We start from the raw sequence: 71,575 nt of genomic DNA, 5'->3' as shown, positions 1-71,575 counted from the left end.
GCCCTGACTTCAGAGCCCTCGAGCCAGACAGACCTGGGTTTGAATCCTAATACCGCCACTTACTTGCTCTGTAATGTTGGACAAGGACCTTAACCTCTTTGGGCTACAATTTAGTGACCAAAACGCACAAATCACTGGGAGTAAAACCTACTCTCGTTTTTATCCTGGGGATAACTGGTGGAACGTTACTCTCCTTGATCACAAGAGGCTCACACCACAGGCATCATCCCAGGAAGTCCAGTGACATGGCATGGCCAGGCCCTCCAAGACCTTTCCAAATCCTCCAAGTTACTGACACAAGGGCCATCCCGTCTTGGACGGAATGGGGATTCTAGGAACACCGTCAAGGGCACAGACGTCTAAGAAGGGTCATATTCAACCCTTTGGGAAAGCCTCTCCTGCCTTTCTGGCTTTTATGTTTTCTCTGCACTTCAGGAGAAAATCATGCTTCTGCTGACATCAGTGGGTCACAACTACAGATGGGGTTCCCCAGCTACTTTGGGTCCACCAGACCACCCCTCTGCCCCTGTCTCACTTGGCCCCCATCATCAACCAACAGACTGAGTATTGTTAATTCCATTTTATAGACAAGAAAACTGAAATCCAGAGTTGGAGTCAAGTGCCCAAGTCAGTAAGTGAGAAGACCATAATTCAACCACAATCTGTCTAATCCCACAGTTTATGTCCTCGTCCCCCAGGGGAGGTCCTAGATGCTCCTAGAGCAGAATTCTTCTGAGTGGGGAGTTCGCACTGCTGACCCTGTTTCAGGTGTCCAAGGCGATGATCTCCATCCATGTTTAGCATTGTCCATCAGCAGAATGAGGACATCTTTGATTCTGGCAACAAAATGCTGAATTGGAAACATGCAGAACGGAAGAGCAACCGAGGCTTTGGTCAGATTACCGGGGCCTCTACGGGGAAACGCTCCAGTATAGCTCCGTTTCACATGATTCCTTGGCGCTGTTATTTTAAATGTCCTAAAATGCAATCAGAAGGCCCCTTTAGGAAGCATTCTTGAGAAGAGCCTGGAGTCACTCTTCCACATTCCAAAGACATTAATTGTGCAGCTACTGTGTGTAAAATGCTGCCCCAGGCTCTCTGCAGGAGGAAAGGCCATGAAGACACCGTCCCTGTCAACAAAACCTCCCAATGCTGTGTGAAATTCTCCTCCAGAAAATAAGCTAGAAGAGACGCAATCATGGAAGTGCCAAACAAAAACATAATAGACATACGAGTGCCGCGGACTGGCAGAGAAGCATTTAGTGACAACCAGCCCTCTTCGTTCTTCCCCACAGTGAGTGCACGCAGGTGGCTAAATGCATTTGTTGAGCTCTGGATTTTCAAGGACCTCTTCCAGGGAAGTGACTCGGGAAAGGCTAAGACTGAAAACAGGGGAAGCTCAGTGGGCGAGATACTTGAAATGTGCCCGGGGATTTGGTTTTAGCTCAATTTACTATTTGAAGGAGGCGTAGAAGACAGGACCAGCCATCCAGGGCGGCCACAAGCGACCATCAGCTGTGGAAGGTGCCCCAGCAGCAGCGTGAGCCACAGCCAAGGAGAGCAGCTTGGAAGGTGGAGGGAGGACAGCGGGGTCCCTGCCTTGATCTCTGCGGCACAGGCACAGGCCACAAAGGACACGGCCTCACTGAGAACGAGGCTGACACCTGCCTCTAGAAAGTCCCTGCATGTGCCCGGTGGGGTGCAAGTTCAGACATGGTCCCTAGCCTCGCGGAGCCCACACTTTTGTCAAGGAGGCAAGGTGTCAGGGGTAGAGACCAAAATCAATGCCTAGAAAGGGGGAGAGCTGGGGACAGAGAAGCTAGAAAAAAGGAAATAGAGGAGGCAGAGGAAGTTGAAGGAAGGAAGGGAGAGAGAAAGAGAAAGCGGATGAGGGAAGGGAGGGAAAGAAGAAAAAGGGTACCGAGTCTATTCCGAGAACGGGTCCCGAATACAGACTGAACAGAAAGGACGGACGTGGGGACCCTGGAGCGTCCACTGGTGGGTGCACCCTGACGCCTCCAGGGACAGGAACCCCCTCCCACCGCATGAGAAAGGAGGGGGGGCCATGCAGTAGCCCCCTCCTCTGCAGGGGACCTTGACACCGCAGGGGGGGGGACCCAGGCGCACTCAGAGGGACTTGACGTTTTGACAGCTTGTGCTGGGCAGGGCAGACCGGGTTCCCTGTCCCTTTCTTTTTCTCTCTGCTTAAATTTTAATGAACATATGAATCACCTGAGGGGGGATCTTGTTAAAAATGATTGTTCATTAAACAGGTTTGGGGTAGGGACTGAGCCGCTGCATTTCTGTTTTTCTTGAGGTGTAATTGACATATAACATACCCATTTCAGGCGTCCAAGGCGATGATTCAGTATTTGTATATGTTGCAAAACAATCACCATGATAAGTCTAGTTAATATCCATACCAAAAAAAAATTTTTCTTGGGTGAGAATTGTTAAGATCTACTCTCTTAGCAAATTTCAAATACGCGCGGGAGTATCGTTAACCAGAGTCACCATGCCAGGCTCTGCGTCCCCAGGACTTACTTCTCCTGTAACCGGAAGTTCGTACCTTCTGATGGGCTACCTTTCCTTAAAGGAAGGCTTTGAGAAATTCTTTCTGTCTTCTATTCCTTCTACTTCCGCCTGTGAAGGTCAGGGGGATGACACCCCCGTCAGGGCTGGAGGGTTGGAACGAAGAGCCAGCCAGCTCCCGAGCCCCAGCTGGATGCCTCCGAGAGGGCCAATCCCACCACCGTGTTTCCAGCCCTGGACCTGGTTCGTGTGACCGTCCCCTGCCTCATCCTCTCCCCGACCTCCTCTCACAGAGGGGTGCAGGGCTTTCCATGCCTCTCCGTGCTGGCCGCTGGGCAAGGAAGAGTAAGCCGAGGTCTCAGACCTCCACGAGGCCTGACTGCAGGAATCAATCCTGGTCCCATGCGGTCCTCTAGGAGGCCCTTGCTCTCTGGCAGACCTCACCACAATCAGCTTCCAAGTGCTTGTGCGGACAAGTGCAAGGCCAACGGGAGGAAACAGTGCTAAGTTTGGTTTTTAGAAGCCACAGTTTCTCCAGACACACTGACTTTTTTCTCCATTTGCTGGAGAAAAATACAATTCTTTTTTTTTTTTTTTTTAAAGAAATTTATTTATTTGACAGAGAGTGAGAGAAGGAGAGAGAGCACAAGTGGGGGGAGCAGCAGAGGGAGGGGGGAAGCAGGCTCCCTGCTCAGCAGGGAGCCTGATGCAGGACTCGAGCCCAGGACCCTGGGATCATGACCTGAGCCGAAGGCAGAGACTTAACCCACTGAGCCACCCAGGTGCCCCGAAAAATACAATTCTTGTTCAATCCACTAGACCACCAAGTGGAAGGGGTCAGTCTGCTTTCTGAAACTCAGAGGAGAACCACGAGTGAACCAGAACTAGCCCCCGTCTCCCACCCAACCCTGCGTTGTGTGCACCTGACTAGGGCTTTGGAGCGGCAGGCTGGCCAGCCAGGGGTTTGGGAATAAAGTTGATTTCAGGCTGAACTGATCAAAATCAAACCCCCAGGCCAGTGAAGACTGTTTTTTAGAGACTCTCCCTAAAGCCAGACCCACCCTGCCAAAAAATGTCTCCATAAAAACACCACGTAGTCCCTTGAGAGGTTTTTTTTTTTGGCAATAACTGTCCAGAGAAGTTTTACAACCCTCTGAAATCGTCAAGGTACCCTCTCTGCTCCCTGACAGGAGACCAGTGGTGCCTCATATAATTAGTCAACTTCTCATAAAACGTCAGACTTTTGGCCTGAGATTGTTCTCAGAGATACACTATGCAAATATCCAGCTGGTAACACCTGAGAACAGGAATTTAGTTTGGAAAAACACAGTGATTAGGAAGCCCAAGGATGGGCTCAGGGTCTCCACTGGCCCAGAACATCTTTGTGAGGGTCCTAGGGGTCCTGGCTGAGGTTTGCAACACAGGAGGCTCGATCCCAATGTGACACTTCCTTCTCACTCTGGGTTTCTTGGAAGTGATCTTGGGCAAGTGCCCTAAGCGGACTGAGCTCGTTTGCTCGCCGGGATAATAATGCTAATGACGTCAACCTAACCGGGCTCCTACAGATGCCAAGGGGAAAGGAGGGGTCAAGGGACGCAGGCCTCCTAGCGTGAGCAGGGCTCAAAGAGTGGGGAGGGGCACCGGGTGGCTCAGTGGGTTAAGCCTCTGCCTCTGGCTCAGGTCATGATCTCAGGGTCCTGGGATCGAGCCCCACATCCAATTCTCTGCTCGCTGGAGAGCCTGCTTCCTCCTCTCTCTCTGCCTGCCTCTCTGCCTGCTTGTGATCTCTCTCTGTCAAGTGGATAAATAAAATCTTAAAAAAAAAAAAAAAAATGGGGAAGGAACCTGCCCAAGATCCCACAGTGGTGAGCTGCAGTTAAACTCAGGGGGGCCGCACACGCCGAGTTCTCTCCACTAAGCCCTGGATACGATGGGCAAGAGTCACCTGCCGGCATCTTCACTTGATGGTTGCTACGGTTCCCAGATGGGTCGTATGTGTGAGCTAAACCCCTCCTCGAGCCCCATGTCAGCCCAGCGGTGACCTCTCAGGGGTGAAGCTGCGTCACAGTCACACGGCCTGTCCGAGCAATTCGGTAAAGCACAGAATTTCCACCTGTTCAAACTCGGCACAGAGTGCTTTGGGCAGCTGCGGACCTGGAGTTGGGGGTCCTCCAAGCGTGAACAAGGCAGATAGCATCAAGCCTCCCAGCACACTCTCGTACTCATCTCTGCATCCTCCTCTCTGAGCACTGTTTGAGAGCTCGGAACTCTCACTATTCCAGACGCAGCTGAAACCATTGAAAATGGTGATTATTAATTTTACAGAGCATGTGGCAACTAGGTCAGGCTCTAGAATATTTGATACTCAAAATGAAACTAAAGGTAAATAACTTTTATCCATCCCATTCTATGGTAAGGAACAGGAGGCCTCGAGAGTCGAGGTGACCTGCCCAAGGACATACAACGGGGGAAGATGGGCAGGATTCAAATCCAGGTCCTCTTACGGAAGAACCAGGTTTGTCCCAGGAGGCCCGAAGCCCGGTCGATGCTACAGAGCAAGCAGCCGCTGAGGCATCGCCCTGAACACGCCCGCCGCCCCTGCAACCAGGCCAAATTCTCAAAAATGCAAACTCGAAGGATGGGCAGGATGCAAATGTGTACACAGCTCCAAGTGGATCAGCCCTGACCGAGACACCCCAGGTGGCCACTTGGCCGTGGAATGTGCCCAGCCTGATAAGAAGGCAAATGCCCGGCACCTTGTGCGCCCAGAGCACAAGTCAGGTTTCGCCACTGGGCTGTGGCAAGGCAAAAGTCACCCGTGGTCTCCACCTGCCCGGACTGGTTGGCACTGATGCCCACAGCCTGTCAGGCATGACAAGCCCAGTGGTGGGTCCAGAGGGGGCCTCCTCGAGCCCTAGGCAGCATTCCCAAAGGCTTCCTAGTGAGGAACACTTCCAACACTTCCAAACCAAGCCTCCGCCTCTCTGAACCCCACCCCTCCTTCGAGGTCAGCTCAAGCCTGCCCTCCATGGTACAGACTCCAGTGCCAACCAGCCACTTCTGGCCGTGTGCCCTCAGGTCATTCCATGCCTCTGAGCCCCGGTGCCCTTTTATGAATAAAGCAGGAGTGAACATGTTCACCTCCCAGGGCTCTGATAGGGACAGAGCAGTCCAGCCCTATGGAGCCTGGCGCATAGTAAGTGCACAGTAAATGAGAAGTGTTTCCTCCCTCCTCCTGGGGACACTCCTTCCCTGCATTTCCATTCCTCTCACCACCTTACTGTTATGTCACACACTGGCTGGCATCTGTCATCTTTCTCCAGTCCGAGGTAAGTCTTGTCTCTCCCAGATTGCCTTAGAGCCAAAAACAAAACAAAACAAAACAAAAACCACACACACACAAAACTAAAAGAAGCAATCAAAACCAATCTTTCTCTCATGTCTGCGCCCACAGTACAACCCACCAGTTTGCAGGTGGGTTGGGGCTGCTATTGGTCAGTAACACATCCGACAAAGGATTAAGCACTCCGTGAAAGTCTGTAAGTACGGTGTACTGTACTGTGTTGTGGGAATCTCATCCTGGCAAAGTGAAACAGACGCTCTTCTATTCCGTCTTACAGGTAACCGAGTTATCTGTAGGTTAGGGACGGTTAAATGAATCGCCCAGAGTCACAAGGACAGAAAGAGAGGAAAATCAGGATGTGAATCCAGAGCACATGCTCTTAACCTTTATCTTAATTAAAATTATGTACAGTCTATTCTGTTGGACCAGAGTGTCCCACAAAGAAACCTACAGGAATTGAAGGAAAAATAGACCAAAGGAAGAACCAAAATGAGTTCTAGGGGAGCCCCAGTGTTGCCTGGCATCTTCCTCTCTGATCCAAGATGGACCCAACTATCAACCAAGCAGCAGCCCCCAACCCACTCGTGCTAAATCCACACACAGAAAACAAAGTGTCATATCCAAAAGCAGTGGGGAAAAATCCTCTTACTTAGAATTTTCTCTTTGTTTTCTTCCTTAACCCCTAAAAGGACCTAACTGCCTAAAGGGACCACAGGATGGAGGAGACTCAAATGATTTCTACAGGGAAAAAATAATCTTGGTTTTTAGTGATCAGCTTTATGGCAGGAACTGCCAAGGAAGTGCTGGCTCTGGAGTGTTAATTCCACCTGTCTGTTATACCTCAAATTAACACCATTTGCATATTGGCTAGAGGGCTTTGGAATTCAGAAATTCGTGTGCTGTGACTTGAAAGCCAAAATAAATCAATCAAAGCCAGCCAGGACATGTTCCCAGGAGATAGAACTGAAATGCACAAGAATCCATCCACCCCAGTGGGTTTGGGGTGATTTCCCTGCACACGGACTGTCACCGCTGGCTGGGTCTCACCACCAAGTCTGGCCTCCCCTCTCCAGAGTGCTGGACGGGGACCATGGCCTGGCTTTGTCAGTCACTCTATGCCCAAGCTCTAAGCATGGGGCCAGTTGAAGGGGCTTTGGGCCCTCGTCGATGCTTGTAGGCTCAGGGACAACGGCAGATTGTCAGAGAAGGTAGCCGCAGGACCAACGTCTTCCTCAGACAAGGAGTGATTCCAAGGTGAGACAAGAGGAATGCACTCTTGTTCTAGACCACGACCTCTGACATATGGGACCACCTTTAACTGAACCAGCCAGCAGCTCCAAGATCTGTAATATTATCCCTGTTTTATAGATGAAGGAACTGAGTCTTAGAGAAGTAAAGCGATTTGACCAGCATCACGAAGTTAGTAAACGGAGTCAGGATTTGCACTCAGGGCTGCCGGCCCCAGGGCTCACTTCCTTGCACTGGGTCATTTGCCCCGCAGGGGCCAGCGTGAGCAGCCTGCAGACATGAGTGGGGGTTCTTATCTGCACATACCACAGCCCGGCAGCTCGGGTGCCCCCTCCTGGGTGGAAAGTCAGATGGGATGATAACTGGGGCTGAAGGTCAAGTGAGATGGCCCCAGGGATCACTGTCTGACCGGTTCCGCATCTTCACGAGGGTGCTTGGCGCCTGGCAGCAGAGACAGGGGCTGGGTGCAGGTCAAGGCCACAGTCTGGGACAAAGGACAGGCTCCTAAAGGCCCCCGGAGCCCCCCAGCCCCTACCTGCCCGCTGGCTGCAGGGCCCTGGGCTTTACAGATCTGCCCCAAGCCCTGTTCTCTCTCTCTCCAGGCTTCTGGCCTGTCCAGGACTCGGCCCCAGTCTGGCTTGGCGACACACAGAGGCCTGCAGGAGCATCCCCTATGGCCACCAGCCCCCCGCCATCCCCCACCCCCAACTTCACAAACACACATACAGTACGTGCTCCTCTGGCTCAAAATCCATTCCTGGGTACAGAGGGATCGGATTCAAAGGGTGAGAGCTGCGGCCACGTGCCTCATTTTTAATAACAGAAGACAGCAAAGAGAACAGAATCATCAGCTACAGAGCATCTCCTCTCTGCCAGCCACCGTGCACATAAATGCCTTTTTTGAACTTCTTGAAAATTCAAAAGGGGAACAAATACAGTAACAGCCTCCCCGTACCCAAGGCCACAGACAATAGCAGTTAGGGGCATAGGCTCTGAAGAAGAGTTTGCTTGGGTCCAAGTTTTGGCTCCACTGACGTTTGCCCTTAGGCCAGTTACTGCACCCCTGTGTGCCTCAGTTTCCACTCTCATCCGTCCTTCCCTGGTCTCCAGCCTGCTGGCCCACGCTGTGGATTTTGGATCTGCCAGCTCCCTTCATCACGTGAGCCAATTCCTTACAATAAATCCTGCCCCTACCCCACCTACTTCTGGAAAGCATAAGCCCTTCTGCTTCCTCTCGAGCTGGGGACAGCCAACACAGGTACCATTGACCCAGCCCAGAGTTCACTCCTCAGGAGAGCTGGCCCAGCCCTGGCACTTGGGGTCAAGCATTGCTCTCATGGTTGTATTTACCTTGGTTGTCACAAAGGTCTTTATCTCCCCGACTTCCAGCCCAACAACAAGGGTGGTACCTGGTAGGGGCATCATGGTTGGGGGGCTTGCTCTCACACCGAGATCCCGTGGGCTGTTTCTGAAGTCTTGTATATCAGTCCATTATCCTCTACAAAATTTCCTGAGTCACCGAGACACTCGATCACTTTCCCAAGGCTCCACGGCCAGTAGATTTCAACCCAGATTTGCCTCCAGGGACCACCTCCTACTTCTACTTATTGTGAGCATTAAATTAGGTAATAAACCAATAACACACATAAAGGGATTAATAAGCACTACGTCTGGCACATTTTAACTGTTCCTAAGCACTGGCTTCTCTCATGGGCATTTTTGTCACCCAACTTTTACAAAGGATGGAGACTTAAAGCGTTCCATGGTTTTCTCAACGTTACTCATAGCAAGTGAAGGTCAGAGCCAAGACTGTGCCATGCTGATAGGAAAGTGAAACCCACCAAATGAAAGCATGACCACTTTACTGGCAGTCCCTCAATGGCCTCGAAGCCTGCGCATTTGCCACACAAAATGTGAAGGAAGTGAGGGTTAAAACGCTATTTCAAAGTATTTCAAAGGCAAAAAGAACAAAAAAGTATTTCAAAGGCAAAAGGTGACAACTCAAAAGCACAAGAGCATTTCTTGTAAATGTCTAGTTGGCATGAAAAGATGATGAATGTCCACGCTTATATGGCCTTCCCCCTCTCCGAGGCTGGCCTGTCAAGGTTGAGGTCATGGCTTGCGACTTCTAGCTCTGCTCTGAAATTGGCTGGTCATTCATAGCCCGTCATCCAGTCTTCTGCCTCCAGGAGATGGCGCCTGGGTCCAGTCCAGGTGTGAGCTCGCTGTACTTAAGGATTTTCCAGGAAAGACAGCTTTGAGTGCCCCCGGTCATCATTTCTTTCCCATGTAGCTTATGATCATTGTCATCGATTCTTCATAGGTACATGGCCACACGCTATGAGCTTTTCATATATCATCTCAATTAATCCTCACAACAGCCCTCTGAACTAGTGAGATTGTTGGCTCCACTTTGCAGATGTGAACACTGAGACTCAGAGTGGCTGTCATCTCCCCAGCTTTGAGGCCGTGAAGCCACAGCGCGTATCACTTACGGCCTGCTGCCTCTTTGTGCTGTTTCCACTAAAGCCCATTTTCTCTTGCACTGTCCTCCTGGAGAGATGGTACTTTTCCCCAACATGGGTGTAACCATTTTAAAAAACAATTTATTGGTGCAACCACTTTGGAGAATCATTTGTCAGTATCAACTAAAGTTTTAAATTTGCATACTTTAGCACACAGCAGTTCTCCTTCGTCTGCCATAGAAAAATGCTCAACAAAGCACACCAGGAGCCACGTCCACGGATTTGGGATAAAACATCACGATGATGGAAATTCGGCAACAACATAAATGTTCACCAACTGTGGAATGACAAACAACACAGGAACCAGACAACAAAGGCATGTACCCGTAATAGGAAATTCTAGGCAGTGGCAGACAGCAGTGAACGAATCCGCCGTGCTTACCTGGAAAGAGCATCAAGACATGAAGTGAAGGAGGGTCCAAAATGCTGGTTATGAGCACAGCTCTGTGTAACGACAAGTACCGAGCAATGCTGATGGTTTCTATGCATGTACTCACGTGACTGTGAGGTAGGAAGCCCTGATATTACATGAGCCACGCTGAGAATAATGACCCCTTGAGGAGGGGAAAGTGACAAAATCTAGGGGATGTTGAGCGAATGGGATTCCTGCCTTATCTGAGCAGTTTTAACTTGTTCACAAGAATTCCGTATTCCTGAGCTACTTGTGCAATTATAGTCAATTGCAAATAAAGTTGCTTTAAATATTCACATTAAAGGAACAGTAGCATATGGTGTTAAAGGCTGCAGTGTAGACTTAGACAGACCCTAGCTTCCAGGAGGACTTGACCACTCAGTAGCTGTGTGGCCTTCAGTAAGTTTACTGAACCTCTCTCTCTGTCTCATTAGCCTCATCTATAAGATGAAACTGGTAATAGCCCGTCGCTCAGAAGCTGTAGTGAGGAAATCAATGAGGTAAAGGAGAAGGCACTTTGCGCCCAGAGCCTACAAGCTCAGTCATTATTGGCAGCTGGTGTTAATCCTGAAGACCTGTGTGACTTGTGCCACGGAGCTGCAGGGGTCTCCTGGGGAGCAGTAGATGCCCCAACACCACTGCAGGATTTCTACCAGGGAGCTCTGGACAGCTCATGCTGCAACCCCCTCCCCAACACACACACACACACACACACACACGCACACACACACACACGGAGTGAAGACACAGAAGGGCAAGTGATAGCCGACAGGGGAGCTGGGTGGAGAATGGGAGTGACAGCTCTTGTCCGTTGAGATTAGAGGATGTTCATGGAAGCAGGTCCTAGGACTTGGGACTCATCAACCATCCTATCCCTGGCATGGCTGAGCCCCTCAGCTCTTAGGGCAGGAGATTCCCCCAGGGGAGACCAAATCCCTAGTATAAGTCATTTGGAAATAGAAAGGAGGAGAAATGCTTCCTGTAAGTCCACCACTCAGCTGACCCTGCAGAGAGCTGGCTGAGCAGGGAAGCCAGACAGGGCAGACCCAGATAATAATGGGGGCCTGCGGGGAGGTCCAGTGAAGAGGATGGGAGGGACCTTTCCCAGAAAGGAAGGGCTAGAGCCCCAGGCTCTGTCCGGCCCAGCCCAGCCCAGCCCAGCCCAGCTCAGGCCAGACGCAAACTGGTTCTGGGAAAGAGGCTGCTTCATCTCCATCCAAATCCCAATGACTGCCTTTGGGGAAAACAGCTCGGTCATCTTGCCCTTAAAGCGAGGGGACTCTCCTTGGCACTTAGCCAGGGTTCACAAACACAGGTCCTTGGCATTGCTTTACAGAGCCAGTCCTGTGTGCCCTGATTAAATACTGGTGATAGTGCTACCTGCCTTATCTCGACTCTGCGCTGCCCTGGTCCCCAAGGAGCCATGCAGGGTAGAATTCACCTCCCACACCGAACACCAAGAACTCTTTCAAGAGCCCATCTCTGCAAAGAAACTGCTCTAAAATACGTAAAATCCAAATGCATACACCGACAAAATCAGTTTTCCGACTGTTAAACCCTAAATAAAAGTCTCCTTCAGCCATCTGGGTCTGGGAAGTGAATGACAGGAATGCACCTGCGGGACTTAATAAATCACTCATTAACTTTCTCTGCCACAGGTGACCTGGGGGGGGAGGGGTGTGAAGGGCCTGACACGCGGGATCCCTGTTCCCTGTGCCTGAGGCTGCTGACCATCCAGCCCTCCCCCACCCAGAGGCCCGGGGCCTGCTGGGTGTGACGGAGGGTCAGAGCGCCAGACCGGAAGTGACGTTTTGAGGGGGCAAAGGTTATCCTTGATCTGGGCTTGTCAAGTCCACCCGGGCCGGCAGACTATTCCAGAACCCGGGCCTCTTCGCCGTGTCTTCCCTGGAACATCCCAGACCCCTGCTTAGGACTCCTGCCTCTCCCTACCCAGCCCGCTGCAGGGGCGAGATTAGACTACGATGATCTCCCTGGAGATGAGGAGGGGCGATCCCATCGATCCCATCGATCCCCGCCCTCGGTCTCCTGTGGACGGAGGTCATCGGGCGCCCCCTCACAAGGAGGCTAAGGAGGGTGGGCGCTGTAACTCCCCCAAGCAGGGGCCCTGCTCTGCAGGGGTGAGCCAGAGGGTTCTCTCCCCCTTCACCTACCCCCATTCCCCCGGAGAAGTGAGTCTGACCAGAAGCACGATCGCGCAGGACTGAGTGTTCAGTTCGCGCGGCGTCCTGAGCGCGGATTCACTGCCATCCCCGGCCTGCTTCGCCCCTCCGCAGGTGGCAGATCGCCTAGGGATGGAGTCCAGAGTGCAGTGAGAGAGGGGACACGTGTCTCTAGAACCCTGAAGATGGTCTTCGGTTCACGGGAGAATGTTTCTGGTGATCCCATGAGAGGATCCCATGGGCGACAGAGCGGGACCTCTGAGAGATGGGGTTTTCCTCACACTTCTCGGTGCCAGCACTCAAGACACCAGGCTCCAGGCTAAGAGCCTTGCGTATATTGCATTATCTCCTCTAATCTTCGCGGCAATCCTTTCAGAACCCCCTTTACAGATGGGGGAGCTAGGGCGGAGAGGCACCAAGCCACTGGCCCTTGGTCACATGGCTACGAAGGGACAGAATCTGGATTTGAAACTAGATCCATCTGACCCCATAGACCCTGGTCTCAGCCAACCACCCAGCACGACTGCGGCGGTTAGGAGAATATGAAATGAATGAATAACCATGAAGTTCTTAGAGCAGAGCCTAGAACATAGTGCTCACTGTGCGAGCACTTATTAATTAACAAGTCTTGTGGGACCATGGGAGAAGATGACCTTGAGCATCCGTGTGGCCAGGACAGAGTCACAAGTGCAGGAGTCATGGGACTGGAGCCAAGAGCCTCCCAGCTCTCTCTGCCCGGTTCAGACTCCTGCCTGTACCCCCAGCCCCAAGTGGGGAGGAGGAGGTGAGAGTTGCCCCCAGCACCATCCCCACCCCTAACAGGAAGTTCCACTTACACTTTACTGTCCCTGGGGCTGGAAAGGGCAAGAGTGATCTCCCACCAGGGCTCCCAGCAATGGCGCCATCAGCCCCCCCACCCCGAGCCTGGGACGTTACTACAGCTGGAGTTCCTTTGCATCGGGATTGCAGCTCCCCGCGGGAGCTAAGTCTGCATTATGCAAATGACTTGTGCCAGGACTCTCCAGAAATTACCAAGCCACGGGGGATTTGTCTGACTGCTTCACCCTTTCCATCCAGCTCCAGACTGAAAACAGATACCGTTGGTCAAGGCACAGTTTCAGGACTTGACAAGCCCAGTGAGCAGAGGAGGACCGCTCAGGACGGGTGTACGGGCACACACTCATCCCCTCCGTTTGCATGGTTTGCCCTGCAGCTGCTTTGAAGGCCAAACTCTGCCTTCCCACACCTCTTGAAGGGGAATGTTTTTCCTCCAGGGGATCCTTGGGGATCACCTACAGTGGGAGGATTCCTACAATGGGCCCTAGGGGCTCAGAGTCATTTACTCTGACTGACAAGGCTGGGGAGCAGTTGTCAGAGAGGGTGGTATTTGAATTGGGCACCGGAGGTGAGTCAACAGAGAGAAAGGGCGTGTCAAGGACACAGAAGCAGAAGGGTCTACAGTTTAAGAATAGCAAGTGACCGAAGTGAAGTGGACTGGGAGGCAAACAAAGGCAGAGTGTATTTTTTTGTTATAGAAATCACTGTAAAGCTAGGAATATTTAATAGAATCACAAGCTCATGTCCGTGAGTTATATAATTCACCACTTGTGCAAATGACTAACAAACAAACAAACGATTGTCTATATTCCCTAGGCAGATTTCCTTCACCAGGCAGGCATGTGGGCATTGGAGGTTTCAAAGCAAAAGATGAGGTCAGCACAAACTCAAGCTCATAATTGGTATTTGCATAGCCGAGCTCCCCAGTCCAGCTGGAGCAGACAAGCCCCAGGAGGACCAACAGCTTGGCCACCTGTGGCTTAGTTTGCCAGGTGAGAAGCAAGGAAAGGCTGCTTCAGAGAAGGTCAGGCTCCACATGTGAGGGGCAGCTCAAGACATCAGCTTTTCTGATGGCTTCCACAAGGAGGAGTCATCGAATCTTCGAGCCGGCAGGTGACCAAGCAGAGAGCATCTGATCCCTCCCTCTATCTCCAGGCCAAGCTGTACTATGTGCAACAAAATGCAAACACACAGCTGACACTCCTCAAATGCATCTTGGAACCGTGAGGCTCACAGCCCAGACCCCCTCTGAGGCCCAGAGATCTTAATGATTCCATTCACCCTATAGTGACCACATCTCACTGCCTTTATAACCAAAAGGTTATTCCTTAGAGTCAGCCTGGAGCCTTGGAGAGGAACTGTGGGCATCCGTGTCTTTAGATGTTAGAAAGTGGACCACGTCCTCAGTATAGGCTTCCTACATTTGCCCTCGCTTATCACCAGGCATGCCACACTGGATTTTTCCAATTCTCCTTCCACTTCGTCTACGAGAAAAGCCTATCATAGCAGCCAAGAGCCAGACATTGGAGCAAGATAGGAATCCGGCTCTGTTTCTACTCACTGACCACCATGCTCTTGGGAAAGTCACTTAATTCCTGTGGACTCAGTTTCATCTCTGTAAAATGCAGGTAACAGCATCATTTTCCCTGTAAGACTGCTGTGGAGATCAAAGGAGAATGTAAAAGCTGAATCCGCTCAGAAATAAGGCAGTATAAATATAAAATGCTATAGTATTAGTTCTCCTTACAAAGGAGGACCAATACTGAGCAAACAGTAAGCACAAAGGGACTAAAGTGGTTATATTAACATGAAATAAAGTAGACTTCAAAACAAACAGTATGACCAGAGACAAAGAGGGATATTTTATAATGATAAAAGAATCTTTTTACAAAGAAGGCATGACAACCATAAATGTGTATGCGCCTAATAACAGAAATTCAAAACACACGAAACAAAAGTCAACGGGACTAAACACAGAAATAAATAAACTCACAGTCATGCAGATTTCAACACCCCCTCTTACAGCAATTGATAGAACTGGGCAAAAATAACCAGTAAAAACATAGAAGACCTAAACAATACTATCAACCACCTTAACTGAAATAACATGTATAGAATACAACAACCAACAATTATAGAATTTCATTTTTTTCCCCCAGAGAACATGGTATGTTCGCCAAGAAAGACCAAATGGTGTTCCATAATACAAGTCTTAATACATTTGAAAAGATTGCACTCTCATAGATTATATTCTCTCACAATAGAGTTAAAAGGCAAACCAGTAATATTATGATATCTGGAAAATGCCAAAATACTTGGAAAGCAAACAGAACATATCCACATACCCATGGGCCAAGGAAGAAATCACAAGGAAAATTAGAAAATATCCCTGATTTAATCGTAATGAAAATGCAATTTATAAAAATTTGCAAAACACAGCTAAGGTAGTGTTAAAGGGAAATTTATAGAGAAATACGTATATTTAAAAAGGTATTAAAAGAAAACTCAATGACCTTAGGATATGCCTCTAAAATATAGATCAAATATAATTCTCAACCAGGAGTGATTTTTATTCCCTAGGGGTTATTTGGCAATGTCTGGAGACATTTTTGGTGTCACAGTTGGGTGAGGGAGAGCTGTTAGCATCTAATGGACAGATGTTAGTTTTGACCCTAACCATCCTGCAAAGCATCAAACAGCTTCCCATCACAAAGAATTATCTAGTCAAAAATGTCAATGGTGCCAGGGTTGAGAAACCTTAATTAAATATGGCATCAAAAATATTCCCACAAGGAAAGCTATAGGCCCAGGTAATTTCACTGGTAAATTGTAGCACACATTTCAGGTGAAATGAACACCAATCTTACACAAACTATAATAGATTATGGAAAGAAAACACTTCCCAGTTCATGTTCTGGGGCTAGCATAACCTGATATCAAAACCTGATAAAGAGAGTGCATAAAAACTACAGGCCAATAGCCCTCATAAATATAGATGAAAACTTTTACTAAAAAAGTTACATTTTGGCCTAGTGAGATTTATTCCAAGGATACGAGGTTAATTTAAATTTCAAAGAAACCTATCCACGTAATTCACCATATTGACAGAATGAAGAAGACTGGATGATGATTTCAATGGATCATAAAGACATTGGGGAGGGTATGTGCTGTGGTGAGTGCTGTGAAGTGTGTAAGCCTAATGATTCACAGACCTATACCCCTGGGGCTAATAATACATTATATGTTAATTTTTTTTAAAAGATCATATGACAAATTCAGCACCATTGTGATTTTTTTTAACTCAGAAAATTAGAAATGAAAGGTTATTTCTGTAAACTTTCCTCAATCTTTCCTCAATCAAAGGGCATCCATTAAAAACCTACAACCAATATCATACATAATGGTAAATATTGAATGTTTTCCAAGATACTCATTTAATTTCAACAAAAACATCAAACAAATCCAGTGGAAAAAAGAAAGGCTTTTCAACAAATGGTATTAGAAAAAAACCTTGATTCCTATCTTATACCCCACCAAAAAATGAGTCTTAGATTTCAATATAAAACATAAAACTACCAAGCTTCGAGGAGAAAAAAGGATATCTTAACAACTTGGGATGGCGGAGGGTTAGGCAAAAATTTCTTAGATAAGACACAGAAATAAATACCCATAAAAGAAAATTCTGAGGGGTGCGTGGGTGGCTTCAGTGGGTTAAAGCCTCTGCCTTCGGCTCAGGTCATGATCCCAGGGTCCTGGGATGGAGGCCCCGCATGGTATGGGGCTCTCTGCTTATCAGGGAGCCTGCTTCCTCCTCTCTCTGCGTGCCTCTCTGCCTATTTGTGACCTCTGTCTATCAAACGGATAAATAAATATAATCTTTTTAAAAAAATTCTGCATCAGGGGCGCCTGGGTGGCTCAGTGGGTTAAGCCTCTGCCTTCGGCTCGGGTCATGATCTCAGGGTCCTGGGATCGAGCCCCGCATCGGGCTCTCTGCTCAGCACTGAGCCTGCTTCCTCCTCTCTCTGCCTGCCTCTCTGCCTACTTGTGATCTCTCTCTCTGTCAAATAAATAAAATCTTTAAAAAAAAAAAAATTCTGCATCAAATTTAAGAACTTATACTCATCAAAAGATAGTAATAGAAAAATGAATACAGAAGCTACAGCTGGGAGAAAATATTCACAAAACATATATCAGGCAAAAGAATTGTATTCAGAATACATAAAGATCCTATAATTTAGTAAGAAGACAAATGCCTTTTGAAAAATGAGCAAAAGATTTGAACAGACATTTCACAAAGGAAGATCAACAATAAATATGTGTCAGACAGTGCCCAACATCATTACTTATTAAAGAAATGCAAATTTTTTTTTCAAGATTTTATTCATTTATTTGACAGACAGAGATCACAAGTAGGCAGAGAGGCAGGCAGAGAGAGAGAGGGGAGGCAGGCTCCCTGCTGAGCAGAGAGCCCGATGCAGAGCTCAATCCCAGGACCCTGAGATCATGACCTGAGCTGAAAGCAGAGGCTTAACCCACTGAGCCACCCAGGAGCCCCAAGAAATGCAAATTAAGACCAAAGTGAAGTACAACAAATATTAGCAAGGATGTGGGATAAAATGGCACAACCACTTTAGAAAAAGATCTGGCAGCTTTCTTATGAAACTAAACATATACATACTGTATGATACAGTAGTTTCATTCTTAGGTACTTACCCAAAATCAATAAAAGCGTATGTGTAGACACACAGACATACACAAAGTAAACCAACTTGTACAAGAATATTTTTAGCCACTGTATTCATAAGAGCCAGAAACTGGAAACAGCCCAGGGGTCAATCAATAGGAAAATGGATAAACAAATTGTGGTATGTTCTTGCAATGGAATACTACTCCGTAATTCAAAGAAACAAGCTATGTATATGTGCAACAATGTAGATGAATATAAACGCATCCTGCTGAGTGACTGGAGAGTTACCCAAGGGAGCCTCCGCTGTGTGACCCGGTCCGCTCATATGAATTCTGCAACAGGCAACACTAATCTATGCCGAAAATGATTGGTGGTTGCCTCCCAGGAAGTGGCAGCAGAGACCGGCTAGGGGAAGGAGGGAATTGGGAAGTGATAGTAACGTTTTTTATCTTGATAGAGATTCTGATGAATCCACGTCACGGCACTGAACTTTTCCAGAATAATGTACCGCGTTTCCAGTAAGTCTTTGCATACATTTTAATTTTAATAACTGGGTTCACCAGTATGATTAGGGTTATGACAACTACATTATTTAAGTACATGAAAGATACTCTCATGTCAGACCTAAAACTGATGATAAGCAACTGCTGTAAACAGCAAGGTAAATTATATTGTAGCCAGGAGTTTCTGTTTTAAGATCAGCTAGAAGAAAGCTAATTTACCTTTAAATTTTGTTTACGAAGTATTCCTAGCATACCTGTGAGCTGTATTAAAATGCTAAGTGTGGGGGGCGCCTGGGTGGCTCAGTGGGTTAAGCCTCTGCCTTCGGCTCAGGTCATGATCCCAGGGTCCTGGGATCGAGCCCCGCATCGGGCTCTCTGCACAGCAGGCAGCCTGCTTCCCTTCCTCTCTCTGCCTGCCTCTCTGCCCACTTGTGATCTCTGTCTGTCAAATAAATAAATAAAATCTTTAAAATGCTAAGTGTGAGATGAAAGATGATCTTCTCACCTTCTACTCAGGAGGAATGAACATTTATGGAAGGCTTCTGATAGAAATGTCAGACATTACAATGGGTACTTATATTATTACATATATTATACCCATTCCAACCTAGTTTTGTCTGCTCTAGACTGTTCTTTTCACTATGTACCACTGCCTCAGATGAGATTACAATGGCTTTCAATGTGTGAAAGAGTTTCTTATTCCATTTCGAAAGTGCATCTAATCAGAACACAGCCCTGAACACAGAGACTTGAAATTTGTTCTTCTGAGTTGCTGAGTCACCGCGGTGAGCTGGCAGGTTAGCTCAAAAGCCCCTTCAGCATCATGGGAATCTCCTCTCTGCCTCCTTGTCTTCAAGTTCATAGGCCAGCGCCAGCGTTCCCCCTGGGGTCAAGAGGGCCAAAGCTGCAACTCGAAAAAAATCTTTATCCTGACTTGCTTCCCTAAGCGGAAACAGAGAAATACAAGTCTGCCATGGCGAGTGGGCAGTGTTAATGCGTCTTTCCCCAAAGCCCTTGTGCTCTTTCTGGGCTTTTCCGTTTAGTAAAATGGCATGTAGATTTCTGTTGCAAAGGGGAAATGTGGATATGTAAGTCCAAAACAAAATAGAATCCCCTTCACCAAAAGGGAAATCCCTATTTTGAATGATCTCATAAAAATGTCATACCGACCACATCTTTCTTTCCTCTGAAATGCATTTTTTAAATCAAATCTACAGGGTAGGGTATACAAAATTTGCAAGAACTGAATTCTATGTTGAAATTGACCAAGGTGTTTAATACATTTAATTTCAGCCTCTTAGATATTCTGATTTATGTTAACTATGTCAGGAAACAAGAAAGGCAAGATTTATCAACTTACTACAATACTGTGATTTAAAAAAAAACAAACAGAAATTCAGCCTTCATACTATTCCCAGCACAGTGCTCCCAAAACCCTTGGAATTTCCTGAGTGAGCGGGATAAGGTGTTTTTTGCTTTGTTAATGAAGCGATTTAGGAAAGCTCCCCAGGTAACCTGAGGAGGGGCTTGTGCAGGAGGAACCGACCTGTGATTGGCGGCTAGAACCTCCTCAAAGGGAAGCGGGCAGGAAGTTGGATTGATCACCAGGGCAGATGATTTTGTCAGATCAGTGACTCTTTAAGAGCCTCCACAAAAAGACAAAAGTGTGGGGGGGGCTTTCGGGCTCGGTCTGTTAAGCGTCTGTCTTGGGCTCCTGTCAGATCTCCGGGTCTTGGGATCTCGCCCCTCCCCCCATCAGTCTTCTTGCTCAGTGGGAGCCTTGTTCTCCCTTTGCACTCCCCTAAATAATTTTTTTTTTAAAGGTGGGGTTCGGAGAGCTTCTGGATTGCTGAACACTTGCAGGTTTGGGGAGAAGTGTGAGCCCCCTCCCCCATTTGCTTTGTGCACCTCTTCCAACTGCCGGTTAATAAAATATGCTGGATTCCAAACCAGAGCCCGTGGGGTCAGAATTTAGGACTGGCATCTGAAGTGGGGGGGAAGGGGGGGCATTCCTGTGGGACTGAGCCCTCAACCTGTGGGATCCAAGCTATCTCCAGGTAGATAGTGTCAGACTTGAGTAACGGGATCGAACCCTCTAAAGCACCTGTTGAATGGGTGAATACTCTATCAAAACGAATGCAAAAAATGGAGCATAATGAACATGAACCATCATGGCGTCCTTCGCTTTGGGAAAGCACCACGCAGAAGCTTGTGTAGAGGGCATGCGGCCACAACCTACTAAACCTCAGAATTCCTCACCCTAAGAAATGACACTCCCCTAGACTGAGAGAGGAAACAAAATCTGGGCCCACAGGAGCCATGGAAGGCTCCGAATCTTGACGGCAACTTTGAAATTCAAGACACCTGAGAAACAGCGTCTGCGCGCGCCATGTTGCTCCTCCGCGGACACATCCCTTGGACGTAGGTCAGTTGAAGGACAAAGCTTCGTGGAGCCAACAGAAGTATGAAAAGGTAAGCATTCTGGCTTGGGTCTCTGTAATCCGTGAAATATATTGAGTTCTGTAAGTCTACATCCATTCATTTATCTATCTATATCGTGTATGTACCACACATCCAAAATGGTATTATTATCTCATTTAGTAGCAAAAAGCCACAGGGTTTGGATATTAGCACAGAGACAAGATGGGACGGGGGAGGGAGACAAACCATAAGAGACTCTTCTTAATCTCAGGAAACCAACTGAAAGTCGCTGGGGTGAGGGGTGAGCGGAAGGGAGAGGGTGGTTGGGTTATAGACACTGGGGAGGGTATGTGCATGGTGAGTGCTGTGAAGTGTGTAAGCCTGACAGTTCACAGACCTGTAACCCTAGGGCAAATAATACATTATGTGTTAATTAAAAAGTACCCAAGTGAGACCAATGGAGAAGGCTCCAAACATTCTACTCTTGCCTTTATGTTTCATTCTTGCATTTGCTTAGGGGTCTACAAACAGAGAAAGTCTCCGGCTGTCAAATAATTGACATTTAAGATGGCCTTAGCTGCTATCTCTCAACAAGAGAAGGCTGCTGTAGTGATAAGACCTTTGGGCTTTCCCTCTCTAATGAAGAGCTTATGCAGTACAACCCGTAACACTGCCTGGTTTGGTAGGAACCCCGCTCCGATTAAATAGAAGAGCATAGGGGCGCCCGGGTGGCTCAGTGGTTAAGCATCTGCCTTCCGCTCACGTCATGATCCCAGAGTCCTGGGATCGAGCCCCCGCTCAGCGGGAAGCCTGCTTCTCCCTCTCCCACTTTCCCTGCTTATGTTCCCTCTGTCAAATAAAATCTTTAAAAAAAAATAAGAATAGGGGCACCTGGGTGGCTCAGTGGGTTAAGCCGCTGCCTTCAGCTCAGGTCATGATCTCAGGGTCCTGGGATCGAGTCCCGCATCGGGCTCTCTGCTCAGCAGGGAGCCTGCTTCCCTCTCTCTCTCTCTCTCTCTCTCTCTCTGCCTGCCTCTCCATCTACTTGTGATCTCTCTCTGTCAAATAAATAAATAAAATCTTAAAAAAAAAAAATAAATAGAAGAGCGTTGATCCTAGGTGTCACACACACGTTGCAGCTGAGATCTGTTTTTCAGCATTCAGGCAAGAGAATTATCCCCAAACCACTGGAGGGGAAAAGCTGGATGAGCCACCATTCTCAGCTCTGGCGCCATGTTGGAATCACCTGACAAGCTTTAAAAACTCCTGAGGTCTGGTGCCCACTTCGAGCAATTGTTTGAGTTGGGCAGAGTCTCGGTCTGATGCAAGGATTTTTAAACCCCCTCAGGTGGTTCTAATGTGAAGTCTTGGAAATGATGTGTATTTTTAAAAATATAATCATACTAAATTTTCTGTTCTTTTGTGGTTAATGAGTTGACTGCCCAAAATAAGCTACCTGCAGATGTTTAAATAATTTTTTTATTTTTAAGATTTTATTTATTTATTTGACAGACAGAGACCATAAGTAGGCAGAGAGGCAGGCAGAGAGAGGAAGGGAAGCAGCTCCCTGCTGAGCAGAGAGCCCAATGCGGGGCTCGATCCCAGGACCCTGAGATTATAACCTGAGCCAAAGGCAGACGTTCAACCAACTGTGCCACCCGGGCGCCCCTCCGTGAATTTTTTCAATTCTTCTTTAATTTCCTGGCTGACCCATTCATTCTATAGTAGGATGCTCTTTAGCCACCACGTATTTGCGTTCTTTCCAACTTTCTTTCTTTCTTTTTTTTTAAAGATTTTATTTATTTGACAGAGAGAGATCACAAGTAGGCAGAGAGAGAGGAGGAAGCAGGCTCCCTGCCAAGCAGAGAGCCCGATGTGGGACTCGAGCCCAGGACCCGGAGATCATGACCCGAGCTGAAGGCAGAGGCTTAACCCACTGAGCCACCCAGGTGCCCCCTCTTTCCAACTTTCTTCTTGTGATTGAATTCTAGCTTCAGAGCATTGTGGTCTGAAAATATGCAGGGAATGATCTCATTCTTTTGGTACCAATTGAGACCTGATTTGTGACCCAGGATGTGATCTATTCTGGAGAATGTTCCATGTGCACTAAAGAAGAACGTGTATTCTATTGCTTTGGGATAGAATGTTCTGAATATATCTGTGATGTCCATCTGGTCCAGTGTGTCATTTAAAGTCTTATCTTCTTGTTGATCTTTTGCTTGGATTATCTTGTCCGTTTCAGTGATGGGGTGTTAAAGTCCCCTACTATTATTGATTGTATTATTGTCAATGTGTTTCTTTGATTTTGTTATTAATTGGCTAATGTAGTTGGCTGCTCCCATGTTAGGGGCATAGATAATTAAAATTGTTAGATCTTCTTGTTGGACAGACCCTTTAAGTATGATATGGTGTCCTTCCTCACCTCTTATTATAGTCTTTGGCTTCAAATTTAATTTGTCTGATAGAAGGTATCACTTACTTCTCGAACTCTCCCCTCGTGGTTCATTAGTTGTTTGTCTCTCTCTTTCTCAGCTTCTTTATTCTCCATCATTTGGTCTTCTATATCACTAAATCTCTCTTCTGCCTCATTTATCCTAGCAGTAAGAGCCTCCATTTATTATTGCACCTCATTAATAGCTTTTCTGATTTCAACTTAGTTAGATTTTAGTTGTTTTATTTCTCTGGAAAGGGATTTTATTTCTCCAGAATGGGATTCTCCATGCTTTTTTCAAGCCCAGCTAGCACCTTGATAATTGTCATTCTGAACTCTAGATCTGACATATTACCAATGTCCGTATTGATTAGGTCCCTAGGCATCAGTACTGCCTCTTGGTTTTTTTTGTTGTTGTTGTTTTGAGGTGAGTTTTTCCGCCTTGTCATTGTATCCAGATATATATATATATATATATATATATATATATATATATGGACTAGATGAATATATATATATATAAATAGAATATATATATAATATAAATAGAATACATATATGTATGTGTGTGTGTGTGTGTATGTATATATATAGAGAGAGAATAGATGAATGAGAGAACAAGATACTAAAAGGGTAGCAACAACCCCAGAAAAATATACACTAACCAAATCAGAAGAGACCCAAAACCAGGGGGAGAAGAAAGGAGAAAAAAAAATTATTAAAAAATATATATATGTGGGGGCGCCTGGGTGGCTCAGTGGGCTAAAGCCTCTGCCTTTGGCTCGGGTCATGATCCCAGAGTCCTGGGATCGAGCCCCACATCGGGCTCTCTGCTCAGCGGGGAGCCTGCTTCCTCCTCTCTCTCTCTCTCTCTGCCTGCCTCTCTGCCTACTTGTGATCTCTGTCAAATAAATAAACAAAAATCTTTAAAAAAAAAAATATATATATATATGTGTGTGTATGTTAGACTAGTTAGATTAGTGAATAGGACAGAGCCACACACTTGATTTTGGGTGTATTTCGGTCTGTTAGAAGAAACTGCCTCCCAAAATTTTAAAGAAGGAAGTGTATATATATACACACATATATATATGTGTGTATATATATGGGTAAACACAATGAAGGGATGGAATAGGACTATAAAGATGAAAATTTTAAAAGATTCTAAAAAGGAATTGATAAGATAAGAAGTTGGTTGAAAAAAGAAAAAAAAGAGAAAAGAATGTTATCAGGCTGGAGACTAGAACAAAGCCATATGCTAGATTTAGGGTGTATTTTCATCTGTTAGAAGAAACTGTATCTGAAAATTTTAAAGAAAGAAAACCTATATGTATACAAAAAATAAGGTTAAATGCAATGAAGGAATAGAATATGACTATAACAATGAAAATTTTAAAAGATTTTTAAAAAGGTATTGATAAGATAACATAGTTAAAAAACATTAAAATAGAGGAAAAATTTTAAAAAATAGAATAAGAAAACAAAATTTTAAAAATTTAACTTTGAAAGACTAAAGAATCATGGGGGGAAAAGCCATGAATTCTATGTACTCTATTCCCCTAGTGCTGGAGTTCTGTAGTTCTCATTGATCTGTGAACTTGGTCTTGGCTGGATGTTCTTGTTGATGTTCTGGGAGCGAGGCCTGTTGCAGTGATTCTCAAATGTCTTTGCGGGAGGCGGAATTGCACCGCCCTTGCCAGGGGCGGGGCTAAGTCATCTGCGCGGTTTTGGTCTCCGGAGCTTTTGTTCCCTGATCGCTTTCTGTACCGCTTTGGAGGACTGGAATGAAGATGGCGGCTGCCCAGTCTCCAGCCTGGGGGCGCCGAGAGCTCAGGCCCCACTCCTCAGTGCGCTCTCAGAAAAAAGCTGTCAGTCCCTCCCGTCTCCCTGGTCTCCGGCCGCACTCCGAGCTGACCCGTCCTGTGACCGAGCGTTTCTGTCTCTAGTGCACGGCCCCGTTTGGAGTCTCCAAACCCAGTGGATTCCTACAGTACCCTCCCGTGCCGCTTCTCCCAGAGGAGGAAGGTGAGTCTCCCCAGATCTGCCACTTGTGGGTTCCCTGTTCCAAGAGCAGTGGCCTGACTGTGCCTCGGATGATGGTTTAAGGTAAACCCGAGCTGAGAACCCCTTCTTGGCTCTGTCTCTGCAGCCGGCTTCCCTTCTCCGATACTTGGGAGCTCTGCCACCCTCAGACACCCCAGTCTTTCTGTGACCCCTGCAGGTCCTGAGACCACACTGTCCCCGCAAGGGGCCCCCCCCCCCCCCCCCCCCCCCCCCCCCCCCCCCCCCCCCCCCCCCCCCCCCCCCCCCCCCCCGCTTAGCTGCTGCAGCGATGTCCCTCAGTGGAGCAAATTTCTAAAAGTTCCGATTCTGTGCTCTGCTGCTCTACCGATTGCCGGGAGCCAGCCCCTCCCCCCGCGGTCTATCTTCCCGTATGTCCCCTCGGATTCACTCTCCACACGTTCTACCTTCCAGAAAGTGGTCGCTTTTCTGTTCCTAGAATTGCTGCTCCTCTTCTCTTCCATCTCCTGTTGACTTTGTCGGTGTTCAGAATGGTGTGATAACTGATGAGGGAGCAGAAGGCTGGCTGAGGACAAAGCAAAAGCTGGCACCTTTCACCCCCTCTCCACCCGCTCCCCTCGGTAATACGTGTGACATTCCTCAGGCACCCCTGGCTGCCCTAAAAGAAAAACAAATAGTTAACTTGATGAAATCACAATCCTGCAAGACAGGAGTCTCCCTCGGTTTACAAATGTCCCAATGCTAAATCTCACTAACAAGGACACTTGAGAGGAGGAATGTGACATTCCACCAGGAAACTCCCAACTGTCTTCATGTTAGTGCCTCATTAGAGGGAAAGATGGCCTTGGCTTGATAATAACCAGGTCTCCAATATCCTGACAGTCTCTTTACCCTGATAGCCCTTCTGAACACCCCCTTTGTCCTCACCTGCCCAACTCCTGTGTATATAATCAGCCACTCCTCAGGATAATGGGACAGCAGCTCTTCCTGCCCATGGGTCCTGTCCCCATGCTTTAACAAACCACCATTTTACACCAAAAATGTCTCAAGAATTCTTTCTTGGTCATTGGCTCCAGACCTCACCCCACCGAACCTCACCTAGGTTCTAGAACTTCATCAATAACTATCTCGCTGAACTCCTAGGATGCGATGATACTTAGTCTCCTGCTCCTCCACCATCTTTCCCCTCCCCCTTTACTTCTTTTTTTTTAAGTACAAGCAGATTGTTTGAGCTTGTTTAAGAACTTTCCAGATAAAGATTTTGAGTAGTTTTATTTCAGTGTGTTAAAAATACAAAAAGGCAATATCTTCAATGAGTTTGTCAGTCTAGGTAATGTCAGCTAAGATGGCATTTCACTCTTCAGATTTAAAAGTAAAACTGCGGTGCTTGGGTGGCTCAGTCATTATGCATCTGCCTTCGGCTCAGATCATGATCCCAGGGTCCTGGGATTGAGCCCTGCATCAGGCCCCATGCTCAGCAGGGAGCCTGCTTCTCCCTCTCCCTCTGCCTGCCATTCCCCTGGCTTGTGCTCTCTCTTTCAGTATCTTGCTCACTCTTTGTCAGTTAAATAAATAAAATCTTAAAAAAAACAAAAATAAAAAAATATTTTGCAAAATCAGAAGAAGGAGTTAAGAAATGATTTTTGTAATTCATTTAGCACAGCCAACAATATACTATTTTTATTTGGATCTCAGGATCTTTGCATAGTATCTTTTTCAGTTATGACGTCCACTCAAAGTACTTAAGTCAGTTGAACTTAGACCCAGATCTTCAAATTTGAGTATCACAAAGATGTAAAAAATCAATTTAGACATATTAAACAGTACTTCACCTTCTAAATATAGTTAATGAGGTTAAAAGAACTTTTATACCTGTAATAAATGAAAATAATTAAAATATTATCTATGTTATATTTATTTCATCTTTAAAATTTCTATTATTGTGACCATTTTATAGCAGATACTCCTAGACTAATGCAGAGTTATAATTTATCAATAACTACATATACATGTGTAGGAATGGACATGCATACCAAAAAGAGATCACTTGTCTTGTCAACTACTTCAGAGTAGAAATCTACAACAATTCATGATGACTGCCTAACCCAGAATTGCAACTCAACGTGGATTCAGTGAGTGAGTAAATGAACCCCTTTATCAGTGTTGTCATGTATTGTAGGATTGCCCTTTTTAAGGCTGAATAATACCCTCTTTATGTATATGCCAGTTCTCTTTCTCCAGAACATTATGCTCAGTGAAATGAGCCAGTCACAGAAGGACAAATACTGTAGGATTCTACTTACAGTTTTTTTTTTCCCTATATTAGTCAAACTCCTAGAAGCAAAGAATAAAATGGTGGTTGCCAACCGTTAGACAGAGGGGGGAAAAGGGAGTTGCTAATCAGTGGGTATAAATTTCAGTTATGCAAGATGAGTAAGTTCTAGAGATCTGTTCTGTAACATTGTGCTTGTAGATTACAATACTGTATGATACACTTGGAAGTATGTTGAGTGTTCTTAATGAAATTAACTTAATGAAAAATTTTAAAGCCCTTCCACGGAAGCCATAGTGGTACATGGAAGAACTAACAAATAGATTAAGAACACCAGCTTCTGAAAGTTTCTACTCAAGCATTCAGGGGGAAAAAGGCATCTGAGACGCATCAAGTGTCTATGAGTCTAAGAAAGGAGGCTTCACTGTAATCCACTGTCTCATCCATATCCGTATTCCTTCAACGGAATGTCATTAATTCAATTCAGTGAGGAACTACTGAGTGCCTCAGATCTGACTCACAAAGGAAGTTACTACAAAATAAGTTATCTACAATTCCTGATTTTAAGAAATTCCTGTTTAAAAAAAAATTCATGTTTAGCTTTAAAATAAGTCTCTCACTTCCACTTAGAGGAAGGATCAGAGAATTTGAGCTTCTTGGGGATGTTATTTGATAGGTGACCAGCTTCTTTGTCTTAGCACATACTCATCCTCTCCTTGTTGTCTATTTCCGGCTAGAAATGGGCAGCTTCGTGGAACACCGTCTGGCAGAGCTCCCACCAAGACCAAGCTAGCCTCATCTTCTGTACTGCAGATCAAGTGGCTCACACTTCAATCATGAAAGCTGGTAAGAAATGCAAAATGCATTTTTAAAAGATCCTCCTTGGTAAAACTAGAGGGGGGGACCCTAAAAGTACCCTACTTTCATGTCTTTTTTCTGGATTGTGATCTACATAGAGAGTAAGAAAGAAGACAACCATGGAGATAATCTAAAGTGAGCTAAGTAGCTAGATGTACTATTATCCCTCAAAATCTGGAAACAAGATACATAGCAAAATAAAGTAGACTATTGGGGCACCTGGGTGGCTCAGTAAGTTAAGTGTCTGTCTTCAGCTCAGGTCATGATCTCAGGGTCCTGGGATCAAGCTCTGCATCAGGCTCCTTTCACATGGGGAGTCTGCTTCTCCTTCTGCCCCTAGTCCCACACCCAGCTTGTGCATTCTCTATCTCCCTCAAATTTTAAAAAAAAAAAAAAAGTGAACTATTAAAAAAAAAAGGAATGAACGTTGAAGGCCGTGAACTCAGAAGTTGTTAGTAACTCAGAAAATCACAGGAAAAGGAGATCTTTCCAAACTGTTACTCATTCCAAGGACTCATGTCAGAGGGGATGGCCAGGTTTCTTGAATTTCCATTTCACTGTGATGACTGGCCCTGCAAGACAGCTTCCTTTGGGCATAGGGCTCTGCACTGTGTCCCAGGCCCCTAGGTTCTGACGGAAACACCAGTGGTTGAACTACCCTCTGGATACCCAGCATCATGGGACTTTACACATGTAACAGGAATAGCACCAAGGGCAATAGTTTTAGAAGTTTTCCTTCATTGCCTCAGATCCCTGCTGTCCTGGAGACCCATCCTCCTGGCCGCATGTGTTCTGCCCCGGGAACTGAACAGCGGGCAAGTGGGGCCGGTTCCATCTTCCCTTGCCGTAGATCAAGTTGCAAAGTCAACAAGACTCGTGTAGGCTCCTGCCTATACTCCCCTTGCCTGACGTGGGACTGCAAGCTAAGGGGGATTATTTTGATAAGAAATAATACACTCTAGCAAAGAAAAGTCTGAGCAAATCTTTATTAAAATGTTTCCATCTTAGCAGGAAAAACCAGAAAGAAACCTAGAGAGACTATTACAACCAAGACCTTGTACGCCAAGCTAAGGAGGAAAAAAAAAGTCATCATATAAATCTTAGCAAATAAGATTTATTTCTATACTTTATTTCTATACTAGTTTGTCCCAACTGAGACTCCCTCATGGAGATTGTTTCTATGTTATCTCAAAGCCTCAAATAATAAGCTGAAAAATCTTGCATAGTGTTTTCTCTAGGAAACGAAATGGGCCTGAGGCCTCCTCTTCTTTGTCTACTCAACATCACTACTAACAAAGATGTAAATTTGGTATTGAAAATTTTAACCTTTTAAATCTAAATATTAAGTCCAAATACGAACAATTCTAGATATTTGTAATAGGATTTTAAAAGGCAGATGCTGAGAAATGTGGGTCCCAATAATCCAAAGCAGGGAAAAAAATCCAATAAAAGGCAACTTTCTGGAGTTTTTACTGAAGATGGGAAAGAAAATGTGCCCATGAAGCCATCATTTCTGAGAAAAGTTTGTCACTTGGACATGACTCCACCAACTAGCGTGTTTGCCTGACACTCACACTGGTATTGGTGGACGGATGTGCTGGATCTCAAAGCACAGCGCCCGTCAGCAGCCCTGTACCCCCAGCGACACCTGTGCCCAAGCACCTGCAGATCTGCATTTCCCCAGCAAAACAATAAAAATCTAAATGAAACCTAGTGGTTCTTCCAGCTGAGGCTCTAGAAGGCCCCAGGAAGGACGGTCCTTAGGAAGGAGGCCTTGGCTCCACATAGCAGTGGCTTATGGAGTTTTTTTAAGACACACAAGAAGCACAGTGAGGCAACGAGGACGCAGTCACCCCTGGGCTTTAGTGGGTCTTGGCTCCCCACCCAGCAAGCACCACAGGGGGGTCTGCCCATAGGAGGAGGCAGTCAGACCTGTGCATCCTGGTTACAGGAGCCCAGCTTTCCTTGCAGGTATCCTCAAGGAGAGCAGCAAAACCATCCATTAAAACAATATTTTTGTTGAGTTTATTCTCCTTAATAACCCAGTAATCTGGAGCTAAATGGGTCCTCAGCCTCTTCTTTCAACCCAACCCAGCCCTGCCCTCCACCCCCATATACACACACCTCGTTCCCCTCCCTCCTCTGTCCCTTGACCCAGCCCCAACCCACTCTGACGTTCCCTTTTCTCCCAGGGCCACCACCCCCACTGCCTCCCTGCGCCCCAGGCCTTGAGACTCTGCTGCCTGATACTGTAAGTCTGACCGGCCCTGAGAACAGCAAATGAAGGAGCAACTGTGGGAATGGACAGCTCAAGGACTCTGGCATGGGTCTGCCTGTGGAGGGACGGTAAGACACCCCATCCATCTCAAAATGACAGAGGGCAGGGCAGGGCATCACAGGCCTGAGGACAGCTCGGCCAGGCTGCTGCGTGCTCCAGTGAGTGAAATGAGGCAGAAAAAAAAGCACCTGGGTCATAGGTTTGCAACAGGGGCATCAATATCATCACTAAAATCCCTATAATTGCTTCTCCAAAAGGAACAGAAGTGGATAAAGAAATGAGAAAGGATAGAAGGGAGGGATGGAGGGAGAGAGGAAGGGAAAAGGAAGAAAGGAAGGAAGGGAAGGAGGGAGGAGGGAAAGTCTCCACTCTAGTTGGGGGTGCCAAGTACTGTCATAACGTGACCATTCCAAACAGATGTGAATCCTCTTCCCTGTTTTAAATCCTGTTTTAAATCCCAGCATCAGGAAACAGGATTCCAGGCAGGAGTACACCCTAAAAGCCTTCCACGGAGAGCGTGTGGTTGAGTGCGTAGGCGTCGCCATCCTCTTCCTCCAAAAGCAGCTTGTCGATGGTCAGGGAATTCATGGCTCTCCTGGGGTCCTCCATGTCCTGAAGGACTGGCTCAGGGATGGAGATGGGCAGCTGTACGAACTGGGGCCCGGGCAGGGCTGGGGCCGGAGGCTGGTACTGCAGGGTGGAGGTGGGCAGCGTGGACAGGGGCTGAGGCCACGGGAAATAGGTAAGAGGTGCCTGGTGCTCCGGGCCGTCCAGCTGGGGCCCCACTGTGGGCGCAGCTGCGCTTCTCGTCTGTGATGGGGAAGACACAGGACCAAGGGTTAGCAAAGCCGGGGGGACCCACTTATCCTTGCCTGTCTTTGTCCTCGTAGGGGTCTCTCCATGCCCCTTGCCTGCTATCTCCCTCCAGGGGCTCTGTCTCCACCTGCTCAGAGTCTCCCCCAAGGGAGAAGCCACACAGACTTCAGCTGGGTCCCTGACTCTGTCGCCCTCGCTCATGCTACCTCCCCAAGCATCCATTTTCTCCTCTGTAGAGAGAGTTAGGAATAAGACTGATGCCATAGGGCCGAGCTGATTAGAGACACTTTTCCAGATTTTATTGAATATACATTCCATCCCAACTTCAGGTATACTAAAATGTGGGTGGGGGGACATGTACATCTTAAAAATCAGTGAAAACAAGCCCATCCTGTGGCATAGTAGCTGTGTCCCAAAAGTGGTCACTGTCCTGCCTAGACACAAAGACGGTCCTGGCCCCATACGGCAGCTCTGACATCCTGGGGTCCACCTGGGCCAACACAGCTCCATTCCCTTCCTTTGTGCTCTGAGCCAGACCTGGGTGCTGGGGAAGCACCACTCTGTTAGTAGACAAGACTTTCCTTAGAGCTTCTAGCACCTTCCATGTCCTCATCCTCCTCCGTCTCTGAGCTGGGCACCCCCCAGTTGTCCCAGGGCCATCTTCTCAGTGCCCTGCAAATAGTGCCTCTCTCCTGTGCAGCAACCTGAGGTCAAGCCTGCATGAGAGGCAGGGCCTGGATCCCTACTATCTCCCACAGCTGAGGAAGCAGATGGAAAAGGAAGGTCCCTGCATGAAATGATGTGAGCGAGGCCCAGATCTCCCCCTGCTGCCCCTAGTTCCCCCCGTCCAGTTGCCGCTGTGTTCTGAGAACAAACCATTAGAGCTCACTTTAATGGGATGACCTTATTTCAGTTTCCTGGGAATCTTGTAACAATGCAGACTTTGGTCCAGGAGGTCTGGGGTAGGGCCTGGGACTCTGCATGTCCAGTCAGATTCTTGGTGATGCCAGTGTGGCTGGTCCAGGGGCTGCAGTGTGAGTAGCAAGTCTCTAGGGTGTTTTCCTAGAGACTGCTGGAGCTGGAAAGAGTCTCCAAGGCCTTCCAGCCTCCCAACAAAGCCTTACTATTTCCAGTACTTCAAAAATGCACAGGGCAATCCTTTTTTTGAGTCATAAACCCATGCAGGTCACTGCGGCAACACGGTTTCTTGGCTCAGAGATGGAATTCCGTCAACCCAGTGCTACACGAGGTCTTATCTCCTGCTCCTCACGAGTGCTGACTGGTAGCTTGAACCAGCTTTGATGAATTCGTTTACAAAGCAATAAAGCAAATAAATTACTTCTTAATAAATAGAGATACATAGAGCCTTTCAAAGTAGGAGGTGGGGCTAATGAAAGATAAATAATGAAATCCTTGAGATCCTTGGGACTGAAATGACTGGGACCAGTTAGATGGCCCCTACCATCCACACCCAAGGCTCCTGATATGGAAATGAGTTGCTTGGGAAAAGTGTTGAATTCACTCCTTCCTAACCAGCATCATGTAGGCCCCACAACTGGTTCACTGGGTAGCCAGGGGGCATGGGGTAGGAGGGCTTCTGGGGGCCCTTGCCTGGATGGTGATGAAAAGGCAGGAGCGTCAGAATGACGCTGAGCCCTTGAAGGAGATGGGTGGGCAAGCTCCCACATCAATGTGGGCTTTGCAGCTACTCCTGAGTCTACCTGAGTCTACCTGCCCCAGTCTTCCCTGAACTGAAGCTGGATACAGCTGTACCTGTAGGCCTCTTCTCCTCTTAACACTTGGGGGATTCCCATTCCTTTGGTCAAACAGGTACCACTCATGTAAAAGTATGTCTCGTGCTTTCTTCATTCCTTTCCCATCTGGCACTTGGAGGCCGCCCTCGGTTAATGTCGCTGCAACTCACAGATGAGGACACCACAGATGAGGACACCAAGGCTCAGAGAAATTAAGTCACTCAGTCTCGGGTCTCATAGCGCCTAAGTGAAGGCACAGTGATACGAACCCAGGCAATCTGAATCTAGAGGCAGCACTCAAAACGTTGCGCTGCGGGTGGGTCTGACTTCATCAGCAGTAGTTTTCTGTGGGGTCCCTGGGTGCCTCAGTCGGTTGAGCATCCAACTTGGTTTTGGCTCAGGTCTTGACCTCAGGGTCATGAGATTGAGCCCCGCTGAGCTCTGTGCTCAGTGAGGAGTCTGCTTGAGGACTCTCTCTCTCTCTCTCTCCCTCTACCCTTCCCTCTATTCACATGCGTGATCTGTCTCTCTAAAAATCTTTTTTTTTCCCCCCAAAGATTTTATTTATTTATTTGACAGAGAGCGACACATTGAGAGAGGGAACATAGCAGGGAGAATGGGAGAGGGAGAAGGCAGGCTTCCCGCCAAGTAGAGAGCCCGATGTGGGGCTCAATCCCAGGACCCTATGATTATGACCTGAGCCGAAGGCAGACACTTAACGACTGAGCCACCCAGGCACCCCCCTAAAAATAATCTTTAAAAAAAAAAAAAAGTAGTTTTCTGAAAAGTTGTGTCACCTGTTGCTTAGCCTCAGGCTCACCTGGAAAATCCCATTGCTGAGTGAACAATTGCCCCCACCCCAAGCTACCTGAAGAGAAGGAGAACACGGACTCTGGTCCAAGGCCCCGTGTACACCTCCCTGATACCCCATTCACTGAAAACTTAAACTTCTAACCAAGACTTGCTGCTTTGGGGGCAGCAGAGGAGACTTAGGGCAGAAAGGCTGGAGAACATCCCAACCCTGAGGTGCCTGAGGGACGACAAGGATGGCCCTAATCCTTCTTTGTGGCAGCTCTTTTAGGTCACTGGGAACAGGAGCTGGCCTCCCTGCAGGACGGGGTGGGCTTGACGACCCCATTATCCTGCAGGTCAGCAGCAGGAACGATTGGGGTCAGGAAGTCAGCCCACGTTCCGCGGGGGCCCTTGGCCTGGGTTGGTGCAGCCCTGCGCTTGTCAGACCTACCGTGACATTGGTGATGAGTGGCTGGGACGCGTAGGTCAGCACGGAGGAGGGCCCCACCACCGTGTAGCTCGGGCACATGGGCTGCACGTACATGTCCGCTGAGTAGGGGCAGCTGACAGCTTCATGCGACACGTATTCCGTGTAGGGTGTCCACGGGGCCAGGGGTTGGAGGGTCGCCGGGGCAGGCTGGGAGAGCCAGCCGGCACACAGGGCCCCCTCCTCGGTCACCGTGGAAGCAGAGACCTCCATGTCAAGGCAGGAAGGACCTGTGGGAAGAAGGAAATAGCAGAGCTGCAGGTGTTACCCGGATGGGCCTGCGGGGTGTCCCCAGGGCTGCGGGAGCGCTTACCCACTGTGGTGTAGGTCGCCAGGGGCTGATGGGGCAGCACCACCTAGAGGGAGAAGGGAAGACGCAGATCAGTGCTCAGCTATCTCCAACTGGCCCTCCTCGGAAAACTTGCCTCGAGGAGCAAAACCCACCCACCAACTGTCACCCCTGTACTTAGGGGGATTCGTGTTTCCATTTAGCAAGAACCTGTGCACTTAGGAAACTGGCAGGGTCCTCTTACCATGGGAAGCCACCAGCTCAGGCCGGGATTGTGGGAGTTCTCCTGCCCCCCAACCCCCCCTACCCCCCGCTGAGCCAGCCAGCCCCTCCCCTTCTTCCTACTTTTACGGGGATCCCTGACTCGTTCCACCCCGGGTCTGTTCTTCATCAGCCACACCATGGTAATGTGTCAGCTGCCTGGCCTCAGAGAGCATCCCATAGAGCAGGGAAGCATGCTCCCATCCCACCCTGTGGGGCACAAAGCCGCACACGCGTGTGCACACACACACTGGCCGCGGTGGCCCGCTCACCGCCGTAGGTGTGACAGCCGCCCCACTGCTCGCGTGGCCACGTTTCCTCCGGAGCAGTTCCTTCACCGGCTCCTTCACACGGACGCCCTGGTACGGCCGGGGCGGGGCTGGGGCTTGTTCTGGAGCTGTCGCTGTGAAAAGCAATGTCACTGGTGCTCATGTCCCTCTGGGGCAAGCCCCCACCCCAGGGCGCTCGCCACCCTCAGCTGTGCCTGAACACGGAGGACCCGCGAGACTTCCTGGACAGTTTCCCCCAGTATCGCCCCAACCTTCTATGGCTCCTTTTCATCCCACCGATTAAGGCCTGCAAACTTCATGTGCAATGGAAAGTCCTGGGCTGTGTTAGCTCAACCCATTTTCTAACCACTTTGCACACGAAGTGCTACATACACCCTGACTCTGGCCGGGCATGAACCCCGACTTCTCTTCGTGTTCCTTGCATGTCTCATGTCCTCATCTCTCTCTCTCTCTCTCTTTTTTTTTTTTTTAAGATTTTATTTATTTATGTGATAGACTGAGATCTCAAGTAGGCAGAGAGGTAGGCAGAGAGAGAGGGGGAAGCAGACTCCCTGCTAAGCAGAGAGCCCGATGTGGGGCTTGATCCCAGGACCCTGAGATCATGACCTGAGCCAAAGGCAGAGGCTTAACCCACTGAGCCACCCAGGCGCGCCTCATATCCTCGTCTTTACTTGAGATTTCCCATGGTCAGGATTCCTGCTTACACTTCTCAGCTTCTTGACCGGTCCTGTCTGAAGACCTAGCACAACCCTCCTGGGTGCCCACGGCTGCCCACAGAAGTGGCTTCCTCCTCCAACCTCTTAGACCCATGTGGAGGTCCACATAGGGGGCTCTAGAGGCTGGCCTAAGAGCAGGCACTCTGAGTCCCTATGGTACAGGCCTTGAGGTCTGCCCCTGCCACGTTCTGGCTGTGTGACCCCATCAAGTTACTAACCCTCTCTATGCGATTTCCTATAAAGGAATGTCATAAGGAGTCACTGGCCTAGTAAATGAGAAGCATAGTAGGTGCTTAGTATAAAATCAGGTGCAGAGTGAGCATTTAATAAGTTTGCAGTCTGCTGTATAATAACGAGTAACCCTTTGGTTGTAAATTTCTTATGCCCCTAACTAGATTATGAACTTGTCAAGGTGAACTATTATACCTTCTTTCTCGATATCCTCCCAGGTAGCATGTCCATAGCAAGCTCAGTAAGGTCTTTGTTGATTAACGGGTTGGATGGTGATTTGAAATGTGCTGCCCTTTAGAATGTGCCCAAACCTTTAGAATGGACTGTGGTGAATGGTTCCTGGGGTTCTCTGTAGCCCGCAGGACAGAGGACACATACCCGATGCTGAGCCACATACTTGGGACCAGAGGGTGTCCAGCCTTGCGGCTGTGAGAAGGTTCGCTGTGCCTTTTGTCATCAAAGCTGGGAGGCCAAAGCACTGGGCTGGAACAGGGCACCTCCTGGCCAGGGAGAGCAAGCCAGCAGCGGTCATGGCTGGGCAGTGACCGTCTACCCACCCAGACAGCCCACAGTCTAGGGCCCCAGGCCTTTAAAGGGCAGGCTTGGGTCAGCCAATAAGAGTGAGTACCACTGGCCCTGGGGACTCACACAGGGAGTCCATTATCATCCAGTGATAAGGGCACCAGGGACCTGGGCTCTGATCAAAAGCCTGAAAGCCTGGGTACCTATTAAACCCGGAACCACAGTTCAGCTCTGGCTGAACTTTGCTCAGTAAATATACCCAGCTGATAAGAACCCAGGCCTGACCCAGCACCAGACCTCCAGCCATGCTCCAGACGCACGCACAGCCTGACCTGGAAGCCTAGCAGGCAGAGACAGGCAGAGGGAGGAGGGAAAGGGGGTGTGCAGAGCCCTAGAGACACACGATGCAGAGAACCCCTGACTCAGATGTGTGCAAGGCAGCTTCCTAACCCGGGCGAGCAGCAGAACTGACCAGGAAGGCATGCACAATGCGGTTACCCAGGCTCCCAGAGAGTTCTCATTCTGGGGGATGTTGATGTGGGCCTAGGAATCTTTATTTTCAAAGTCCTTCAGATTCTGAAGCTCTGCTGGGTGAGAACCACTGATAATTCATCCCCGATCTCATACAAGAATCCCCCTCTAACGTCCTAATAGATTGATTATCCATTTCTTGATTTTCCCCATTGTAAGGGATCTCTACCGATACTCATTCATTCTCTCAACCGTCCTAGGGCACTAAAAACACATTACTGAACGGCACCACAGTGGGCCCTGCCTGCATGCCTCTTGAATCTACTGGGGGAGACAGCAATGGAATAGCTGTGAGGACGTGTGAAATGGACACGGACACCAGAATGTGGAGCTGAGAGACCCAGCCTGGGGCCAGAGCCCCAGGACCGCCTGTGAGCAGGTATTCCTACAAGCAGTATTAACAATGGACTTGAGAGCCAAAAATAGCCTGTATTCAAATCAGGCCGTCACTTACAGGTGGAAAGGTCTCAGATGATTTTTTAATGCCCCTGGGCCTCGCTCATTCATGTCCCACAGTGGTGGCGCAGACTCACTGCCATAACACAAGGGGTGCTCCCAAAGCCACGTCCACCTATGTTACAGGTTCTCTTCCTTCCCTGCCCCCAGCCACTTCCGCCTTCCTCTGGGGAGTGACACCATCTGGAAGCTCTTCTGCCGACTTGACCTGCCACATGGTAACAAACACCATTTTTCCTTGCATTTGCCTTCTGATGCCGCTCGCCATTCATAATCCGTCTACGGCCTTCTCATCTGCACAGTGAGGATCCTAAAGGTACATGCCGGTTAGAGTAAATGCTTAACACAGAGCTTGCACTGGGGACGCATTAAATAAATGCGAGCTAGTATTATCATTCGTGTTGGTAGTAGTATCCCCGTCCAGCATCTGGAGACAGATACCAGGTCTCCTGTAGAGTCTGAATGAACATCCCATCCTTCTTCCTATTTCTTAATGACATGTTCTGAATCCTTGTAACTCTCTTTCTGGGTGCCTCACCCCTGCATATGTTCCATGTGCCACTTCCCCTCCTGATCGTGGATGCCCAGCGTTGGCCCCAGAGCCCACCCAGGTGGGGCCTGATGGCCCAGAGAACGGGGCGACCTGCCGTCCCACACTCTGCTCACTCATTCTCGGTCGCGCACAGCCACATCGGCGTTGTTCACACCCATATCACTCAAGCTGTGTGCCTGCGATTGGGGTTCCAGCTCTCCTGGGGCACAGCCTGAGGCTGTACTTGGGAGAAGCTCGGGAACAGGGTTATATGGGGGTGTCTGCAGTGTGGTCACACTCCTGATTCAGCTGGGGCACAAGAAAGGCTCGATCCCACAGGCAGGCATCTCAGACCAGCTCAAAGACAGGTATGAGGCTAACCCCCTCTGATTTGCATGTACACTTCTGGGGAAGGGCCCACAGGACTCCCGAGCCCACTCCCCCCCATGAAGTGGACACATCAAACGCTTGGTTGCCAAGGGCCCAGCTGGGCATTTCCAGGATCTTGTCAAGTGTCCGCTTCCTGCCTCCTGTTGTTTTCGAATCAATGAACAAAGAGGGCTTGGGGGAGGTGCTGCGAGTAGAGGGTATCGGCCTCTGATGTCTGGACTTCCTCAGAACCCACAGTGTCAACAGGTGTGCCCAGCACAACGGCCATATGGAGACTAGTTTCTAAGTCCCCACCTCTTCCTGCTGCAGTCGCAAAACTCCCACAGCTCTCCAGGATCTCCCGCCTACCCACCTATGAGTGCACAACCCGCCATCAGGGAGTCCTGCAGCTGACCACAAGTGTGCAGGCAGGAGCGAGGGTGCTTCCCACAGTGTCTTTGCGAAGTGGCCACGACCCATCGGAATCAGAAGCCTCAGGACAATTCCCAAAGGACCCCCATGGCCAAGTGTATTTGCAAAGCCAAAACTTGGAATCAGTGCCTTGCACACCGACCTTTGGGAAGCAACAATAAACGTTTCTAATTCTACAGTAAACACTGTACTCCCTACCACCACCAGTCCACAGATACACATTTGGAATAGGAAAAGAACTTTGTCTGAAATGATGATTGCTTTGCCTCGGGGCTTCTGGATCCCTGAGCTGAGCTAGCTTACAGACAACTAAACTAGAATATTTAAAAGAAAAATTTTAAGATTCTTAAAATAACTTCTCAAAGTAATAATAAGAGGCAAAGAAAATAAACCAGAAGGTCAAAGTGGTAATACATGTGCAGAGGGGATGAAAGCCCAGTGTCCCAGAGCAGAGTTGACCACAGATTTTAACAGCCCCTCGTCAAACTGCAGCGTCAGGTAGCATGTCCTCCAAGACTGACGCCTCCTCACCATTTCTCCTGTGGTTTGAAGGCCCATTAAGTCTCCTGGGAGCATCCAAGTGTCCGCCACTGAGAAAAAGTCTTTCCACCTAAACTTGAGCCTTGCTAGGAATCTCCTTTATCACGGTGAGAAGTTCAGCCACATTACCTTCCCACCACTAGAAGTCAGTCACCAGTGGAGTTTGGGTGAAAAACAACAACAAAAAAAACCCGTTTACAGAAAAACCTATAAATTTGGCCCCAGTGAGGGCTTCCCTTTTCCAAAACGAGCGACGAAAAAATCTGAAGGTATAAAAAGTCAGCAGAAGACATTTCAGTTCCCCCTGCCACACACCCAGACATGCTCCACATCACAAAAATAAGAGTCCAACAGCTGTTGTTCTTCTGGAGAGCACAGACCATGACAGACCAAGCCGAATGGTCACTCTGCTTGTGCGTCTTTGCACCGAGCTGAGGGAATGTATGGATTCTGCTGATTTAAATAAACGTGGCCCTCCAGTTCCTTGAAGAAGGTATAATAAATATCACCAAGCACATATGCAAAATTGTCGGCACTTGTTTATTTAATGACCCCATGCAAACCACATTCACACCACAGTGAGGGAGCTACTCGGCTAAGGACGTATGTCCCTCCTAATGGCTCCTAGTGGAGCCAACACCCGGGCATTTTCACTGTAACTTCTCCAGGCAGCTTTCAGAGAGCCTCTTCAGATGGGTGTTACCTAGAACAGCCTCCAAGATCCTCTGGAAAGAAGACCCTTCTCCCAGCTGCTGTCCTTTTGCAGATTTCCCATGAACCACCAGGGCCTGGCAGTAAGTTGAACACCAGTTAAGATCCCTGCTCTAGGGGCACCTGGGTGGCTCAGTGGGTTAAGCCTCCCCTTCGGCTCAGGTCATGATCTCAGAGTCCTGGGGTCGAGCCCCATATCAGGCTCTCTGCTCAGCAGGGAGCCTGCTTCCTCCTCTCTCTCTGCCTGCCTCTCTGCCTACTTGTGATCTCTGTCTGTCAAATAAATAAACAAAATAAAATAAAAAAATCCCTGCTCTAAAGGCTAGTTGGGATTCAGGGTACAACCTGGATTTCTCTCCTCAGGGAGCCAGGAAGAGGCACCCATGTCACCCATCTTGACGATCTAGCTCACTGAAAGGGCTTTCCATTTATAACTGACTGGGTGAGCTCAAGCCTGAAGCCACACAAGACCATTTTGAAAGACAAAACCTTCCTATAGCCCAGAAGGACACATGACACACTGTGGATTCCTCCACGTAACCACAGTAAATATTATTCTCTTTTGCTGCTGAAACTTCAGTATTATTTAAAAAAAAAAAAAAATCGACTCTAAGGAGAAAAACAAATAATTTTCTCTTTACGTGTAGCAAAACCAAAAACAAATAATTGAACAATAGGAATTCAAGCCTAGGGCTAACAAACTTGTCCTAGCTTCTAACTGAAAGCAAAGTCATAAAAGTTGCTGACACTTTTCACTTTAATATAAAGAAGTCTGTTTGTGTTCTCGGCCCAAGGAAGTTGAGGGCACCTGGGAAAGTTTAGCTCAGGTCGGCCAAAGGATTATCCACATCCTTAACTGAAAAACTAATGTGAGCATTCGTCTTCTGCTGAAGATCTCAGAGTTTTCAAATTTGTTCTTTGCATTCGTGGACAATGGCTGATTTTTTTCCAGACAGGAAGAAAGAACTTGGGCTTTGGCCAAAGACCGGACTTGACACGCTACAGAAAGGCTCTCCCGTCCAATTTACACTAGATTGCAGTTTACTTTTTTTTTTTTAATGGAGGCCAACAAAGAGATCTCATATGCATGTAAATGCAGGCTTTCCATCCAGTAATGTTTGAACTGCAAAGCTCTGCGGCCAGGAGGTATCACCACGTCACTCATATATTCTAGCAATCTGGATAACACCCAGGGCAGAGTGGAAAAAGATAGATCAACAAAAAAGTGCCTTTAAATGTGTTCAGAGGAATGGTGCCTGGGTCGGTTAACTCGTCGGTTAAGGGTCTGACTCTTATTTTTGGTTCCTGTTGTGATCTCATGGGTCCTGAGATTGAGCCCCTGGACATCTCCATGCTCAGCATGAAGTCTGCTTGAAGATTCCCTCCTCTGCCAATATCCCCTCTTGCGCACATACACCGGTGCACGCGCACTCTCTCTATCAGATAAATAAATCTTAAAAAAAATAAGGGTGTTCAGAAGATAGAAGAAAGTGGAACCTCAACTGAATTACAACTTGATGTTGCTTGTAAGACTGCTGGGGCAGCCAAAAAGGAGCAAGCCATGGGGTCTTGATATGTAGACTGATATGTCTCCATCAGGAGAGCTCCAAGATGGCGGGTGATCCCAGACTTTCTAGTCTGATCAGAGAAGAGAAGGGGAAAGTAGTGACATTTCCCCTCTTTGGCCCCATCCTAAGAGGCACATTCCTGTCAGCCCCAAGGAGCTCAGTGTCAACCATCATTTGATCAATCATCATTTGATTAGAACCATCAAGTGACTGATCTGCCATGATCCCATGTGGTCACTGGGAATGGATAGAGAAGAGCTACAAACCTGGGTGGGCCTGAAGGGAACAACCTGAGAAAGAAGAGCTAGGGGAGGATCCTAAAGTACATCTGGGGTGACCACAGAGGCTTGTTCAGTCTTGAAACCACAGAGCCCCAGAGCACAGGGTCTAGGAGCCAAGCAATTCCTGTTTAAGGGAAGTCCCAGCCGGCCTGGAATGGCCACCCAGGGTGGTCACACACTCCTCTCGGATTATTTTGGGCTTAAATAGCCAATCTGCTTATACCCCACTTGCATCTACCAAGTTTCCACTCCACAGCCTCAGGATTGCCTAGATTAATCGAGCGAGGTCAGCCAAAAGGCCACTAGAACCACAGCCTTCAGACTGTCTTCATGGGCACTGTTGCCGAGACAGCCTTCCCCCGCATGGGCTCTCAGTGCATTCCGCACCATGTGTCCACCTCCCTGCAGACTTCCTGCAGAGCGAGCAGAGCACACAAGGCTCTTGGATTCCTCTCTCTACTCCCAGAGACCATGTCCGTGTTCTGCCTCTTCTTCGTGAAGACTCAGGCATGGTGAATGCATGCACGCTGAAGGTCCCCGTGTTTCCTGGTCACAACCTTAACCCCCAGGAACTCAACTTTGCACAATTTTCTATGACTGACATGAATGATTTTGTCTGAGGCCTCGCCACAACTTCTGAATTAGGCAGGGGAGGTCTTCACCCTCCTTCCACCGATGAGGAACACGATGCCCAGAGACATTAAGTGGCTTACCCAAGTCCACACTCGTAAATAGGTGTATCATCAGCTAAACTCAAGACCTCTGATTCCAAGCTCAGTTCCTCACTGCCTGCCTGACCCCGGCCTGGGCAAGTCCATTTGTTTCTCTGGATAACCCCAGAGGTCAGTCATCAAATGTCCCCTGCCCCATTCTGACCCTCATTCCTCATGTCAAAGTCCGGGCTCGGACCACCCTGATCCCGTCTCCCTTGACTGCCAGTTTCCCCAAGAAATAGTATTTCCCATCTGAGAGAGGAAAAAGAAGTCAATGAGAAGGTTACCAGCAATCTGCTCACATGAGTGACGAGAACTGAGAGACCTGAGCAATTCCCCGCAAAGTTTTATTTTTGGTACTTTTGACTGAAATGACAGTGGATAGGTCCACCTGAGAAACCAGCTGCATCTGCCCTTCTCTTATAGAAACTGGGGTCACCGGAGCAGAAAAGGCTCCCATCTGAGATAAACTGACTCCTAGACTAGGGGACAAGACTCGGAGATCCCTGGCAGAACGTGCCCTGAACAAATACTGGCTAAGCAGAGTCAACCAGGTCCCTGCCATCGTGGAGCTCACCGTCTAGTCGAGTGGGGGATAGACATTAATTAAATAAATGCATCAGCAGACCTAGAATCACAAACCGTGACAGAGCTCTATCTGCCTCATGGCTCAAGGGTCCTGGCTGGTTGGGCTGGTTTCCACCTCCACTTGATTCAGTGAGACTTACATGAGCAGCAAGCAAGGGTTCCCTAGTCTGTGGGGGCTTCGTAAAGAGGAGAGTGCACGAGGCATGGTCACTCCACCCCTAATGCAGGGAGTCTGGTCTGGGGGGAGGCTCAACCCACACCATAAATCTAAGTCTTGCCCAATACATACAAAGTAGTTCCAGATGTTCAGGGTTCACCCCCAGCCTGGGGACCCTAAATGAACCCCAAAGATGTTTCAGCAGCTGATCCTTTCCTATCTTGGCCAATTAGCCCACTAGAGGAAGACCAGCCCTAGGAACTCCAATTCCAAGATGGAAATCGGCCGTCTCCAGGAGTTCTATACTGTCTCAAATCTAACTTCCTGAGATTCATATTTGTAGGAGCATTTGAGTCAGGCTACAACTGCTCTCAGGGAAGTAAGAACCTACCTCCATCTAAGGGTGGACTTATTTCAACTGGGAGTGGGGAGAAGCATCTAATAGAACCCTAAAATCCTTGGCATTATAAAGTGGTATGATGTTGTTGGGGCCCAAGCAGACCTAGTGTGGAAAGCCTACTATGGAGCTTATCACTGTGTGACCCCTGGCAAATCGCTTAGCATGTATGTGCCTCAGTTTCCCTGTTTGCTAAATGAGAGTAATGATACCCATCTCACAGGATGATCGTGAGGATTTTTTTTTTTTTAAATTAACATAGTTAAGCACCTAGTACATAACAGGTACTCAGCAAACAGGTACATTTCCTAGGATCTCAGCCTATCATTCATCAGAGAAGTAGCTAGCCCTGGTGGGATTCTAACTCACCCTTGTCCTGCTATATCCTGATACTGAATTCCCTATCGACAAACCCAGAGCCTTCTGCTGCCAGCAAGGCCTGTCTCAGCCTGCTTTCATTGTGCTCTTAAAAGTCATCCCTCAGGCCTGGGCCTGGTGTCCCCAAGCAGCAGGACAACCATGTTTAGGAAACAGGGGGCCCATGATGGTGCAGAGAAACTAGTCAAGGACCTCATTTGCAAACAAGACAAGCCTGGACAGGAGACATCAGAATCCTAGCACTGGTGTCTTACAGAGATATCATGAACTGAGCAGAAGGACTTCTTTCTTTAGAAGCGAGCAGAGGAGTAGGTTTGGGGCAGAGTTAAATTTTTAAAGGGCAACTCCAAGAAGGAGCAACTTAGAGATTTTTAAGAGGCAGAGTAAGATGGCATGCCTTTGTCCCTGACCTCAGATGTAGCCCCTCAGGGAACTTTTATGTATCTCCCAAAGGACAGGGACAGAGCCATGACTGAGGCCATAGTCATGGTACTTCTCCAAAGGCCTAGAAACCTAGGAGCACATATCCCATATGGGATGGAACATGGCAGTATACACAGGAAGGCTCTTTGGCAGTCAGGGAGGGAATTTTTATCACCCATCCGAGTAAGGCAGAATTCTGGCTGACATATTGGGCATTGGCTTTACTTTATCAAGAGCAGCAGGGATCAGAATGGGGAAAGAGACAGACTACACTAAGAGCAAAAGACCTTATTGGGGGGAGCCCACCCTAAGGTGCCCACCCAAATTCTATAGCAAGTTAGCACCAGGGTGAGGACACTGAGCAGAGGAGACAGAATATCTTTCCTTATTAGATTAAGACCCAGAGCCTGAATCTAGAATTGCCAGTCTGATCGAGAACAGGAAAAACCTATGGTCAGGCAGCTGAAGGAGAAGAAATGCACTTGTTTGTTCCTTGATTTAAACAATATCTAGTTTGGGATTTTCCATACCAAAGAGATTCTTAGTAAAGAAATCAGCTTTTCCTGGTACCAATTCCTTGGAGGAAGGAGAAGACCCAGCACCAGCTCTATATTCGGGGTCAGATCTAAGTGCTCCAGACTATGTGAGTGAAGTCAGCCCTCATAACTGATTCAAGATGTGAGATAAACTGCCAATCAAGATGAGCTTTTTTGCCAAGTCTCTGGGTACTAACCAATGGTCTCAGGATGTGGGGACATTTCCCCATGAAGGACCATGAAGAAGTTGTTAGACTAGCAAGCCTGGGAAAGGAGTCACCAGGTCAATCTTTGAGGAACATACCCCTTTCTTTGTTCACCAGATACTGACATAGACTAAAAACATGACCTTCACAGCTTCATAGCTTTATGGAGCCCAATACGACATTCTTCACGGTGACTCACTTTGCTCCAGGAGTGTGGTCTTGACCCCAGAAGCATTTAAACCAAGGACCTGTGACCAGCTTTCAGGGATCTGGCTGAAGGAGTAGAGGACTGGCCCGGGTCATGGTTGTCAAGCTGTGATCTAAAAACCCTGGAATACAGTGGAGGCAACTGTACTTGCCAATAAAGATAAGGAATCAGGGAAGTCTGGGTGTCAGTGAGCAATCAGAGCTTCAGAATCCCCCCAAAACTGCTCCATTTTTATTTTTGTATTGGAGTTCTACAGCAGGTTTGGCTTGAATAAAGACATTTGTGTCAAAAAATGTTGTAAACACCAGCCTAGACATCCTTGGGTTTCCTTCCCAATGCTCGTATGTTATGTCCTAACATGCCTCTTCGTCTCCCAAGATCTGAGCAAGAAGTCTAACTATCATTTATTCTTGAGTGTCTATATCCAATGCCATATGCTCTGGGATACCGTCCCTGATTCCATCTTCCCCTTCCCCCCACTGAAGATAATGTATGTCACTACTTGATTTCTCTACTAGGAATAATTCCATTATCGGGTCGTTGCACACATGCATGGGACCACGAAGGGATGATCGATTTTCCTTCTATGCCTATCTCTCCTGAATCAGTGTTGCCTTCATCCAGCATTAAAACTTGCTCCTGCTTCCAACTCTCCTTCCTCCCTTTTTTTCCTCTTTTCTATCTCCCCAACATTTAGCAGTCCTAGGGAAGTGGTAGCAATCTTTGTACACTTTCTATCTTCCTGTTAAATCTAAGAGTCTTTCTAAAGGATTAAAAAGTAATTCAGCTTTTCTTAAGGGTGGTCAAATCCTTTTTGGTCCCAACACCTGGTCTAAGAATGACTCTGGTTTATCATTCTTTGGCTGCCGGCGCTTCCCAGAAAGTGATACTAATGAAACCATTACTAAGAAAGGTAGCACATTGCTGTTTCAGTTTTCGGTATCATTTGTGCTATTTCTTGCAAAATTCAAGGGTCAGTCTCCTGACAGCTAGATTATAAACCTCAAATCCAATCTTGTGAATTAAAAGAAAACAAACACAGTTTGTCAGTCAGTACGAGCCTGCTGCCTTATGAGGCATGGTAGAAAATGGTGGCCCAAGTTCCTGGGCTGGTCCCAGAATGGCCATCTCAGCCATCAGCCTTAGCCCTGATCACAAACCCCACCACAAGTTACAAGACTGGAAGTGTGTGCCCTGCTGTTTCATAAGAAATGCAGAACTCAGAGGCCACACGAATCACCATCTATAATTAGCTGCATAAGTTTTATTCTCAGAGGTAGAGAGAGAGAGAGAGCGGGAAAATAAGAATAGTAACTAATATTTATTATTGAGCCTTGACTTCATGCGAAGAGCAGTAGTAAACACCTACCACAGCCCCATAAAGCAAAGAAGTAGGAACCGTGGTCCTGTTACATATTTAGGAAGTGGCAGCAGAGTGAGGCAGAAGGGCTTGTCGGGACCGTGTAACCAGTGAGGCCTGAGTCTAGGATTCAGACTCAGATCTGCCTGCCCCAGAGGCTAAGCTTTAAACCACTAACAGCACGGAGAGAACAGAGACGTCACTTTCTGGTTCCAAATAAACCCCTGTTCTCTATATGTTCCTTTCCACACCACACCACTCACATGCACACACATGAGCACATGTGTGAAGGGATAGTCTGACTCTTCCAAAGTCTAGACGCTTCAGAAAGAAGCAAGCACCATGGAGGCAGAAGCCTTGAGGGGTCCCAGCTCAGGCTGCCAGATGGACTGGATTTGGGGGGAAAGATTCTAGGTTGCTCTCTCGCCTTCGGGCCCTCCCACTACAGCTGAAAAATCTGCGAAAGAGCCCAGTGGAGGAGGTATAGACGCAGAGACCTTATTCCTTGCAGTGAGCAACGTGAAATGTCAGACCGAGTCTGCGAAGGAGGCCCCGGAACCCACCAGCGGGCCACTTCGTTGTTGCCGTTGGGTTTCTGCTCCTTTACCTGATGTGGAAGGCCTGTGCCTTCACCCAGAGCACCCTCCCACCCCTCGGGGTGAGCCAAGGCCCGCAGCAGAGACACGGGACAGCTTTGTAAGACGATATTCAGGCTGACTTACTAAGCTAATCTTCAAGCTTCCATCTTGCCATCTGTGAAATGGAGCTTAGCCCAGAACCTACCTCGTGGAGCTTCTGCGAGGATTAAAGGAGAGAATCCATCCCCAGCATGGTACACCCTGGCAGCTGCCGCACCCCACATCAGCCCTCACCTCTCTTACTACCGTGCCCCACGTTATGGAGGTGGGTGTCCGTGTGCCCACGACACAATGACACGATCCTCCCTTGCAGATCCAAGTGGCCGTTAGGGGTCGGTGGTCGTGGTGGGGTGGCGGGAGGTGTGACCTCCTTGCCTTTCTTTGCTCTTCTTTCTTGTCCAAAACACAGATGTGGTGGCTGGAGCTAAAGTGGCAGCTACGAGACAACTTGGAGAGCAAGAGCCCCGTGCCTAGGACAGCCGACCAGAAAGACAGAAGTCTGCACGCAGTCCTGCCCGGCTTACTGGGGACTTTGGTGTGAGAGAACGTGCACCACTGTCTTGTTTAAATCCACCTTGTTTCAGGTCTCCTCACTAGCAACCAATTGCTGTTAAACCAATGCAACAGATCACTCGGTGCCCTGTGGGGTGCCAAGTGAGTGCTCATGCCCCACAGCGGGGATTGTCCCCGTGGAAAGGATAGGAAGGGCTGGGCGCACAGGTAAACCATTCAAATTATATTAGAAGCCCTTCCCTGCAACTTCTAGGTCAATAGTTCTCACCTTGGCTGCACATTCAAATTGCCTGGGAAGACTGGAAAATCTAATGCCCAGGGCACTTTAATGAGAACCTCTGGGTTGGGACCTGGACATTCGTATTTTTTTAAATTTCTCAGAGGACTCCGACCTGTCGCCACGGTTGAAAAGCACTGCTCTGTGCAGAGGGAGGAATGCTTTCTGTTAGACTAAAGACTAGTGTTTGAAACTTGGATTTATTTTGTATAAGCCTTCATGAAAGCTCAACAGTTACAGCTGGAAAAGAACTTGGGTCAAGTTCAATCTCCCTGCCTCTTAGCTACGTAAAGGCAATTCCCCTTTTATAGCCAGAAGGCTGAGACCCAGAGTGGCTAGGTGGTTTGCTGGGAGCCCCGCACCTAATAACCCGCACCTAATAACATTGGAAAGTAAACTCCATGTCTCCTGCCTCCAAGAACAATGCTTTGTCCATAGCATTACACAACCAGGACAAGAAGAGTCCAGTAAAGGCCTCTCCATCCCCGGCAGGCCCACTCGTATCAAACAATTGTTCTACAAAAATGAGAAAACTAGAACATCGATAAGTATTTCATAATTGTGAAACTTACGTTGATAATCAATCAGCCAACTTTGGATGGATCAAAGTCAGAAATTGGTGGACAGAGTAGGAAAATAAACTTCTTTAGAAAGAAGTCAGAGTGGGGGGAAAGAACCTCATACTTTTATTTTGTAATGGAAAGGTTTAAAAGCAAAAATCCACAGAACTTCTAAACAAATTAAATGAACAGATTTTTAGCCAGTAAGTGCAGACCACCTTAGTTCTTTTTTGTTCCTCACCACAGAACGGATTTGCAGATGTGAACTGGAAAGAGATTTCCAAACCTCTGACTTGTGGAGAAAAACAAAGTCGGAGATAAGAGAAAAACAAGGTTGGCATTTTCCTTTAGTAAATACAGGGAGAAGGACATAAAGTGTCCACCTTGAAAATTACTGCTCTTTTACCAACTAATCTGTGTGCCTGGTAGATGTTTGTCCCTTATTTCACTTTCTTCTGGGATTATGAGTCTCTGTCTGTCCTTTAGACTTTACTTGTCCTTATCAGCAAGAACCACTGAGTCAGTAAATAAACTTGGTGAGAAGTAAAGATGCTTACAAAGGGGACAAAGGTTGTGACACACGACAGAAATGTGAGCAGTGCTCCACAGAGCTTGTATTATTTTTTCCTGAGTTTCTGCAAGAGATGGGGTTTCAGATATTACAGGGTTATTACAGGTTTTCCTTAGGTTTAACTGATTTTTTTAGCTTCCCTACAGAAATCGGCTATTCAGTGGAACCCTGGAGTAAATCCAGAGTTCTACATTCGTGAGAATTTTGAGACCCTAATTTGTCTGTCTGGGAACCTCTACTCCATTGACGTCTGGGAGCAAAGGCACACCTGTGATGTGAGAGTTCAACAGTTACTGTTTCGTGTTCCTGTCGTGCCTCCCTCCCCGCACACTGGAGCCACGTCTACGGGACATCAAGACAAGCAGCCAGTTCAGAGAAAATCAGTCAGCCCGCCTTTCACGATCACATTAAGTCTTTCCCTTACACAAATAACAACAATAAAAAGCAAGATGTGATTCATTCATTTTCTAACAAATGTTAGAAATGTGTTGAGTTTATTGTATACAGTTCCATAGCTATTACAGAAGAAGTCAATCAGATCAAATTTTGGCTTTATGAAAATCATTTATTAAATGGACTGCAAGTTTTATCTCCCACTGGTGTTGGCCCTGTGCATAGGATACAGAGAAACCTAAGGAAATAGCATGTAAAGTATGACCCAAATCATTTAGCCCAGAGGACAGCGAACTTTTTCTCTAACGGACCAGATAGTGAATATTCTTGGCTTTGTAGTCCATATATATATATATATATTCTCTGTGGCACCTACTCAATGCTTCTGACGTAGCAAAAACAGCCCTGGGCAATATTCAAACAAAGAGAGATGGCCAAGTTCCAATACAATTTTATTTGCAAAAACGGGTGATGGGGCCAATTTGGCACTCAGACTGTGGTCTGCAGACCTCTGAGTTAGACCCTTGGAACACTGTTTGAAAGATTCTATCACTCAAGACTATTTTGATCAGGCCTTTTTAACGGCTCCAATCAAAGTGTTTGGAAAAGCATAGACCGGAAGGAAGTTAGCAGAACTCTGATCCCTCCAGATGGGCACGGGAGACGTGCTGGACGATGGAAGGTGCACCCTCCCTATTATCCAAAGACTTGATGACACTACCACATTCCCTACTTTTGCTCCAAATAAAACCTCGTAAGGCAGGCATGAAAACCCCCATTTTGCAGATTTTTCAGAATCGGCAAAGGTTGAATGACTGAGCTGCAGAGCCAGCTTTCAAACCCAGACCTGTCTCACTCCATCGCTCCTGCCACTCCTACTGCACTGTGACAAGTTGACCTGAACAAGGGCCTCTGATTGGAGCGGCGTGCCTTCACATCCACGCAGGGCCTGCAGGACCAAGTCCGGGACCCAGAAGGAGAATCTGCCGGCCAGTGAAGCAAAGCTCAGAACCATGAATGGGGCTTGCAGATTTCCACTTCTGTGTGCCAGCAGGTCTGAGCTGATCTGAATCAAGGTCAGTGTTCACGTTTAGTCCACAAACAGGGATCCTGGGCCAGGTAGGGAGGAGGCAGCATTTACAAAGTGGGTGTTTTCTTAACCCTTTCCAGAACGCCATAGTACAGTCATTTCAGATCATGGCCCGAGGGTGTTTTCTCAAAAAAGAAAGTGCCTTTTCAGCACTCTTGGTGTCTGATTTCAAACTGTGCCCTTCCATCAGGTGATTCTAAGTGGGCTGACGATGCCTCCCTTTTTTACTGGTTCCCCACAGGATCCAGGCACCCATGTCCCCTCAGTGCCCCTGACCAAGGGTTTTACTTGGATCCTGGGTAAGGGGATGGGTCCAGTGCCCGGGCCCTTTCCTAATTTCCTTTGAGGTGCCAAAGGACAATTAAAGAGAATTTTGATGGTGTGCATCTGAATGTGTAGAACTATTCACCCCACTTACTCCACAGATGAGCTTACAATGTGGTCTCCCAAGGATGGAGTTTTGCTGGACCCGACTGGCGTCCAGGGTGTGAGCAGGAAACATGCCTCTAGCATCTCTTTTGAAAAAACAAAACAAAACCAAAAAACTGCTACTCTCTTCAGAGGAATTAAGGAAGGAAGAATGTAGTGCATAACCAAGAGTGGGGAACACAGTAGCTCATGAAGGCAGGAACGCAGCTGGTATATCTCAGACATTGAGGGAAACCAAAGCCGTCCATACCATTGCGGAGGCATCTCAGCTTACCAAGGTAAGGGTGGCTCTGAGGAATGGGTATAATTTTTACCCCACTTTACTCATGTGAAACCTAAAGATTTAAAAAAAATAAAAGTAAAAAAGGAAAGTGACTTGCTCTGAATAAGTAGGAACCAAGGCAAAAGTTCCTCAAGAGCTCACATAAAACCCACCATTATTCAGCGCTAAGGGTAAGGGCATATGGACTCTCATCAGCTTCCAGTAAAGACAGGAGTGCCCACCTGCCTTCAGCCATATAGCTCTCCCTAGGGCTGGCTGCAGTTCCCCTCTCCTTCAGGTAGCCGTGCGCATTGCCCATGTCAGCGTATCTCTGATTCTCTTGGAAGGAGTCCATAACTCTCAAGCCCAAATTAAAGTTCATCTCTTTTTATGAAAAAAAAAAAAAAAATTGCATCTTGCCAGTATCACACAAAGAGACTTCACAGTCGGAGAAATTTTGAAATCGCTCCTCAGAATTATATATTAACAAGCTTAATTCCAGAGAATTTACACAAGAAATAAAGGAAACAATGAGTTGGTGATAAGGTGGCTGTAAGTTATATTTTAATCAGTGAAAGTATATTTTCAGAACTTGAAGGCCACCAAGAGAATATCTTTTTCTAAAATAAAGAAACACTCCCCAATTTATCTTTTTCTGTAAATCTAGATTCTCTTACATTAAGTTTGCTTGAAGCAGGGTGTACATAAACTCATTAAAAGGCATTTTAAAGAGCTAAGCCCCTTTGAAGAGACAGAGCAATTTTTTGGTAATATTTCATTCTCGAGGAAGTACAGAACCGAGCCCCCCAAACGTTCGACTCTCGTGAGGCTGTTGAGTTGACTTTGTTATTTCAAGAAAGGAATGTTGTAGATACTCTCTGTATGCTTTCAATTATTAATAACACGAGTCTCTGTTTGATCCCACATAATGGAAAATAAAGTTCATGGTTGTTCCATCCAACCCCAGGGATAAACACGAAGGTTAGAGATAAACCCACTGCCCCCTTACACGGGGACACACCAGCCTTGCCACACAGCACAAAGAAGAATGACAAGAGGCAGGGCAGTGGAGCGAGCCAAGACATGCCTGGCGAAGCCAACTTTCCACACGGTCCCAGGGCACTCGCAGCAACAAATCATGCCCGCAGCAGAAAGCCAAGCAACCCAGAGAGAAACAGGCCCAAGGAGTGGCGCCTCGAGTTCAAGAGCAGCTGTTTGCGAAAAATAAAGCCACTCATGGAAAGGACTCCACGGCTTCCCCCTCTCGGCCCCAAACCGGTGTCACATTTGGCTTTTCATTGTGTGAATCATGAGCTGGCCTTTCCTCCGCGCGGTGATTCATGCCTCACAGCGGAGACACGATGAGCTGTCCCACCTTGGAACACTCGTTCGTTCCCCTCCAGCCTGGAAACTTAGCATCACCTCTGACAGGTTGGTTTCTCCATCGGGCTCCGTCACCCACCTCACCCCTGAGCTGCCCCTCCCTGGCTGGGGACCCAGACCCCGGTGGCCTCCATCACGACCACATCCTCTCCGAGAAGTCCCAGGCTCGCTGGGGAGCTCCCGGCGCCTACCTGTGCTGACAGGGCTCTGACAGCCACGGCCGAACCACTTACGTTTTTGCCAGAGCATGGCCTGTGACAGGATGTTGCCTTTTCTCTTTGAAGCAGACAGTTTGGCTTCTTGAATGTGAGGCCTGGGTGTGCTTTCCTCCAGTGTAGCCACGGCTTTGCTCACAGGCTGTTTCCTCAGCTTTTTAAAGGCCCGAGTTCCCGCTGCGCGGGGGCCACCACGTCATCACATCCTCCCACCTCAGGCACGGGCGCACTTTTTCTTCAGCAAGGCTGCCTGTCACCCCACTGTGTGCGCCCTCGGAGGCCCCCGGCTACAGACCACTGGACTGACGGAGCCAGCCAGCTGGATCCGAACAACAGCTCAACGCAGAAGGCCGTGGTCATCCAGACAAGCCCCAGAGTGCGGTGTGATGCGCGTGGGGAGGGTGAATGTGTCTGTGGGCGTGAGCTGTGCGAGCACGCGTGTCAGGTCTCAGGCCCCTCCACACCCATGATGAGCCCAAAAGACCCCTGGACACCTCTGGGTTTCCTGTGGTGCCCATTCAGCCTTCTCTACCACAGGCATGTCAGCAGGACTCAGTCCGCCATGGGCCCTGCTCAACAGGAAATGCAATTCCCAGGGGTCACTGGTTCTCAACACAGGAGGAAACACCTGTTGTCTCTTCAAGCCTCACTAAACAACCTCTTCATTCTTTTAATACTGCTTTTCTGTTTATTCCATTTTGAAACACTGTAGTCCCTCCCTTGTACCCCAGCCACTACCAAAATGGCGAAGCTTAATCATGCCTAAATATAGGGGATACTGGTTCCAGCGGTCCATACACCCATGAGAAAGAGGCCAACTCAGGGAAGAGAGGAGAAGACACCTGTGCTCTTTAATGATACAATATGAACAGGGCCTCCTTCCTAGTACCCAGCCACCTGCTAGCACGAAGCTTCTCAAAGGAAAAGTAGTGAAGCTCACAACTTTATAGCAAATGGGTTAGGCTCCCTCCCAGTTTGGAAGCTTTCTGCCACTGCATGTCTGAATCCACATGCTCACGACCCAGTGACCCAATCATCTGACCTCCTGACTATGTCCCCCTAGCGCAGGCCCCCTTGCTGCTCTGCCCCCCACACTGCTTCAGAGCCGTCTGACGCAACTCTGTCCACTAGAAACCAAGGCACACCCATCCACCCTGGCTCAGTCATAGGAGGGGTGAGTTCCCACCAAGGCTGTGCCACTCACTGGCTGTGTCCTCTTCACCAAGTCCTATAACTCTGAGTCTCTGTTTCCTTGTTTATAAAATGAAGAAGCAGTTCTCTGAATGTCTCGCGGGGTTTTTGAGAGGAGATGCAACCTCACTGGTCTTGCCTCACATTGTTCTGCGTTTTGTCCTATTTCTCCAAGTTCCACGAAATTAAGAAGTTTTTCTTATTTATCTTGGTCTCTTCTCATGGCCTTGCATAATAATTTCCATGAAGCAGTAACAACTACTTACTAGGCACCAAGCACTGTGTGAAGCCTTGACTACATCATCTGATTGAGTTACCACAACTCTGTGAGGAAACTTCTGTCCATATGGTTCAGAGAAACAAATGCTCAGGAAATTTAACTGGCCCAATGTCACGGGGCTATTAGGTGATAGGCCGGCTGTCAGACCGGCCAGAGCTTTAAAGAATCACACTGACAGATACTTGTTAAGTTGAAGGCAATGAAAGCCAAATGTCAGCCATGTTTAAAACCTAGAACAGATCAATGGAAAATCTGGGATAATTCTCTGTCCTCTGGAAAGAAGGGAGGAAGAAGACAAATCTAGAGGTATACTGACAAATCAGATCTTATACAGCAGCAGGTAAAAAACAAAGGTCAGGAGATAAGCCCACCGTCACGCCCAACTCTAAGCCCTATGGCCTCTGACAGCTTTGAAGCTCGGGAACCAGATGCCAGCTCAGTGCTTCCAGCAAAGACTCTGGATATCAATGACTACATAGAAGCAGGTCTTTGGGAACCAAGACTTGGTCGAAATACCCAATATTTGTTGGGAAGACATTTTGGGTTGCTGAGAATCCAAAACCAAACTGCATGACATAGTTCAAAAGGGAAGGAGGTGTCCGTGTGTATGCAATCCTTCAAGAAATTGAAGAAAACATTCTTTTAATGCCTCTGGATGTCTCAAATTGAGGTGTGCTTACATTTTTTAAAAAACTTTCAAATATCAGAATCAAAACATCTAAAATAATTCAGTAAAGAGCACTGATTCATACTGCAAAAGAATCCTTAGCTTTGCAAAAATGATTTACGACAGACTTCATTCTTTCCTTCATTCAGCATTTATCTACTTGTACTCACTATGTGCCATCATCCAGACTAGGCCTTATTTCCCCCTTTCCATTTGGGCCTTCATCATCCTTTTCAGCCATGGCATTTTATCACCATGGGTTTCTTATTCTTTCATTCACTCATTCACTCATTCATTCATTCATTCATTCCCTACCCACATCTTCCATGCCTAGTCTTTCTCTTGTCGCCACGCAACTCCATCACATGCCAGTCAAAGCAGTTTTTCATCTGGTTGATGTCAATCCCTTTATTTGTAGACATTTATACCTGTCCTTACAAAATGTGTACTGTTTTGCATGCACAGATTTTTTTATTCATGTTGATTTATAAGCACTTGCACTGTTCCCAAGCTTGTCATTCAGCACCATGTTCAAGGTCCATCCACATTGCTGTGTGGACATCCTATCTGTCTCTTCTGACGTCTTCACAGAAGCCCATGGAATGCAAACACGGCATTTTACTTAATCAAATTGTCTCCTGCTTCTCCCTCCACAATCAAAGTATCGATGACTAGTTTGATGCATCATTTTACAGACATGAATGCTTTTGTGGGTTATATGCCCAGAGGTAGAATTACTATGAATGCACATATTTAAACTGACAAAATACAACCAGATTGTTCTCCAGGACTCCCACCAGCTTCATGGTTTTCCATTTCACAACCAAATTTGGCACCATCCAGCTTCCCAATTTTTGCTGACCTAATAGGTGTAGGGATAGCTCATTGTGGTTTTGTTCTCCATTACTAATACTAATACGTAGTAATACGTACTCTTCATATGCTTGTTTACCTTCTGGACTTCCTCCTCTCTAAAATGACTTTTTATTCCTTTGCGAATTTCTCCAGTGGGGTTGCTGTCATTTTCTTGTTGACTAGGAATTCTTTGTATATTCTACATGTAAAATTCTAGACATTATCTGTTTTACTCAATATAGATTTCTTCCCCTAATCTGGCATCTCTCTTTTTTTTTTTTTTTAAGATTTTTTTTTAAATTTGACAGACAGAGATCACAAGTAGGCAGAGAGACAGGCGGGCGGTGGTGGGGGGGAAGCAGGCTCCCTGCTGAGCAGAGAGCCCATGCGGGGCTCCGTCCCAGGACCCTGGGATCATGACCTGAGCCAAAGGCAGAGGCTTTAACCCACTGAGCTACCCAGGCTCCCTGGCATCTCTCAACTTTATTCGTGTTGTCCTTTTTTTTTTTTTTTTTAATAGAAATACCTAGTTTATATATATGGATCTGTCTTTAAATTCCATTGTATTTCATTGGTCTCATTGTCTGTTCTTGTCCTAATGCTTGAAAGTTTTCATTATTATTTATTATAGCATATCTTAAAATTTTAGAATAAGTTTATCAAGTTCCTCCAAAAAAAATACAAACTGGAATTTTTATTGGTTGTTCATTTAATTTATAGAATGCTTTGAGAAGGACTGATATCATTATATGATTAATTTGGCCCAGCTAAGCAGGGGATAGCTATCCATCCATGGAGATCATATTCCATATCCTTTATTATTAGAGTTTTAAAATTTTCTCCATGGAATTCTGGTGTGTTCTTAGCTAAGTTTATTCCTACTTGCTTTGTACTTCCTGTTGACATTGTGAATGGCATCTTACTTTCTGTTGTATTTTTTAGTTGACCATTGATGTTAGTGAAACATTCTAATAATATTTGTGAGTTTATCTTACCTCTAACAACCTTGCTAAAGTCTTGTACTGGTTCTAAAAGTTTGTCTCTTGGTTATGATGGTCTTTCTAGGTAGATTATCATTTCTTCAGGTAAAAATAGTAGTTTTCTCTTTTCCCTTCCAATCCTTACATCTCTCTCTCTCTTTTTTAATTAAAGATTTTATTTATTTATTTATTTATTTATTTGAGAGAGAGAGAGAGTGAGCGAGCGCACAAGCAGGGGGAGCAGTAGAGGGAGAGGGAGAAGCAGACTCCCTGTCAGGTGGGAAGCCCAACAGGGGGCTTGATCCCAGGACCCCAGGATCATGACCCGAGTCAAAGGCAGATGCTTAACCCACTGAGCCACCTAGGCACCCTCAATCCTTACATCTTATTCCTTTCCTTACAGGGTTAGCGAGTACCATGATGAACAGAAATGGTGATGGTGGTTATTCTTGTCTCATCCTTGTCTTGAGTATGATGATAAATTCCTAAAATTTAAAAGAAATTATGAAAAATCTAAGATGGAAAGACTAATGGACAAACCATAGAGGTGAGGACAAACTAACACCTGGACACATTATAAGGAAGTTTAAAAACAACTTATACAAAGGGGAAAATCTAAAAACCTATGGAAAAAAAGAGTATATTAACTGCTGAGGAACAAGAATCATATTAATAGTATTCTTCTCAACAGCAAAACTAGATGAAAACAATGAAGAAATATTTTTACAGTATCAAAGAAAAGAGCATGGAACCTGTAATTTTAAATCCAGCCAAACTATCAGTTAAATATTGTTGCATAACAAAAACATCCTCAGATAGACAAGGCCTCACATTAAAATAGCTCTTTGAGGAAGCACTCAAATAAAAAGGGCAACTGGAAGAATTTCAAGAAATACAAGAGCAAAAGGTGAGCAGACCCATGGTTAAAGTTTATGATAGGAATTTTCTTTAAGCTGAAAAGAAGGAGAAAATACATCCCAAACCACCCAGAGCGAAAAATCTAGAAAATATCAGCATGATTGCTCAACTGCAAGGGACATCATTCACTTTGTATTCTGCTTAATTTGCAGAGGCATGTAATGTGTGGCCCTGGAGAAATTAAAGAGAAATTAAAGAGATCGAAGAGAAAGATCAAAGAGAAATTAAAATATGCTAATGTTTTTGTTTTACAGAAGGGAAAATATAAGTATTGACAAATTTAAGAAATTGACAGGGGAAAATATAAACCCAAGTATGGATTAGAAGTAAGGAGTGATGGCCACTTTTGTTCTTACTATAAAGAACAGATATAGAATGTCACATTTTTAAACCAGCTGAAGAAAACTGGATCTTTCTGTGTAAAACAGGAAGGAGGTATTAAAAAAAAATACAGTGGGGGGCGCCTGGGTGGCTCAGTGGGTTAATAAGCCTCTGCCTTCGGCTCAGGTCATGATCTCAGGGTCCTGGGATCGAGTCCCGCATCAGGCTCTCTGCTTGGCAGGGAGCCTGCTTTCTCCTCTCTCTCTCTCTGTCTGCCTCTCTGCCTACTTGTGATCTCTCTCTGTCAAATAAATAAATAAAATATTTTTAAAAAATACAGTGAATGGAAAATAGAAACAGGCTAGCAGGATAAGTTCTAATAGCATAGTAATTACAGTGAATATAAAACACAGTAAACTCACCCATAAAAAGATACAGACTCCTGTATTGAATTGAATTCTAAAAAAACAAAACAAACAAACAAAAAACCGACACTATGTTGTCTCTCAGGTAGAATCAAAACAAAAAAGTCACGAGTAGCTTGAAAATAAAAGGCTGATGTAATTCTTGACTTTGAAATGAGAGAAGTCAATACAAGAAAAGATTACAGGCCCGTTACTTGTGAACAGAGGTTCAAAAACCCCAAGTAACATTTTGGTTTGCTGATACATGATGGTGATAGAAGAATAATAATAATAACACATCATGACAAAGTAAGATTTATTCCAGGAATACAAGGATGGTTTGTTCTTAGAACCTTTCTCAGTGTAATTCACCACATTAATAAACTCTAGGAGAAAAATTATGAAATTACCCCACTCAATGTCTAAACACTTGATAAAGTCCAGCATCTGTTTGTAATATTAAAAAAATAGTAGTAACTTGGGGCGCCTGGGTGGCTTGGGTTAAAACCTCTGCCTTCGGCTTGGGTCATGATCCCAGGGTCCTGGGATTGAGCCCCACATCGGGCTCTCTGCTCAGCAGGGAGCCTGCTTCCTCCTCTCTCTCTCTCTGCCTGCCTCTCAGCCTACTTGTGATCTCTGTCTGTCAAATAAATAAATAAAATCTTTTAAAAAAAATAGTAGTAACTCTTAGAGAATTAGGACTAGAAAAGAACTTTTTTTTAAAAGATTTTATTTATTTGGCAGACAGAGATCACAAGTAGGCAGAGAGGCAGGCAGAGAGAGAAGGGGAAGCAGACTCCCCACCGAGCAGAGAGCCCGATGCGGGACTCGATCCCAGGACCCTGAGATCATGACCTGAGCCAAAGGCAGAGGCTTAACCCACTGAGCCACCCAGGCGCCCCTAGAAAGGAACTTTCTTAGCTTGGTAAAGTTTATATACCAAATATCTACAATGATGTACATAATGGAGCAATTATAGATAAATTCTCTTTAAGACCAAGTTTTTCTGGGCTGCCTGGGTGGCTCAGTCAGTTAAGTGTCCAACTCTTGATTTCAGCTCAAGTCATGATCTCAGGGTGGTGAGACTGAGCCCCATATGGAGCCCCCTATGGTCTCTGCACTGAGCATGGATCCTGCTTAAGATTCTCTCTCTTTCTCCCTCTACCCCTCCCCTCCCAGTGCAACCGTGTGCATACCCACATTCTTTAAAAAAAAAAAAAAGTTTTCCTATTACATGTATGTGGTTAACTTCCAAACATTTTCACACAACAATTTTTAAAGATGTGTATTCAACCCAAAAATAAAATATACAGATTACATCATGTAATTATGCTAAGAATTGTTCTAGGCTTCAGGGATACAGCAATGAACAAAACAGAGAAATTGTCAGCATCGTATAGCCAGATATGTGGTGTTGCGTAGACAGAAAAATTCATATGTCCTTCCAGTGAATGGTTTATCATCAGTGCAGATGTGGAGGACTAGAGATAGAAAAAATTGATGGCCTACAGGTTGAGCAGTCCCTAGACTATGAAGATTTTCTGTGGCCCAGAAAATCAGAGCAATTTATAAGTCATATCTAGAGAAAGATTTCCTGACCTTAGGGGTAAAGCAGGAGAGGAGAAGGGACCGATGTTTTTAAAGTGTGGGGTCCTATGTGCATAAATACATTTTCCTTGGGAGACAGTCTTTAGAGCCCATGAGAATTCCCAGGTTAAGAATCACCATTTATTTCAGTGAAATACTATGATATTAAAAATTTAAATACATGAAAGGTACATTGCTTAAGTCCAGCTAAAACAATAATGGACCCCCAAGTGAAACGGATAATCCATGGATATAGTATCAAATTTCATTTCTGCCTACAGAATCCCCCATGTTTCCTTTACACACTGAGTCAGCTAAGCCCCTTTCTCATTTCTCCTGCAAACAAGAATCATTTCATTCTTCCATAGAATTTGCCTCTGGGCAAGACAGCAGAGCATAGTGAGAGATCATTTAATTTAGAGTCAGGAAGCCTGACATGGAATCTAGCTGCATTGCTAGCCGGGTGGCCTTGGGTAAGGTGTTTCACCTCTCCTAGCTCCAGTGTCCTCTTCCAAATCAAGATAATAGGAATAGTAATAATAAGGATAGCAATTGTTATTGCAATAATGAAATACAATAGTAGTGTAAAGTCTCTACATTCACTAGTTTCCCTTGTTTTCTTCTGACCAAGAGACTACATAACTGAATTCCTTTTCATGGTTTTGTTCTCAACCTTCATGCACACTAGGGACCCTCCAAGCTTCAACAGTCTGCACTTTTCCAAGATAAGAGCAGTTTGTGCTACCTCTGCCGAAGAAGCAGTGGGATTCAGACTGCATCTCGTCAACCCCAGCTTCCAGCCGTTATTGGCAAATATGGCTGACAGCTGCATGGTAGGCTCTTATCTGGGAGTAGCATTAATGGTTGGGATTTCCAGGTTTATTATGCCTTAAATAATTAGATGTTATGACTAGGTACAATTAAAAAGGAAATCATATTCATTCTGATCAAATAGAGACTGCCTAGATCCAAGGCAAAGTGGCCTGGATGTATGCCAGTATTCAGAAGTGAGGACTTTCTTGTATATAGCAGCCTGGGGTTCATGAGAAATCGGAGGGTGCCCCGCTCTTTTTATGGCTCTCCTGAATGCCCCCCCCCCGATACTAAACAGATGGCCCCCGGTCCTACTGACGTCTCTTTGACAAAAGAAGCTGGCAAGTGTCCATGCCCCCATTTTGCAGATGAGAAAACCAAGGACCAGGTGGCTTTAATTATTATCTGTGGCTGAAGCCTGCCATAAATAATCCTGGAAGGTAGTCAAGAAAACTGGGTGTTTATTACCTTTGATTTGCTTGTTACCCTGGAGCTTTAAAAATAGCCTTTGCAAAAGAGAAAGTCTCTAGGCTATTCTACCCACACATGGTCCTTTCAAGGCAAAGGGAATTTTTTTTTTTTTTTTTTTTTTTTTTTTTTTTTTTGTGCTTTACCATTACTTGGCATCGCACATTGAGTAATAGGTTCAGGTTAATAGTTTCATCTCTGAGTCAACAGTACCCTCCCCCTCATTCTGCACAGTTGATGGCCACCGTTGAAAAACAGCTCCCATAATGCTTCTACAAATGCTTTTTGAGCACTAACTCTATATGTGGAATCATGCTAGACATTACAAATTCTGTCTAGGGAAGACACAGACCCTGTGCCCAAGCAATTATCATTGATATGAAAAATCAAATTTTTTAAAAAATGGAAAGTCTTACAAGAATTCCTAAAGAGTGGCTTCCATCCAAATTATGCAGGATAATTATTATAGAGAAATATCCTGGGGCCCCACCCTCAGAAAACCTGACTCAGTAGGTCTAGGAATGGTCTATGACCCTGTTGGCTGTTTTTGTTATTTTGTTTTGTTCAAATTTCAGGAATTCAGGGGACAATCCTTTGGAATTTAGGAAACACTAACTTAGGCAATCAAAACCTAGTCCTTCCTGAGGCTCAGAAGCCCCTGCCAGCAGCCTCTGCCCTCATTGCTCTGTCCAGGCACAGCCGCACATGACTGACCCCATTCCAGGGAGGATTTTAATTGACTGGACTTCACACATGTGCAGCGGGTCCTGCCCAGTCCTTTTTTTCTTACTTGAGATGCAATTGCCCGGGGTGGCTATTGTCTCTGATTGGTGACCTCTTTGACCATTTGCAGCTCAAGGCACTCTAACAGTATCTCTTTTGGGTCACCTTCTCCCCTCACCCTCCTGGGCCCAACAACCCCAAGCATCTCCCACTTGAGTGTGATGAGAGAAAGCAGCCTTGTCAACTTCCAGATCTCTTTTTCCATTAAGTGTGCTCTTCGTTGTAGGTTTTATTAAAGGTGCAATTTACCAGATTATGTAAGTTCCCTTCTGTTCTGGTATAGTGAGAAAGTACATGATGATAGGATGTTGTGTTCTGTCCTATCCCTTTCCTGCATCTACTGAGATAGTCACACTGTTTTTCTTACTCTGTTAATATGAATACCATTCAACGTTAGAATTTAAAAACACTAGTCCTTCCTTTTTTCTCAAGCTCTCTTTTCCTATCTATCCTCTTTCAAACTCTTACTCATTGGAATGCCCCTAGAAAGCCCTGATTAAGAAAAAACAAAAAACAAAAATCTCTAGCTCAAGTGTAGTGTGGAAGATCCTTTGTCCAGGAAATCACATAACAGTCGTTTCCCACGCACAGAGAGGAGCTTGGGACCATGAAAGCTGTGAACCCAAAGAAAACCCCTTTCCTTTACTCCTTCCACCAAGGAATAGTATCAGGTGGCCCTGTGACCTGGCACCCACTCGGCATGCCCGTGACTTAGACTGCTCAGTCTCACTGGTTTTCTGTGCACTGTTGAAAGGCTCCCAAGTGACCAGAGCTCCCCAGGCAACAGATATTAGGGACACCATTGATCCCTGTTCCCCTTGAGCTAACGGCTCAAAAGAGTAAAGGGAAGGGGGTTTGTCCAATGATGCTTGTCAATCGTTTTTCCTTCTCAAGTGCATTAAAATCTCCTCCAGTTCCTTGTCCTGTAACACCAAGCCCTCTGGTGAGTCAGGATTTTCACCAGGTATAGTTCATGATTTGTGCACAAACACTATGGAAATCGGAACTACAATAAATTCTGTTTCCTTGTGAATCAGAGGTTTAGTTTACTACAAAAGGAAAAGGCTGCAGCATGCCGGGACAAGTCTATTTGCATATGTGCCATGCTCTCCGGCAACTGTCGGTCGTGGGGGAGCTGTCATGTGGGCAGCCGTAGTCTGGTGGGGGAGTAACTTGAATGAATGAATGAATGAATGAACGAAGAGATGGAGAAGTTGAGAAGGAGATAGAAGAGAAAGAGAAAAAGGATAAGACAGAGAGAAAGACAACTCAAAATTTTAGACATCTCAAAGGTCCAAGGCAGAAAAAAAAAAGATCTGCCTTCAAAGACAGAGCTATTAATTCAGTCAAGCAGTAAGTGTGCGAGGTACGTGTGGCCACAGTATGACCAGGAGAGACTAGTGAACCAAGTAAGCTAAGTGTGTGCTCAGTGAACCCAGAGACAAAGTCAGACCTGAAGTCAACATCTACACATCATCATCCCTGGTCCAGGCCAAAGTATACAATGCCCAGCACATACTAAAAGTCCATGAATGGATGGGGCACCTGGGTGGCTCAGTGGGTTAAGCCTCTGCCTTCGGCTCAGGTCATGATCTCAGGGTCCTGGGATCAAGCCCTATATAGGGCTCTCTGCTCAGCAGGGAGCCTGCTCCCCCCTCTCTCTCTCTGCCTGCCTCTCTGCCTACTTGTGATCTCTCTCTGTCAAATAAATAAATAAAATCTTTAAAAAAAAATAAATAAAAGTCCATGAATTGTGGTCATTATTGTTGATAATATTTTTTGTTGTTGTTGATAATATTTTTAATATGAAATATTTTAATTAATATGAACATTTTGATTTGAGCCCAATATCTCTGTCATTACCTGTGAGAGCAAATACGGAAAATAAAAACGCAAACAGGGTTAGAAATGTAACGGGAACACAGTAATTATAAATTGATTGACATGAGTATATTTAAAAAAACAAAAACCTTCCTTAGTTAATATGTTCCACAAATAGACACAGTCACACCATGAAACAATAAATAAAAGTTGGGGGGGGCAGCAGAGATCAAGTGTTCCTCCCAGTTGCAAAGCCAATGATAGCCAAGATTTCTGGACATTTACTGTATGCCAAGACCTGTTCTAAATACTCTGCACATATTATTTCATTTAATCCTCATAACAGTGCTTTGAAGTATCCGCCTCATTTTACAGATGAGAAAACAGAATGAGGTTAAGAAACTTGGCTAAAACCCACAACTCCTAAGAAGAGCCTGGGATCCCACCTGGGCATTGGATTCCACAACTCTTCTTTAATTTTTCTTTTCTCTTTCTTCTTTTCTTTTCTTTTTTTCTTACTTGAGATGCAATTGACATATCAAATGATTTGACGTAAGGATATACCGCAACAATGATCAGTACCTTTTCTCATGACCATCCACCCCCATACAGAGTTACACGTTTTTTTCTTGTGATGAGAACAGCTCAGAGAGTTAAGTTTCAAACAGCCAGCAATTCATCTGTCTGTTCGTTCAGGAAATATTTGTTGACCGTCATTCTACTGCTCTGCAGGCTGTGTTTAGGACTGAGGATATAGTAGTGAGCAAAGAAAGTCCCTGACTTCAGAGAACTTGCATTCTCGTGGGCGTTGGGGTCGGCGGGAGGCGGAGGAGAGAACCACACAAACATCCTCACACTAGAACAAGGAAAACAGTGGCTCCGAAAGCATCTCCCCCAAATAAACATATTTCTACAGAAATATGCACATGCAGAAAAGCACTTTTTAAAAACCCAGCTAAGGGAGACAGATAAAAATCACCAATGACATTAAATCCAGATACTCTACCCTCAACAAATTCAGCAAATGTCCACTGAGCCCCACCTCTGCCCTCACAATGGCCAAGGAGAGGCTGAGTTCAAGGAGGCTGAAGGTCAGCCAGTTATCGGGAGGTGGGGCAAGGGCTCTGGTGGGCTTTCCACTCTGCCACAGGTGGCTAGAGGAGTCTTACCAGGGGATGGATGCTGAGCTTAGAAGCCAAAAGTCTAATCAGACCCAAGTATCTTTGCCTTCCCTCTTTGTGCAGAGGTTGCCAGTCCTGCTTGCTCAACCGAAGATGCTACTCTGACCACGTCTATCTCTGCAACAGGGCTACCATTTCGGCACAAGAGAGGAGGCCTTCATAGGCAGGTGCACAGACTCTTGAGCAAGGTACAGACAGACAGCTAGGCAGTCCCAAAGCCGCCTCGGCTAGAGTGTGGATGGCCCAACGCATTGATGGCACCAAGCTCTGGAATGCAAAAACCATAGCAGACCACCTCTTCTGGTACACGAGCGGGTTCCTTAAGGAAGCATCTTGGGTTTCTTTTGTATCCAGAAAACTTGACATGATGGCAGTTACGGAGGGTGTGCTCAGAAAAGTTTCGTGGATGGGTTGATCACCGGCCATTTATCTTTTTTCAGAGTGTGTGACAACCACGTGGAGAGCAGCAGCAGCCCTGAAGTTGGAGAGCAAATCTCCCCAGCCCGTCAAGGCCAACCGCCGTCACAAGCACCAGGAACTTTACTCAAGTACAGTGTCTCACAATAGACTCAAATTCGTGCTTCTGACGGTGTTCCAGAGTCTTGGACCAACACATCCACCAATCTTGGGCAAGTTATCTTCTCTGGGCACAGAGATTTTAACATTTTTGTAAGGATTAGATTAGTTAATACGTGCAAAACACCACAAGTGCCTGGCAAGTCTCTAAAAGGGATAGCGGTAACTCTGCCAGGGTTGTGACTGGACTGCACTCGGGCCCCAAGGAGAGTCCTCTGGACTGCCTGCCTCACAGGGAGGTGTGAGGACATGGAACAGAGTGACAGTAGGTGACATGATGCAGTCACCTGGAGTCACAAACATCTATACCAGTGAGTGGCTGGATGCACAGAGATCACTGGGCCAAACCTACGTAGAATCTCCCTGTGGCCTCCTCCAACTCCACGGTGGCCAGGGAGCTCTCTGTTCTTTCTCTGGATTGAGGAGCCAGGTTACTATATCAGTTTATGAATGACAGTGAGTCACATAATGTAATCTAGATAGCCCTCTGCTCTCACCTGCCCGAGAACAGGATGGGGATGCCTGCTCGGACTGATTAGATCAGCCAGAGCAGTTGGCTGGCATCAAAGATTTGAACACCTGCCCTTGTCCGGCTTTCCAAATGCCCCCAGGCAGCCCGGGCAGCTGCCTGTGGCTCTCGGTCCCTGTGAGAAGTACATGCTGAACCCGGGCAGTAGCGGAGTACGCGTCCCTGGGAGGCCGGTCGCCCAGAGAACTGTATACCTGGAGATCTACTTTAGTTCTAAATTTCAGTTGCACCTCCTGAGCTTTGGGGACCCACTGGGCAGGGGTTACAGGAAGCTGTGGGGGTTACTAACCTAAAAACAGAGTCTAAGCTGCAGCGTGGGAAGGAAATGCACTCGGAGGGAAGGTGAGTGACCAAGGGATGCAGCCCACACCCCAGGACCCGCCTCACACTGCAACGCTGTCCTCCCAGGAGCTCTGCCACCCTCAAAACCTCCCTCCAAGCTTAAATCAAACTCCACCCACCCCCTTGACTCAGCACAGTGGCTGGTGCTGACCAGAGGACCCCACAACAAAAAGCAGAGAAGAATTTGATCTCTGGAATTAGAGAGGTCCCGGTTCCAGTTCCAGTTCTGCCCCGCCAAACTGTGATCTTAAGCAGGTCACCTAACACTCTCTGCCTCCATTTCCTTGTCTGTAAAACACAGATAATAATTCCTTGCCAGGCTTCTGTGAGGATCAAATCAAAGACTGCATGAAAAGGAGCCCCGCAGAGCTGGAAACAGTAGATGCCCCACGAAGGCTGGCCATCATATTACTAAGCACCGCTCGAGAGAGACTACGGTGGGAAGGAGCCCAGAGCACACCAGGCTTGGCGAAGAAACCACGCCAACCAAGCCCACCTTCCAAAACTTGCCACAACCAGCTCATTCGCACAGCTCGCGGGTCCTGCTTTTTCCATACGTGATGTTCAAATGGATGCCATGGTGGGGCTCGTCTCTGGCCTCCTCACTTCTATTCAACCCCACGCGGACCCACACTGGCTCCCTCCTCTGATGCACGCACCCGGCCCAGGCCTGGTCTGAGCAGCAGGCCTCCTCCTCACGTGAGTGACACCAGGAACCACGTCTCCTTGTGATCCCATCACTCCCACTCACCAGGAAGAGATACCCCTGTTGGCCCATAGTCTCAATGCAGTGAGAGAGACCCAGGACGCCCATGAGATCATTCGTCCCACAGATGCTAATGAGAGCCTAGGAGATGTCCTGGCCCCACCGCACCCTTCCCTCTTAGAAGTGGTTGCATTAGATCTTAGTTTCCCCACTCAGGGAATGCCTCCCACATGGAGAGGCCGTGATGTGGCTGCGGGAGAAGGCTGGGCAACCTGAATGCAACGGGGAACGCTTCCCGGAGCAGTGGCGGGACGGGGACAGGGCCAGTCCTCGAGCAAGGACCAGGAAGTAAAGAGTCTGCCCGGCCCGGTGGGCTGGGGCAGGCGTCCCAGCAACCGCAGCCTCAGGGTGCCCGGGGCTCTGCCGCAGGTGCGCTCAGGAGATGTGCCAGGGGAGGCTGGCTCAGGGTCCCCTGTGGCTTCCTGCCTGGACAAACATGCCTCCACAGCCCCGGCCGACTGTCCCCTCCGCCGAGCCCCTCCGGGCGGCACTCACACTGGCCCATTGTTCTTCTTGCTGGCAGTTCTCCGGCTCTTGCTCCCCGTCCCTGCCCCCCAGCGACCCCAGCACAGCCTTGGCCGGTCGGTCCATGCCAAGCAGATCTGGGGCTCAGTGCACCTCACAGAGTTGAGGTGCTCAGCAAGGTACTTTCCCTATTTTGAGGGCCTTCCTCCAAGCAGGAACCAAATATGGTGGAAAGGCCAGTCGGTGGACAAAGATTTTCAACTGATTTCTGTCATCAGGATCTTTTTTTTTTTTTTCAACTCAATTATTAAACAGATCTCCAAAGTAGGAAACAGGTAGAAGAGGACTGGCTCTAAGCAGAGTGAGGTCCAGAGGCTGTCTTTGGGGTCTCCCACTCCTTTGCTTCTCCGGCCCTCGGGCAGCCCGCAAGCATCTCCAGAGAGCACACACGACTGGAGAAGTTCTGCCCCGTGACACTCGCCCTCGGATTCACCTGCAGACGGATGTCTTCTGGCCAGACCTTGAGACACATTCCCCGCACCGCCCCCCATCTCACCCAGGTGTCTCCCAGTGGCACGCCTGTCCTCTCTCAGCCTGGCCTGTGGGGTCCTCTGCTGCTCCAGGCCAGTTCCAGTCCGTCTGCCCTTCCATGTCCTCCCCACCTGCTGCCCCTGGTGGTGGCGGGTGACCATCAAGTGGCAACTTGTACTGGGGCTTGAGGGCAACTCAGAGCCAAATCAACCCTTTGGAATGACGGAATTCATTATGGGAGCAGATTGTCACAGCGCTCAGGGGCAAAATGCTGGGTGGGCTTCCTGGCAGCTGTGACTTGAGAAATAACTCCTCTTGTGATAGGGAACTTCTGAACTGTCCTGGTGCTAGGTAAGGTTCGGGAAAGCAGAGTGGGCTTTCTGGGGTGGCCAGTCAGAGTCAGGGAAGGCGCGCTGCCCTCCCCTGCACCGGTGCTGGCCACTACTCCCCGCCCTCCCCACACCTGCTCCCAGTGGACCACACATGCCTTTCCAGACCGTGCTGCAGTTCCAGCAGGGGTGGCCGAGAAATGACCACTACTTACAACGGGAACATTGACTGCTCCCTTATTCTCTGCCAAAAGCTAGTGTGCTTTTATGTCTGAGGCCCAGTCGGCTTTCCCTGAAAATTAAGACAAGAAAATTAAGATCCTATTTCAGCGCCCATCACTCCCCCCATCTCCCACCCCCCTCAGCTCGTCCATCTGCCCACTCCCAGGAGCCTTCCAAGCCTTGTTCAAAGCCCTGGACCTACATCTTCCACAAAACTGCTGCTTCTCTTCCTCCTTTTAGAGCATTGATGATTCCATCTTCACTTTTGGATAATAACACACAGCTTGAATTTTCACTGAACATTTAAATGGCTTTATTTCCATAACTCAACCGTTAATTTCTTGGGGGCAAAGACCAAGGGTTCCTGGGATCCCCCATGGTGTCCAGCCCCGTGTTTTATATTGTGATTTGCAAGAGGCTAGTGTTCAGTTAGTGTCTGTTGACTTGCTCATGCCCCTGACTGGGAACCCCGTATGCTGAATGTGTCTCGACTCTGAAGGTAGCTGCCGTAGGTGTTTCATCCAAAGGACAAGGCCCAGGCTGAGAAAGAACACAAGAGGAAATACATTTTAATCTCACAATTTCTTAGTTCATTGCGTACTTTTCCTAGGCAAACAGTCAGAGTTTAGTCCGTATAATAGCTCCTGTCTCCCAGTACCATTGCTCCCCTGGCCAATCCACTTTCCAAAGTGCAGCCAAGAGATTTATTTCTCATGCAAATCTGTCATCTTTTTCCACTGCTTTAAACCCCTCAGTGGTTTCCAGTTGCCCTTAGGCCCTAGTCCAAATCCTTCCTCTGACTTCCTAGGCCCTCGAGGATCCGGATTTGCTGCCTTTCCAGCCTCATTTCCATCCCATGCCCTGAGCTCTCCGCGGCCCTGCATACTCAGCTTGTAGCTCTTAAAACTTCCACACCAGGCTCTCCTTTGACCCCCCCAGGCCTTCATGCCAGCTTTTCCTCCTTCTAGAATGTTCTTTTCCCCACTCTTTTCTTCCCTTTCCTGCATCCCTTCACCTGGCTGATTCCTGTTCAACCCAGTTGAGCTCACCGACCCAGAGAGGACTTACCTGAGGCTCAGAGAGCAGATCAGAGAAAGTACCAGATGCTCGGCTCCTTCTTGTATCTCCTCTTCATTAGGGTCACCGGCTTGTTTCCCACCTAGATCTCGGGTTAGGGACAGTGACCCTTCTGCTCATTGTTCATCACCCCAGTTCTAAGAATCATGCTCATTGAATAGAAAAATCAAAATGTCCCCGCATTGCAGCCAAATGTTTAGGACGTCTTCCCCACATACAATGCTGCAGGCCATGAAAACATTACCCCTCAAAGTGAGGGCTTTGGGATCACTGTTTTTGAGATTAAATTTATAATTAAAGTAGTAATACCTTACAGTGCAAAAGAGTTCCATGACCTCAAATTCAGTCCAGTTCAGCTTACTAAATCAAATTATTTACTTCCCCTACCACAAGCTTATTCTCTGCCTCTGCCGTGTCCACCAGCCTCACTTGTGGTCTGTGGCTTGTGGGACACAAGAGGAAGGAAGGGGGGAGTCATGACCACCGACATAAACACCACCAGTTAATACTCTCACCCAGTATATTGTTGCCACTTTAAGTGAAGCTGTCCTTCCTACTGGAAGAAAAGCTTCCCACACCGCTAATGGTCTGCAAATCTGAGACAGCCTCAGTCAGTGGACAGGGAACCAGCGATGGCATTGTGCGTACAAAGACAAGACAACAATTTATGGAACGTGGTCTCAGGGGCACCTTATGACCTCCATCCATTTTTCCCCACTCCTGACTCAAATGTCCCAGTTAGACCTTGGTCCTTTTGCTCAAAGCAGTGGTTCTCAAACTTTACCATGCGTCAGAATTACCTGGGAAGACTTCATAAAGCAAAGAGTGTGGGAGCCCCATCCCCATATTTTCTGATTCAGGAAGTCTGACTCAGGCCCCAAAATTTGCATTCCTAAGTCCCTAGGTGATGCTGAAGCTACTGGTCCAGGGACCACACACTAAAAACCTCTGCTTCAACTAGGAATGGTTGCAAAACAGACGCTCAGAAAGTATGTGTTGAATGAATGAATGAATGCAAAAGTAAGTGAACGATGATATTCTAGAC

The 71,575-nt window shown here is 47.1% G+C and overlaps 1 protein-coding gene across 2 annotated transcripts; it reads right to left on the bottom strand.

Annotated features, from left to right (window-relative positions):
* Positions 1–30,929: 30,929 nt before the first annotated feature.
* Positions 30,930–53,787, bottom strand: LOC111153970 (POU class 2 associating factor 1). 2 transcript variants are annotated; one of them, XM_022513328.1, is made up of 5 exons: positions 53,443–53,787; positions 35,221–35,351; positions 34,712–34,754; positions 34,363–34,628; positions 30,930–31,359 (listed from the first exon to the last, which is right to left on the bottom strand). In XM_022513328.1, exons 1-5 carry the CDS (start codon positions 53,456–53,458, stop codon positions 31,045–31,047), a joined length of 771 nt encoding a protein of 256 aa, XP_022369036.1. In that variant the 5' UTR covers positions 53,459–53,787; the 3' UTR covers positions 30,930–31,044. The 2 variants fall into 2 exon arrangements, with proteins under 2 accessions (XP_022369036.1, XP_022369035.1); XM_022513327.1 differs by lacking the exon at positions 53,443–53,787 and adding an exon at positions 36,564–40,387.
* Positions 53,788–71,575: the final 17,788 nt, after the last annotated feature.

Source organism: Enhydra lutris, unplaced genomic scaffold (genome assembly GCF_002288905.1).
Source record: "Enhydra lutris kenyoni isolate GAN:26980312 unplaced genomic scaffold, ASM228890v2 scaffoldscaffold34, whole genome shotgun sequence".
NCBI classification, from domain to species: Eukaryota; Metazoa; Chordata; class Mammalia; order Carnivora; family Mustelidae; genus Enhydra; species Enhydra lutris.
Note: the sequence above shows the minus strand (reverse complement) of the source record. Positions and strands in the feature narration are given on the sequence as shown.

Excerpts from the sequence above, each read along its gene's own strand:
- LOC111153970 (XM_022513327.1), bottom strand. The coding sequence starts at position 36,717 with ATGACCGCTGCTGGCTTGCTCTCCCTGGCCAGGAGGTGCCCTGTTCCA. Across the intron at positions 34,755-35,220 it reads CGGCTGTCACACCTACGGCG|GTGGTGCTGCCCCATCAGCC; the intron begins GTGAGCGGGCCA and ends TTCTCCCTCTAG. Across the intron at positions 31,360-34,362 it reads CACTCATCACCAATGTCACG|ACGAGAAGCGCAGCTGCGCC; the intron begins GTAGGTCTGACA and ends TCCCCATCACAG.